The sequence below is a fragment of the Linepithema humile genome, chromosome 6 (genome assembly GCF_040581485.1).
Source record: "Linepithema humile isolate Giens D197 chromosome 6, Lhum_UNIL_v1.0, whole genome shotgun sequence".
Taxonomy (NCBI): Eukaryota; Metazoa; Arthropoda; class Insecta; order Hymenoptera; family Formicidae; genus Linepithema; species Linepithema humile.
Window position 1 is genome coordinate 12,874,390 of NC_090133.1, and position 72,089 is coordinate 12,946,478.

The 72,089-nt window shown below is 35.6% G+C and overlaps 4 protein-coding genes and 5 long non-coding RNA genes across 11 annotated transcripts; 5 read left to right on the forward strand and 4 right to left on the reverse strand.

The window, feature by feature from the left end:
• Positions 1-370: 370 nt before the first annotated feature.
• Positions 371-2,804, reverse strand: LOC137000902 (uncharacterized). The gene is made up of 3 exons (XR_010891068.1): positions 1,179-2,804; positions 837-936; positions 371-749 (listed from the first exon to the last, which is right to left on the reverse strand). It is a non-coding gene; the product is annotated as an uncharacterized lncRNA (long non-coding RNA).
• Positions 2,805-7,976: 5,172 nt separating this feature from the next.
• LOC137000901 (uncharacterized) lies at positions 7,977-9,249 on the forward strand. Its single transcript, XM_067358495.1, has one exon. It carries the CDS (start codon positions 8,196-8,198, stop codon positions 9,105-9,107), a length of 912 nt encoding a protein of 303 aa, XP_067214596.1. The 5' UTR covers positions 7,977-8,195; the 3' UTR covers positions 9,108-9,249.
• Positions 9,250-12,580: 3,331 nt separating this feature from the next.
• Positions 12,581-13,384, reverse strand: LOC137000709 (uncharacterized). The gene has a single exon (XM_067358050.1). It carries the CDS (start codon positions 13,382-13,384, stop codon positions 12,581-12,583), a length of 804 nt encoding a protein of 267 aa, XP_067214151.1.
• A 5,574-nt stretch (positions 13,385-18,958) lies between these two features.
• On the reverse strand, positions 18,959-26,475 carry LOC137000899 (uncharacterized). 2 transcript variants are annotated; one of them, XM_067358491.1, is made up of 5 exons: positions 26,126-26,475; positions 25,503-25,726; positions 24,862-25,422; positions 23,531-24,563; positions 18,959-23,456 (listed from the first exon to the last, which is right to left on the reverse strand). In XM_067358491.1, exon 5 carries the CDS (start codon positions 21,602-21,604, stop codon positions 18,974-18,976), a length of 2,631 nt encoding a protein of 876 aa, XP_067214592.1. In that variant the 5' UTR covers positions 21,605-23,456; positions 23,531-24,563; positions 24,862-25,422; positions 25,503-25,726; positions 26,126-26,475; the 3' UTR covers positions 18,959-18,973. The 2 variants fall into 2 exon arrangements, with proteins under 2 accessions (XP_067214592.1, XP_067214593.1); XM_067358492.1 differs by having other exon boundaries at positions 25,486-25,726.
• Positions 25,815-29,439, forward strand: LOC137000900 (anaphase-promoting complex subunit 6-like). 2 transcript variants are annotated; one of them, XM_067358494.1, is made up of 3 exons: positions 25,815-26,087; positions 26,506-26,850; positions 27,023-29,439. In XM_067358494.1, exon 3 carries the CDS (start codon positions 27,991-27,993, stop codon positions 29,170-29,172), a length of 1,182 nt encoding a protein of 393 aa, XP_067214595.1. In that variant the 5' UTR covers positions 25,815-26,087; positions 26,506-26,850; positions 27,023-27,990; the 3' UTR covers positions 29,173-29,439. The 2 variants fall into 2 exon arrangements, with proteins under 2 accessions (XP_067214595.1, XP_067214594.1); XM_067358493.1 differs by having other exon boundaries at positions 25,836-26,087; positions 27,023-27,909.
• Positions 29,440-30,642: 1,203 nt separating this feature from the next.
• LOC137000519 (uncharacterized) lies at positions 30,643-37,103 on the forward strand. Its single transcript, XR_010890782.1, has 4 exons — positions 30,643-31,066; positions 31,971-32,149; positions 34,638-36,248; positions 36,966-37,103. It is a non-coding gene; the product is annotated as an uncharacterized lncRNA (long non-coding RNA).
• A 1,985-nt stretch (positions 37,104-39,088) lies between these two features.
• LOC105675215 (uncharacterized) lies at positions 39,089-40,722 on the forward strand. The gene is made up of 5 exons (XR_001101234.2): positions 39,089-39,357; positions 39,444-39,641; positions 40,055-40,249; positions 40,332-40,467; positions 40,540-40,722. It is a non-coding gene; the product is annotated as an uncharacterized lncRNA (long non-coding RNA).
• A 491-nt stretch (positions 40,723-41,213) lies between these two features.
• LOC137000393 (uncharacterized) lies at positions 41,214-44,647 on the forward strand. The gene is made up of 3 exons (XR_010890643.1): positions 41,214-42,347; positions 42,432-42,507; positions 42,588-44,647. It is a non-coding gene; the product is annotated as an uncharacterized lncRNA (long non-coding RNA).
• Positions 44,392-45,893, reverse strand: LOC105677891 (uncharacterized). The gene is made up of 5 exons (XR_010890642.1): positions 45,607-45,893; positions 45,323-45,520; positions 44,715-44,909; positions 44,497-44,632; positions 44,392-44,424 (listed from the first exon to the last, which is right to left on the reverse strand). It is a non-coding gene; the product is annotated as an uncharacterized lncRNA (long non-coding RNA).
• Between the last annotated feature and the right edge of the window lie 26,196 nt (positions 45,894-72,089).

Here is a 72,089-nt window from a genome sequence, read left to right on the forward strand (position 1 = left end):
CCATTGCTTAATAAAATCAAATGCAGTAGTCACTTCTGATTCTTGTCTCAATTGAAACGTATTTTTCCAATGGATGAGAACTTGTTCCCAATGTGCGTTTCTAGAACTTAACCACAAATAGGAGTCGTTCGTAGACAAATCTAAAAATTTTAAATTTATATTATATATATACAGTATATTTCTTTCTTAAATTCTTATTTTACCTATTTCTGGTTTTCTTGTAGGTTCATTAATAATCTCTAAATTATCTGTTGTTTTTCTTTTTTTTGTTAGTCTTGCATAACCACCCACATAGCACGTAATGTTGCAGCAATATTGCAGCAATATTATTTTTCCATTGCAATATTACCATGAAATATAGCAGAAATATTGATGAAATATTATTGAGATGTCACAGCAATATTAAAATGTCCGCGAAGATTAATCGCAGTAATATTGTAGTCATATATCACAATTATATTACTGTAATATTAATGAATATTTCTGTAATATTTATGTGATATTAAATATAGCAAGGAATTAAATAATAAAATTATTTTAATACACAATAATACTTTATATATTAAAATATGTTACGTACAATGTTAGTACAAACTGAATGGCATATAATATATATATGGTTACAATAAGTTTTCCGTTTGTAAATTTTTTAATCTTCACTTTCATTTCCTGAAAGTGCAAGAATATCGTCGGTGTCTTTTGATTTTACATTTTCCTTTTCTATATTCTTGCTTTTTTCTTCCTTTATTCTAAAAATTTTATATATATATATTTATGTTTGTGCAATAAAATTTAATTTAATTATTGTAAGTGATATTTTAAAAAACTGTACTTACTTTTCTCGAGCCTGACGAGTAGGTGCATTAGCAAGCCAAAATCCTATTTTTTTAATGATGTAGTCCTCTGTTACATCAAATTTATGACGATAAACGGCACCTGAAATATTAAATTTCTATTATTATTTTCAATTATCTTTAACAATATAAACTTACGCAAACACAAAATAATAGTAACATAACATTATTGTTATAATTTCCCACTCAAAAATGTAACTGCAAGTAACATTGCCTTGTATGTAATAGTTACACTGTTGAGTGTTGAAAAATTATTACACAATAATGTTATGTTACTATTACTTTGTGTTTGCTGGGAATTTATTATAATTTTACAAAATTTACCCAAAACGCATTTACATAAAACTAAATTATAAAACGGTTTCTTTTTCTGTTTTCCAAGATAACTGTAACTACATGCTAGAGAGTTAGTAAAAATTTGCCTCATTATTTTGTTCACAACTTCGTCAACATTTTTTCCTCCTCGATAATATAATTTAGTCACCTGTAATAATTATTACAAATAAATAAATAATATATTATTTTATTTATAATAAGCAATATGTTTATGATAACATATGCAATATATATTTATGATAAAATAGTAAGTCGTTATCATTATTTAGTATGTATTCAATAAGCGTAAATAGAAATCAAATTTACATATTAATCATTTTCATTTTTCATTCATGAAAACATTCATTTTTTAAAAAGAAAGATACTGATTACTCTGCATAGAAAATTTAACACACATGCACAAGCATTATGAACAAATTAATTGCAATATATTTATTACTACAGAAAATATCAATTTATATACAGGGTGTTCATTTGAAAACTTTCCAGCTGATTATCTCGAAAAGTATGAAAGATACAAAAAAAAGCTAAAACACGTTTTCCATGATTTCGAGGGGGAAAGAGAACGGCATTATTAATTTTTTATTTGGAAGGCGTTTTCAACGTAATTTGAAGGTCAAATTTGTTTTTTTAAATGGAAACCTATATTTTTTATTGCAGAATTTTATTCTACACAAAAAAACAAGTAACTTCTATAGGAAACATTTTTTTATTTGATCACTATTTTAGGAGATATTTAAGAAAACAGCAAGACTTAGTTACTGCATAAAATTTTGTCATTTATTATAACAAATGTTCAAAATGTTCTCCGTTGTTTGCTAAACAATAATAAAGACGATTCTCAAATTCTGAACGAACATTTTGGAAGGTATCTGTTGGAATAGCTCTACATTCCTGTACAATTCTTTGACGCAAATTCTTTCTCCATAAATAAATATAATTTTAACTCGTTCTTCTAAAGAATACACCATTTTATAAAGTTTAATTATGATATTCCTTCAGATAATCTCTGGTACAAGTCTCACATTTGACTGAATAGTACACTGTTCTATTGAAAGACAGAAAGGAACTGATTTAACACAACATAAACGATCTGATCAACTTTGTTTTCGAAAGATACGTATAAATATCAACGATTTGCGTCAAAGAATTGGAATGTAGAGCTCTACATTCCAATACAGGAATGTAGAGCTATTCCAACAGATACCTTCCAAAATGTTCGTTCAGAATTTGAGAATCGTCTTTATTATTGTTTAGCAAACAACGGAGAACATTTTGAACATTTGTTATAATAAATGACAAAATTTTATGCAGTAACTAAGTCTTGCTGTTTTCTTAAATATCTCCTAAAATAGTGATCAAATAAAAAAATGTTTCCTATAGAAGTTACTTGTTTTTTTGTGTAGAATAAAATTCTGCAATAAAAAATATAGGTTTCCATTTAAAAAAACAAATTTGACCTTCAAATTACGTTGAAAACGCCTTCCAAATAAAAAATTAATAATGCCGTTCTCTTTCCCCCTCGAAATCATGGAAAACGTGTTTTAGCTTTTTTTTGTATCTTTCATACTTTTCGAGATAATCAGCTGGAAAGTTTTCAAATGAACACCCTGTATATATACCTTGCATTGCAGATGAATTGTCAGGAAAAGAAATTGTCTACTTTAAAAAGTGGATTATTTGTAATATATAATATATATTATTAATATATATATATTATTTGTTAAAGCAAAAGAGTTTATATCTAATTTTTTGTACTGTAGTAATATTTCTACTTATTTTATAAAATTTTTCAACATTTACTAGTAGTAGTAGTGTCTTTATTTTCCCCTTGGGGTTAATCCTCAATACACATTTACTTAAACCTAACTTATAACTATCCTTACAATTATTCTTAACTCTAACCTTATTACTAAACCTACTTAAGACTATCCTTAAAATTATCTTATACTACTCCTGCCCTTATCCTCCCGACTGCGAGATCCGGGTCTAGACGCCCTGCCGTCCAACATGCTTTCATCCGGCTGCGCCCTTTCCCTTTTCCCTTCTACCTATACACACAAACACACGCTCGCAAAGGTGACTTCCGTTTCCTCTCGCCTTTCTTATCTCCATCTTTTATTCCCGTTCCTTCCCCGACTCTCTCTCTCTCTCTCTCTCTCTCTCTCTCTCTCTCTCTCTCTCTCTCTCTCTCTCTCTCTCTCTCTCTCTCTCTCTCTCTCTCTCTCTCTCTCTCTCTCTCTCTCTCTCTCTCTCTCCCTCCCTCTCTCTCTCTCTCTCTCTCTCTCTCTCCCTCCCCCCCTCCCCTCTTCCTCTCCCCCTCTCTCCCTCCCACTCTCCTCCCTTTTCCTCTCCTCCTCTATCTCTCTCATCCACCATTCTCCCTCCCCCTCTTCTCCCAAAATCTTTCCCACTTGTTCCTGCCAACTTCCTCCTCCCTCCTTCCATTCCCTGCAACTCTCCCACGCATGCTCCCATGTCTCCTCCTCCGTTCCACATAACCTGCATTTCCTCTTCTCCTCCGTCTCCCAGTACCTTCCCTCCCTCATTTCACTTCCCAACCTAAACCTCGCCACTCTCCTCCATCTACTCTCTCCCCACCCCTTTTTAAGATAACCCGGTACCCCCTCTCCTATCACCTTTCCATACCATCTATTGTATCTTGATCCTCCTATCTTTTCCTCTCTTTCTCTCTCCTGTATCTCCCTGTCCTTTTTTCTAATCTCCCCATATTCTAAATCCTCTTTTTCCCTCCTTCCCTCCTCCTCCTCCGTCTCTATTCCCCTTTCCTCGAAGAACTTTCTCCTCTCTCCCTCCCATTCTGAGTTTGCCCTTCCCTTTCCTACTCTTTCCCTCATCTCCCCCCAGCACCTTCTCGCCAGCTCACTCCCCTTCCCCCCTTCCAGTCTTCTCTCAAAATCCCACGCCCTTTTCCCTGCTCTTCCTCTCAATTTTTCCCTCTTCAACTCCTCCCTTATCATATATCCCGGCGTTCTTCCGTCTACCCCCAACACCCACTTCATGTATCTCTCCTCCAATTTCTCCATCTTCTTTCTTTCTTTCCACCCCCATATTTCCGCTCCGTATCCCATCACCGTCCATACCAATCTGTCGAAAAGCCACATTCTCCTCCCCCAATCCTTCCCAAACCTTCTCTTACCTATCCCCCACACCTGCCCCATTATAGCCGCTGCCCTCTTTACTCTTTCTCTTACATGCTCTTCCTGTTTTCCGTTCCTCTTCAGCGTATATCCTAAATATCTGAATTCCTTTACCTCTTCTATCACCTTCCCTCTCCACCTCCATACTTTCTTCCCCATCCTTCCTCCCCCCTTTCTAAACCTCAGAATCTTAGTCTTACCTAAATTTAGCTCCAGCCTCTTCCTTTCCAAATACCCCTCCAGCCTCTCTATCATACTCCCCATCTCCTCCTCATTCTCCGCCATCATGACTATGTCGTCCGCGTAAGCCAAGGTGTGTACTCTCCCTTCCCCCAACCTCACCCCTCCCCATCTGATCTTTCCCATCTCCTCCTCCAAATCCGCCGTTACCACATTAAAAAGTAGCGGGCTAAGTGGGCACCCCTGTCTCACCCCTCTTGCCGTCCAGAATGCCTCCCCCATTTCCCCTCCTACCCTTACCCTACTCCTCGTTTCCCTCATAATCTCCTCCACTCTCACTACCAATCCCTCTCTTATCCCACGCTCCCTCATCGCCTCCACCAAAACTCCCCTCTCCACTGAGTCAAACGCCGCCTTCAGATCGACAAACATTGCCACCATCCTTCCCTTCTTCTTTCCCAATTGCTTATTTACCAGATAATTTAACACATATATATTGTCGATCGTCCCCATTCCTCTCCTGAAGCCTGTCTGATTGTGCGGCATCATTCCCCTACTCTCTATCTCCTCTCTCACTCTCTCCGCCAACACCATCACATACCAGTGCTGCCAGAAACGAGCGGCAGCATCACACAAATACAACCGAGAACCGATGACGTCACCCTATCCGTGTGAGCTCGACCCGGTCGACCAATGGAAGAGAACGCACGTCTCCCTTCCACCGAGCCAACGCAACAGACGATAAATGCTAAGAAGTAAGTGTTTCTAAGGCAAGTGGCTGGAATATGAAAAATCCCGTGTTCGAGATTTGCTTCTCGCAACTTTCTTTTCTTTTTTCCGCATTTGTTTCTAACAGTGTAAATTATCAAATAATCTTTTTTTTGCTTAAAAAATAATAGTTTATATTTATTAATAATATTCGCATATGTTAAAATTAACAATTTTTGAAATAATTCAGATTTGCTATTGTCAATAGAAAAATGAAATTATTTTGCAATATTGTAACAAAGTGTAAATTTAACATATGCTATGTTCTTGCCACTCGTCTTATTCGTTTAGCCATGCTTGCTTTGACATTTATGTCTATCGACTCGAAAGATTTTACATACCTGTAAAACTTTTAATTATTTCCCAACTTACAATTAGTCACTCGCGTCCTGATATTTTTTCTCCCGTTCAATAATTTTCTATTCGTACATTCGGAGAATCCGAATAGTGACATCAATAATGTACTTAATTTTCGTACACTCTAGTATCTCAATCTGAGATCGGTGTACATTTTAACGTCTCAAATGTAGACGAATTATTTCTATATGAAAAATAATTAAAATTTTCACACCAACAATCTATGATATATGCTCCATATGCCATATTATATTTTATTCCATTTTCAATCATTTATTTTAAACTATTGCATATTAGCAAAAGTTACTGTACTATGGAGATTAGTGGAGGAGACGGTAACATATAATATAAATGCAGTCAGATTTATTGTACTCTTGTTAGTATTATTAAAATATTGTAAAAATAATGTATTATTAGTTTATTAGTAATTATAATAGTATTATTAATAGTGGTCTTCCACACCACCTTCGAGGTTCCACTAACGGCGCGTTAGGTTTTTTTAGTGGACCTTCGCCAGGAGCCCTATTATACCACATTTCATTATTCTTTCTATATTTTTTTTATACATATGTGATGTCATTTGCAGACAAGATACTCTTTTTATTCTTGTCATTTACAAGTGTGGTGTCATTTGCAGACAAGATACTCTTTTTACGTTTGTCATTTACAAGTAATGTCATTTGCAGACAAATAACTTATTACACCTCTGTAATAAAATTAGCAGTTACTTTTTTGTGTTATATAAAAAATACTATTTATTTGTAACATTATTATTGCGTATCATTAGATATTGAGGGACCAGCTATATCATCAACGTCTGCAGCATGTAGATTAAGACAACTTTTATGTTTTTTAGGACATGTAGAATATAATTTATTCGATGACATGAGAGACAAATGTTTTTCATTAATCTCCATCTCTAAAATAGATTCTTTTCTTGCGTTGAAAGCTGATTTTATAGAACGCAAATGGCATTTACAGAGACGGATAAAAGGCTATTTTGTTTTTTCGTTTTTATGTCTGATAAAATTGAAAATATTTTTTCTGGATCGGCATTAGAATTTGGAAGTGATCTAATAGAATTTATAAGGGATTTAAGATTTGGATATTTTACAAGATCTCTGGAGCTTTTACTTTGTAAAATCTGTTTCCACATGTCATCAAAACTTAATTTTTTAAGATTTGTTTTTTCTGTTTCTGTAAAATTGAGGTGTACAATAAACCATTCTTTTTTTAAACCATTTTCGTCAAAACCACCGAGAGTTTGAACGATAAAAAAACGTCATTGAATGATGTTTCTCTGTCAAAATCAAATAAAACAACGTCTGAATCAAAAACTTTCAATTTTGACAAAAATTTGTCATTAATTGGTAATCTTTTATTAATTTCCTCGGCAGCTGTCACATAAAATTGCAAACAATTTTCTCAAACATTTGCAACTATGTCTAACAAGGAAAGGGACCCAAGTGTCCCCCTCCGATTTTGACGAGCTTTAAATATGTTGTAAAGTAGCTCAAAATAAGAGACACGTATTTTTTTTTATGTGCTTTCTCGCACGTTTAGGGTTGAAACAACCCCTACAAGCTAAAACGGTTTTTTTGGTTTTGACTGAATATCGTCAAAACTGTAAGAGATATCAAAAAATGTTTCGAATAAAAGTTGCATGGTCTTTTATAAGCTTTATAACCGTGTAGCTCAATTTTTAAAAAATTTTATATTTTTTAATTTACCCTCACCCCTTCTTATTATTTTTACAAATTTCAAAATTTTTGTTATGACAAAAGTTGTAGCATTTTTTACGCTGAATACAACCATATAGGATTTTATTATGTTTCGAAATCGCATCTTTCAGAAATGAGCTGTCAATGTCGCACTATATGCGTCGCGCTGCGATATATGCATATATATGCATAACGCATCGTTTGTGCCGCTTGTGTAATCGATGTTTGTTGCGCATGTGTAATTGATAAGACGAATAAAATTAGAAATAAAGATTAGCATGTTATGAAGTATTCGGAAAAATGTTCTGATCAAAGAACAAAGTAAAGTTGTTGCCAAGGCATCTCCTCTATATTACACTTTTATAGTCGCATTTTGAGTACATTTATAGCGCAGCGCGTTGTCATATCCCGTCAGTGCATATTACGCTTTAAAGTTGTGCGCTTGTTAGTGATTACAAAAAAACAATATATAAAACAGCATCAAACAAAGAACAGCAAATTCACTATAAAGTAAGTATTATTTTTTTGTACACAAATAAGGAGAAATATTTAATTGTTATATTTTTCAGAATGGTTCAATTAAATCCATTTAACATAATAATGTTAGTATACGTAACTTTTTCGGCCCTTAATCTATCAACAAGTCCGATAACATCTGAAGAACGAGAAATGGCACATAAAATAGAATCTATGCTGAAAGAAATGCGCGATGAGAGATACAAAATGGAAGTAGAAGAATCTTTAGATTATGAAAACGATAACGATATTCCAACAGCAGAGCAATTCGAACTAGGAGATAAAGAGGAAGAAGGTGAGCTATGGACGCAAATCCTAAAGTTATATGTACTACAGATGGACGTATTCCGTATGAATATAAAAAAAATGCAGTCGAATTTTGGAAAAGCAGTACAACAAGGCCAAGAACATTAGAAGGAGTAAAACAAAGATTTCGGAAAGTATATTCATTACGTCAATTACGACAATGGGAAATTCAAGTGAATCAAGGTGGCAGTAGATTCGAAAAATTAAAACAAATTTCGGAATATACATTAAATAATTTTCATACAGCTCTTGAAAATAGAATTATTGTTCACGACGCTGATTTAGCTCGATGGGCTATTCGGGCACAGGAAAATTTAAATGTACCAGAATTTACAGCTTTATCGCGATGGATACGAAAATTTAAAATACTACATAATATTGTATCTCGTAAAATAACAAAATTTATAAAAAAAACATCTATATTGTCTAACATCAATTTTGAAGAAAAATGTAACACATTTATTGAAAACGTTAAATATCAAATAATAGAATATGGAGTTGAAAATATTTACAACAGTGATCAAAGCGGATTCCAATTAGAACTTCATGCCGGTCGTACATTGGCATATAAAGGAACAAAAAAGATTGAATCTGCAGTACAATCCGTATCGGCAACTACGCATAGCTATACTATACAACCTACTGTTTCAGCCGATGGTAGATTATTATCGCCTCTTTTTATTGTACTGAAAGAAGTTAGTAGAACATTTGGTCCCAGAGTGCAAGAAACAATGTTTAAGGCACCTAATATTTTTGTTACGGCTTCGAAATCCGGAAAATTAACAGTGCATCATTTTAAAATTTGGTTGCAAGACGTACTTTTTCCAAATGTAGGTCCAAAATCTGTTTTACTACTAGATTCATGGACTAAACTTTGGTCATTGTCCAAATATTATTCAAGAATCTAAACCAGAATCCACAGAAGATATTATTTTGTTGACTATACCAGCTGGAACAACAGGAAAAATACAACCATTGGATGTATATGGTTTTCGTTTGTGGAAGAATTTTATTAGACACTTTTCTGATACTGTAATGCTTTTAGGTCTGGAAGTCAATCTGCATGCAAGAAACACCATTTTAAAATTACAGTCATTGACTCAATTTTCATCGCCAAGATTCAGAAATTTATTGAAATACGCATGGTATAAAAGCGGGTACGTAATAAATAAGCCCGAAGAATGCGAAACACCAGTGGAATTTTGTTTCCATAAACAGTCAAAACCAACATGCGATATTTGTGGCGCACCTGCAATAATTACTTGCGCATGGTGCAAAAAGTCACTTTGTATAAATCACTTTTTTCACGAACATCACCTTTGTGATACGTTTGTTCCATAAATTCATCTGTTTTTAATATATGTTAATATATGTATTATATTCAATATATGTAGTATGTTATTGTTGAAGGTAAAGTTGTAATTGTTTCGACATATATTATTATAAAAGAAATAAAATAATAAACAAATAAATGTTTCTAGTATTGATTAATAGAAAAACTTGAAATTAATTGGATTTTTTTGCATTACCATTGAAAAACAATAAATTGCATTTTAATTGTAAGATTTTTATTTATTTATTTCTCTTTCGATATAATCCACTCTTAAAAAAGGGATGAAAAATCGATACTCGAATGTATCAAAAGTATTGTTGACGCTTATCCGCGACGCTGATTGGTTATCTCGATTATTCTGACAGTTTGATAGTTTAAGAGCAAAGATTATTTTGACGGTTATTTAAAATTTTAAAAATTTTATTAAAATATTTAGATTTCATAATTATTAAATTATTATAATAAGTGCACGGGCGCAGCGCGCGCTTGTATTGTTCTAGTATAACTATAAAAGTGTAATATAGAGGAGATGCCTTGGCAACAACTTTAGTGAACTTTGTTCTTTGATCAGAACATTTTTCCGAATACTTCATAACATGCTAATCTTTATTTCTAATTTTATTCATCTTATCAATTACACATGCGCGACAAACATCAATTACACAAGCGGCACAAACGATGCGTTATGCATATATATGCATATATCGCAGCGCGACGCATATAGTGCGACATTGACAGCTCATTTCTGAAAGATGCGATTTCGAAACATAATAAAATCATATATGGTTGTATTCAGCGTAAAAAGTGCTACAACTTTTGTCATAACAAAAATTTTGAAATTTGTAAAAATAATAAGAAGGGGTGAGAGTAAATTAAAAAATATAAAATTTTTTTAAAAATCGAGCTACGCGGTTATAAAGCTCATAAAAGACCATGCAACTTTTATTCGAAACATTTTTTGATATCTCTTACAGTTTTGACGATATTCAGTCAAAACCAAAAAAACCGTTTTAGCTTGTAGGGGTTGTTTCAACCCTAAACGTGTAAGAAAGCACATAAAAAAAAATACGTGTCTCTTATTTTGAGCTACTTTACAACATATTTAAAGCTCGTCAAAATCGAAGGGGGACACTTGGGTCCCTTTCCTTGTTAGACATAGTTGCAAATGTTTGAGAAAATTGTTTGCAATTTTATGTGACAGCTGCCGAGGAAATTAATAAAAGATTACCAATTAATGACAAATTTTTGTCAAAATTGAAAGTTTTTGATTCAGACGTTGTTTTATTTGATTTTGACAGAGAAACATCATTCAATGACGTTTTTTTATCGTTCAAACTCTCGGTGGTTTTGACGAAAATGGTTTAAAAAAAGAATGGTTTATTGTACACCTCAATTTTACAGAAACAGAAAAAACAAATCTTAAAAAATTAAGTTTTGATGACATGTGGAAACAGATTTTACAAAGTAAAAGCTCCAGAGATCTTGTAAAATATCCAAATCTTAAATCCCTTATAAATTCTATTAGATCACTTCCAAATTCTAATGCCGATCCAGAAAAAATATTTTCAATTTTATCAGACATAAAAACGAAAAAACAAAATAGCCTTTTATCCGTCTCTGTAAATGCCATTTGCGTTCTATAAAATCAGCTTTCAACGCAAGAAAAGAATCTATTTTAGAGATGGAGATTAATGAAAAACATTTGTCTCTCATGTCATCGAATAAATTATATTCTACATGTCCTAAAAAACATAAAAGTTGTCTTAATCTACATGCTGCAGACGTTGATGATATAGCTGGTCCCTCAATATCTAATGATACGCAATAATAATGTTACAAATAAATAGTATTTTTTATATAACACAAAAAAGTAACTGCTAATTTTATTACAGAGGTGTAATAAGTTATTTGTCTGCAAATGACATTACTTGTAAATGACAAACGTAAAAAGAGTATCTTGTCTGCAAATGACACCACACTTGTAAATGACAAGAATAAAAAGAGTATCTTGTCTGCAAATGACATCACATATGTATAAAAAAAATATAGAAAGAATAATGAAATGTGGTATAATAGGGCTCCTGGCGAAGGTCCACTAAAAAAACCTAACGCGCCGTTAGTGGAACCTCGAAGGTGGTGTGGAAGACCACTATTAATAATACTATTATAATTACTAATAAACTAATAATACATTATTTTTACAATATTTTAATAATACTAACAAGAGTACAATAAATCTGACTGCATTTATATTATATGTTACCGTCTCCTCCACTAATCTCCATAGTACAGTAACTTTTGCTAATATGCAATAGTTTAAAATAAATGATTGAAAATGGAATAAAATATAATATGGCATATGGAGCATATATCATAGATTGTTGGTGTGAAAATTTTAATTATTTTTCATATAGAAATAATTCGTCTACATTTGAGACGTTAAAATGTACACCGATCTCAGATTGAGATACTAGAGTGTACGAAAATTAAGTACATTATTGATGTCACTATTCGGATTCTCCGAATGTACGAATAGAAAATTATTGAACGGGAGAAAAAATATCAGGACGCGAGTGACTAATTGTAAGTTGGGAAATAATTAAAAGTTTTACAGGTATGTAAAATCTTTCGAGTCGATAGACATAAATGTCAAAGCAAGCATGGCTAAACGAATAAGACGAGTGGCAAGAACATAGCATATGTTAAATTTACACTTTGTTACAATATTGCAAAATAATTTCATTTTTCTATTGACAATAGCAAATCTGAATTATTTCAAAAATTGTTAATTTTAACATATGCGAATATTATTAATAAATATAAACTATTATTTTTTAAGCAAAAAAAAGATTATTTGATAATTTACACTGTTAGAAACAAATGCGGAAAAAAGAAAAGAAAGTTGCGAGAAGCAAATCTCGAACACGGGATTTTTCATATTCCAGCCACTTGCCTTAGAAACACTTACTTCTTAGCATTTATCGTCTGTTGCGTCGGCTCGGTGGAAGGGAGACGTGCGTTCTCTTCCATTGGTCGACCGGGTCGAGCTCACACGGATAGGGTGACGTCATCGGTTCTCGGTTGTATTTGTGTGATGCTGCCGCTCGTTTCTGGCAGCACTGTCACATACACCTTATACAAGGTCGGCATCATCGTCACCCCCCTATATTCCTCCACCTTCTCTCCCTCCCCCTTTTTCATTATCGGCACTATTACCCCCTCTTTCCAATTTTCCGGCCATCCCTCCCCTTTCCAAACCCTATTGCAAAATCCCCATACCCACTCCTCCAGTTCTTCCCCTCCATACTTCCATACCTCCGCTGGTATCTCATCAATCCCCGCCGCCTTTCCGTCTCTTATCGTTCTCAATGCTCTCCTTATCTCCTCCCTATCTATCTCCTCCTCCTCCTTTCCCTCCCCCTGTCCACTCCTCTCCCCTCCTCTAACCACCCTCCCTTCCACTCCCCCTAATATCCTCATAAAATGCTCCTTCCAATCTAGCATCCCTATTCCCTCATTTACTCTCTTCCTCCTCCTCCTCTCCCTATTTACAATCTCCCACACCTCACTCTCTCTTCTCGCCTCTTCCGCTCGTCTTTCCCATCTTCTGTTCTCCTCCTCTTTCTTCCTTTCACACAGTTTCCCATATTCCCGCTTCTCCCTTTTATACCTCTCTCCCTCCCCCCCTTTCCTCCTCCAATCTCTTAATTCCTTCCTTACCCGCTTCTTTTCTCTTACACATTCCTCATCCCACCATCCTTTTCTTCTCTCTTCCCCCTTTCCCAATTCCTCTTCCGTCTCCTTCAACGCCTGCTTTATCCTGCTCTCCAAACTATCCCACTCCTCTCCCATCCCCTTCCCTTCTATCCGTATCCTTCCCATTTTTTCCGCAAACTTCTCTCTCCCCTCACGATCCCATATCCCCCTTCTGCCCCTACCCCCTTCTTCCCTCCCTTTCTTCCTCTTCACCTCCCCCCTTACCCATAACTCTACCGGGTGGTGATCCGAGTCCACCCTGTCTCCTACCCTCATCTCCTCTAACCTGTCCCTTATCTCCCCTTCCCCTATTATATAATCGATTACTGTGTTTCCCCTCCCTCCTGTGAATGTATACTCCCCCTCCCAGTCCCCTCTTATACTCCCATTAAAGATCTCCCACCCTCTTTCCTCTATATATTCCAGCAGCTTCCTCCCCTCTCTATTTATCTTCTTGTCTTTCGATCGCCTTTTTCCCGTCTCCCCCTCCTCCTCCTCTTCTTCCCCTCTCACCCCTCCCCCCTCTCTTCCCGTTCTTGCATTAAAATCCCCCCTATTATCTCCCTCACTCCCCCCTCTTTCTCCTCTACCCATTCTTCCATCCCCTGCAACGTCCTTTCTATTCCATCCCCCGCGTATACCCCTATTATCCTCCACCTCTCCCTACCTACTTTCACTCTCCCTACTACCATCCCATCCTTTTCTACCTCTATTTTTGACCCCTTCTCCCACAATTCCTTTCTGATTCCCATCACCATTCCCCCCATCCCCCTCCCTTTTTTGCATCTCTTCTTCGCTAACTGTACCCCCCACTTAAATCCTTTTGGCAGCTTTTCTTTTATTCTGCTCCATCCCTTCTCATCCAACCACGTCTCTGAGAGAATCATCACGTCCCACTCCTCTATGCTCCTCCAAAAATCCATGTCCTTCCTTCCCATCCCCGCAACATTCCAGAACGCCACCTTCCACCCTTTCCACCCTTTTTTTACTTCCTTCTGCCCTTCCCTTTCTTTTTTCCCTCCCCCCTCTCCTACCTCCTCTCCTCCTTCTTCCCTCCTCCTCCGTCTTCCCCCTGTCCCCCCTGTCTTATGTTTCCCTTCCCATCTCTCAGCACTTCCTCCTCCTCGTCCCACCTCCACCATTGTTCATCAATCCTAACCTTGCCGTATCCTATCCACACCTTTCTCCCTTCCCTTTCCTCCTTCCGTGCTACTTCCTCCAGCCTCCATCTCATCCTTCTTTCCCCCCATGTCCAGTCTTCCAATATCCTTTTTCTCCTGCCCTTCAACATTCCTTTCTTCGCCCACACTTCCCTTCTCTGCTCCTCGTTCCCCAACTTAACCAAAAGCATTTCCCTTCCTTTTCCGCCCTCTCCTCCTAATCCCTTAATTTCTTTGATCTCTACCTTTGCCCCCACGGCTCTAAATATCTCCTCCACCGCCTCTTTCTTTTTCCCCTCCTTCACCTCTACCCCTTTAATCAATATATTTTTCCTCCTCTCCTCTCTCTCCTTCATCTCTATCCTTCTTTCTACTTTCTTTAGTCTGTCCTTTGTTTCCCCCTCGCTCTCTCTCCCCTCTCTCCTTCCCTCTTCTCCCTTTTCCGCCTTCCTCCCCTCTATTCTTTCCACTTTTTCCTCCAGTCCTTCTATACTTTTTTTCATGACCTCCCTTTCCTCCTTCCACCTCCTCTCTCTCTCTCTAAATTCTCTTCTCATTTCCTCCATTTCCTCCCTTACCATCCTTCCATTGTCTTTAATCCCTTCTTTCACCTCCTCCTTCATCGCCCTTAATTCTTCCCTCCATCCCTTTACCCCTCTCATTTCCTCCATTACCTCCTCCATTTCCTTTTTCCACTTCCTGATCAACTCCTCTAGACCCTCTGCCCCTCCTTCCCTCTGTCCCTCTGTCTCTCCCCCTTTTTTTTTTTTTTTTTTTTTGGTAAGGCGGGGGAAATCCTTTATGGATACCCTCGGGACTCGGGGGAGAGCCCGAGGGTTATGTGGGAGTCCCTCAGGGAAGGTGTCCCTGAGGTATACCCACTAAAACCCCCGCCGGTAGCCATCCTAACCCATAGTAAGAGGGGGTGAGGCATCGCCAGCGGCATTCATCTCACCCCCTCTTGGGGTTTGGCCGAGTATCGGCCTCTTCCTGGTAAGGGGAAGAGGGAGAACTTCTCCCTTCTTCCCCCAACCCTGACTGTTTCTTCTCTAAGGGGGAAGACTGGGCTACCACAGTCTCCCCCGCCCTCCCTGGTTTATGTGGGGGGCCGGGACCACCGTGAGCCCCCGCTCACGGATGGCCCCCACTGGGGGAGGAGGGATTAAGTACTCCCCTCTCCCAGCCTGTGTATGTTTTTGGGGAGATCCCTATTGGGACGTTGCTCCCCAGGGGGTCCCTCAGATTAAAAGGTGGTTTGAGCGCCACCATCTGAGAGGCCCCCTACTCTCGTCAGTCCCCGATTGAGACTGGTAAACGGCGACGAGGGGGAATTGCTCTCCTCCGTCGCAAAACCGCAGTCGGGGGAGCACCCCCGTCGCCGCTGCCTCTCCTCCTTCTTCTCGAAGGGGGGGGAGGCGGGGAGGGTGGCGGAGTACTGTCCGCCACCTCCACCTCCCCTCTTCTGATTCGCTCCGCCTCCTCCTTCTGCGACATTACGGCGCCGCAGAAGTCAGAGGCGGCCTTCCATTTATCCTCCCCTTCCAGCATTGCCTTGATCAATGCCGGAAGGGAGAGGTCTCCGCCGACCACTGCGGTCAGGACCCGACGCTCCTCCTCCCATGCGCTGCACTCTTGAAGAGTGTGTTGCGCCGAGTCCCGACCGGCCGCACAGTGGTGGCAACCCGTCGTATGCTCCCGACCGATCCTGCACAGGTAATCACCGAAGCAGCCGTGCCCGGTGAGTACCTGTGTCAGGTGGAACTGAAGTCCTCGTCCTCTCCTGTCTACCCATTCCGGTAGACAGGGCTGGATGGCGTGGGTGGTCCATCTGCCCGTCGCAGAATCCGCCATGGCCTCTTGCCATTCGGATATTGCACTGCGACGGGCCTCCTTCCTGATTCTGTCCACGGCCCTTGGTCTTAGACGGGCGCTCCCGGTGCGGTCTGGGTCCCTCGTACGCCGATAAACCTCGGCGTACGAGTTCGCCAGGAACTCGACCGGGAGGAGGCCCGCCAGGGCCGTGGCCGCCACGAACGACGTCGTGCAGTAGGACCGAATTATCCTAACGGCCAACCGGCGTTGTTGGCGATGAATCATCGCTTTGATTCGCCGGCTGGCCAGGACTTTATCGGCCCATACCGGTGCCCCGTACAGGGACACCGACTGCACGACATTGGCGTATAAGCGCCGAACTTTGACGTTCGGCCCACCCACGTTGGGCAGGAGACGGCCTAGCGCAGCCGCCATCCTGTCCGCTTTGGGGACGATTTGCTTAAAGTGCTGTTCGAATCCCCAAAGCCCATCCAGAGTGAGGCCCAGATATTTCATCTGGGTCCCCACTAGGACTCGGACTTCCCCCACCCACATTTGGATGGGGGGAGGACGCCCCATGGCCTTGTTGTAAAAGAACAAGGCTTCCGTCTTGTGCGGGGCGACCTCCAGTCCCATATCTCTGATGGAGCATACGACGGCTCGAGTTGCGGCATTAGCCGCATCCCGAGCCTCTACCCATGTCTCCCCCCGGGCCACTATAAGTGTGTCGTCTGCATAGCAGAGCAGACGACAGCCCAGGGGAAGCGCCGTGCGGAGCACTCTATCATATGCGAGATTCCACAGCAGGGGGCCTAAAACTGACCCCTGTGGAACCCCGCAGTGCATTGGCCTTCTGCTTACACGCTCCAGTTGGTCTTTGTACTGGAGCGTTCTGTCGCGGAAGTAGTCCCAAACTACATCCCTTAAATAGTGGGGGAGGCCATGATGGTCCATGGCCACCCCCACCCAGTCCCAGGGGAGGGAGTTAAATGCGTTGACAATATCTAGAGACACTGCCAGTGCCACCTCTCCCTCCCCTACAATTTGGTCCGAGAGGGCCCTCAGGTGCAGAATCGCATCTGTAGTAGAGCGACCCTCCCGGAAACCAAACTGGTCATCACTTAAGTCGGGACCAATCCGCGACAGATGCTGGACGATTCGGTCAGCAATTATTCTCTCGAACAACTTGCTGACCTCGTCCAGCAGGCAAATCGGCCTGTAGGCAGAAGGCTGCTCCGCCGGCTTCCCCTCTTTGTGGATGAGAGCCAGATTGGCTGTTTTCCACGCCGAGGGGAAGGAGCCCGTCTTGAGGCAGGTGTTGTACAACCTCCTCAGGCGGGCCCCTACTCCACCAAAGACCAAGGCCCAAACTCGACCAGGGATCCCATCCGGACCGGGGGCCTTTCCAGCCGCCCCCAGTCTTTTAGCTGCCTCGGAGAGCTCTCTTCCTGAGATTTCCAGGTCCTCGGACCAGGGGGGAGGGTCCCTCCTCGGGGGGATGCAAGCATCCCTTACGGGGAAGAGGGTCTCCACCACCTGGCCGAGAAACTCCGGATCGAGCGTCTCCGAGATGGGGGGCGCCGCCGGTCTTAGCCTGTTCAGGACTATCCGGTACGGACGCCCCCATGGGTCCCTGTCGAGTTCCGCGATCAGTTCATCCCAGGCCTTGGCCTTGGCCCTGCGAATGGCCGACCGCAGTGCATCCCTTGCGGCAAGGTATACACCGCGCGCCATCGCAGTCTCTTCATCGTCCCCACCCGCCCTTCGTCGGGCCCTGAGGAGATCGCGTCGGGCCGAATTGGCCTCTCTACGGAGTTCCGCGATCTCCTCGTTCCACCAGTACGCCGCCCGACGAGGGGCGGGTTTTGATCGGGGCATGGCCGCGTCACAGATACGCGTGACCACACCCACGATCTCGGCGGCCTCTTCTTCGGTATCGACGTGGGCGGGAGACTCCGCCCACGTCTCCAACAAGGCCGCCGCCTCCAACCGGTCCTGGCTGAGTTTGGCCAGGACCCATCTGCGTGGGGGTCTATCTCCCCTCCGCAGGCGCCGGAGCAGCACGTCCCTGGGGGTGGCCGTCAGGACCACCTCTATGATCAGGTGGTCCGACAGGGACTCGGTGTCCGTCACCCTCCAGGACTCCACTAATCGCGCAGCCCGTGAGGAGGCCCACGTCAAGTCAACTATGGACTCCCCACGGGGATGCACGCACGTACTCGCGGACCCCGTGTTTAATTGCACGAGGTCCAGCTCCGACGCCCATCTCATCACGCACTCACCCCTAGTATCGGTGGACCGGGAACCCCATGCCATATTCCAGGCGTTGAAGTCCCCGGCCACCAACACAGGATGGGGGAGGCATCGGCGAATGCCCCCCCCATCTCCCGCAGGAGATGTAGGAAATCGGGGTGAGACATGCTGCGGGAAGTATAGACCCCCACCACCCTTAGGGCACCCCACCGCGCGATGACGTATCCCCTCCCCTTCTCCAACAAGGATACGGGGGGGGAGCGCGGGGAGTCCCTTCTTACGATGGCAGCGAAGCCATCATCGGACGCGACCCAATTGGGATTGGAGCCGGGTACCCTGTATGGCTCCGCCACCACTCCCAGCCCTGCGTCACGCTCGTTCAGGTCCTGAAGGAAAAGATCCTGGGCCTGAACGGCGTGATTCAGGTTCGCCTGCAGGAGTCTCGTAGACATTGTTGAGTCTACGAAGACCCGTTACTCCTGCAGGCTGAGCTCCATTGCACCCTCATTGGTGGGGTGCTGCGAGGGGGTAGGCTCGCAGTCCATGGCCTGGGGGGGGCAGGGCCCCTCCAGGGCAGGCAGAATCGCCGCTGCCTGTTTCTTCCCCTTTTTTTGTTGGGGGGGGGTGTCGGGACCGTCCCCCCCTTTTTCTTCTTCTCCCCATTTTTCGGGGCCTTGCATGCCGGTCCCCCTGCTCTATGGGAGGCCGGTCTTCCTGCTGCCTGGCACACGACACAATGTGCCGGTGCCGTGCACGTCCTGGCCTCGTGCCCCTCGGTGCCACAGCGGTAACAGCATTTTCTGCGGTCCGCATTGCCCGAGGGACATTTAGCCTGCACGTGCCCCATCTCCAGGCATCTATGGCACTGGAGGGGCCGTGCGTCGAGCAGTTCCACCTTGAAGGGGAACCACCCTATTGCGATCTGGCCCGTTTTGGTGGCCTTGATAGCCACCTCCAAGGGACAACGGACCCAGGCGGATCTTATGCCTCTCCCCGATGTTTTAAGGTCCCCCACCTTTATATCGGCGGGGGAGCATTCTCCTAATTCCGCCACTACTCGAGTGATATCCTCGGGCGTGACGGATGGATCTGTTCCGCTAATCCGGATCTCACCCATTTTTTGGGGGCGGGCGATCCGGATTTCGGGATTATCCGCGAACAGGTCGACCATGCTTTTGGCCAACCTGTCCGCTTCAGCCTTTCTGTCGGGACCCGACAGTTGCACCAGCATGGCCCCTGTCTGGGCATTGCCGAGCGTCATTTTCCCAGAGATCCCAAGGTTCTTCAGCGAGATCTTCTCCCGCATCTGCCTCACCGTTGCGGAGTACTCACCCTCCGGGCAGGTGAGTGTGATCGCAGCAGTGCGGGGGTTCTTCCTCTTCTTTCCCCCCTTCTTCCTTCCACCCTCTTGGGAGGGGGGAGGGGGGGGAGGTTTGGGAACTGCTTTGATCCCTTCTGCCTTAGGGGGGATTTTCTTTTTCCCCCTTTTCGTGACCGTCGCCCAGGATTGTTGCTCCTCCTCCCGCCGAGTTACGGCGGCAGAAGGGGCAGCGGGGGCGGTCTTGTCCCCTCCAGGGGGAGTCGGAGGACCCGGCTTTTTGCTCGGGTCCTTCTTCTTCTCCGTAGGGGGAGGAGGAGGGCCGGCATTGGGCTGTCGCGAGGCGGCGGACCGTTGTTCCGGCTCCTTCTTCTTCCCCTTCTTTCCTCCTTTCTTCTTTGAGACCCCAGTGGGGGGAACCACCGCCTTAACGGGGGGTGGACCCGAACCACTAGGGGACTCGGAAGGGAGGGGGTCAGGCAAGGAGGGGGGAGGGAGTCTCAACTCAATGAGCTCCCTCATTTCCTTCATCTCCTTTCTCCACTCCTCCCTCATCTGACCCATCAGTACCCGCCCTAGAATGGTAGCCGACTCGTCACCGTGTAGAAGCACGTTACTTGTGACGGCCGGAAGGGGGGTGTCAGCCAATATCTTGCTGACCCCCTTAATCGGGGGCCTTCTGGCGGGGTGAGCCGCCTTCTCCTTTTCAATGGAACGGAGGACATCGAGAGAGGGCCCCGGGGAGGGGAGAATCCCCCCCAGCCCCCCTCCGCTTTCATCTTCCTCCATCCTTTCCTCCTCCTCCGTTTCCCCATCCACTGGTATTAAGGGAGAGGGGGGAGGGGAGGTTCTCTTCAATTCCTCCATTTCCTTTCGGAGGTTACGAATTTCCTCCTCCATTCGACGGTTAGCCGCTATTAGATCCTCCACCTGCGGGCTAACGGAGGAGGGAGCTCTCCCGGCCTGAAGGTCATAGTGACCCGTCTCAGTGCGGGCCGCCAGGACCCTGGTGCCCGCCTCAATCCTGTAGGCCGCGTCGTACAGGAGCTTTTGCAAGCGGCCATGCATGCCGCAGCCTTTTTGTGCCACCGTCATAATGGCCTTTACCTCTTTGTCCAGGGCGTTCACGACGTCCTGGACGGATGAGTCCGCCAGCTGCTTTGCACAAGTCACCGTCGACTTCACGTGCGTCTTGTACCTTCTCACCGTTTTATCGATGGTCTCGGTACCCTCCTCTATGGCGAGGGCAAGCTCCTCATTCCTCTCAACCTTTAGGAACTCCTTCCTTTCCCTTAATTTCCCAGCAGTGTACTGCCCTACATGGCTGGGTGAGTTAGCAGGGCGGCCCTGCTTCTTCTTCCTCAGGTGTCGGGAAGGTGGACTGTCCGCGTCTTCGTCCTCGGAGGATATCTGTAGGCCCGCGGTCTTCGTGGTCACCTGCCTCTTCCTTTTGCTCCTCCTGGGTTGGGAATTCTTCCCCCCAAGATCGGAGCTCGATCCGACCGAGATGTGTGAGGTGTCGGTCATCTCCGCGTCCCCCTCGGAATTAGACATGACAAGGGTATTGTCTGTCTCTTCCGAGTCCCCTCCATTAGCCCCTTCAGGCTTCTTGTCTTTGGCTCCTCCCCCCCTCAATTCCTCAGGAGAGAAAGAGGTGGTGGCCTCCGACACATCCATACGCCGGTGTCTGGCGTTTTCCACCTGCGTCACGACACAGGTGTGTTGCGATTGCTCGCACTCCTCCTCCAAATCCAAAAAATTAAAGTGATCCATTCTTGGTATCGAACCCACAACCCATCACGGCTTCGCCGACCGGGCATGCCCAGTTACCCCCGAGTTCCCCCGGGGAGTCGGCATATGGCTCTGGCACCGGGAAAAAACATCCGGTGCACGGGCCTCCAGCCCCCTACACACCCCTGGTTTAACCCAGGGGTTTTCAGGGGTCCCACATCTCCGACCTGTGGGCACCGTGATGGGCGCCGCCACGCGGGGGGCCCCACGGACGGATGGGGCGGAGGGTCGTTGCGACACAACCAACCGCCTTGCCCGCCGTGGCAACCAGCAAGCCCACTCCTCGTCCGCCCACTCTGGGACCGGTAATGAGTTACCGGGACGCACTCCGAGAGTGTGCGGACCTCGCTACTCGACCCCGACCTCAGAATACTTCTGAGCGGCTCGAGCAGCCATCAGGCCAGGCCGGAAACCGCGAGCTATGCTCCCAGAATCCGCCCCAGCCCCCCCCACCGTCCGACCCTGCCTCAGATTACCTCCGAGCGGCTCGGAACGGCCCGGCCCGACGAGCCCGGTGAATTCCGGGACATCGACGGCCCGTCGCTCCCCTTCACGCTCGCGTACACAGGGACCACGTCCCCGTACCGTTTGAGCGGAGAGGGAGAGCCACCCCTGTTGTGGGACACCGCTTCCTCCCATGCCAGGCCGCATCCTGTCCACCCCCTTGATCGGAGGAGGAAGGATCGGCCCCAGACACAAGAGGACCGGCACCCACATCCCTTCCCTTTAGACAGGGCCACCGAAGTGACCCCACCAGAGACCCGTCCCGCCGGAGCAGCAGCCCCGGCCAGGACAGGCCTCAACAGTGGGGGGAGCCCCCCCCTGACCAGCCGCCCCACTGGGCTACGAGCCTGGCCGCCCGTGCACGGAGGGGAGATTGAAATCTCCCCCTAACGGTGCCGTGCCACCGGCTGTCTCTCCCCCTCCTTCCCCCTCCATTTTCCCTGGCGATCTCTGCGTTTTCCTACTCTTCCTAAATCCCTCATCCTCCTCCTCCTTCCTTCTCTCCCCTGATTTTTCCCTCTTCCTCTTAAACATTTCCTCAACATTCCCCAGGCTCATGCATCTTTCCCTTGCCTTCCTCTTTTCTATCCCGCCAGATCGCGCCTTACCATCCATCCCTGCCCACTCGCACCACCTCTTCCTCTCTTTACACGCCGTAGTCTATGCCAGCCCACCTGCCCACCTGTCACTCTATACTCTGGGCCCTTTTTCCCTTCTATCCTGCCCTTCCCTATGCCCACCTCATTCACACGCTCTCACTCACACCTCCACTCTCTCCTCCACACACTCCTACCTTTCCTCTCCTTCCACACACTCTCTCCTTTCCGTCACTCACTCACGCTCAATCACCACGTGCCTCTCGCTACTGCGCCGGAAACGGAAGTCCTTTCAACATTTACTATTTCTTGATAGAATTATATATTATAATTATATGTAGTAATAATATTATTGTATAATAATATGTATATGTAATAATAATAATGTTGAATGCATTTTATTTTATTAATGTAATTAAAAAAATGATTTTGAAAGACTTTTAAACTAAACTTTTAAGTTTTAAAAAAATTGTTTAATAAGTTGTAAAATTGCAAAAATATGTGTACCACTTGATTATAAAATTCCTTATTTTTTAATTTTTCTTCGAAGTTTTTCAGTTGTTCTGCATCTTCAATTGGAAGTAAAGAAGCAATATTATCATCATCTTCACTCTTGTTATTAACTGTAGCATTATCTATATATCCTGATTTATCCAGACTATTGATAGATTTTAGTAGATCATTAATTTTTGTAAGAACAACATTTTCCTTCTTTATAGATAATTTTTGTAATTCTATAAATATTTGCAACATTAAAAACAATTAAATATTAAAAAACAATCTTTTAAACTTCCATTTTATGGCTTACCAATTAAATAATCTATTTTTTCATTAGTTGTTAAAAATGTATGATCTATATTTCTTGAAGTTTCTCTTATGCAACATGTTTTCTGAGAAGTATTCTTCTCTTGTACAATTGAGGTGTCAACATTATATTTTGTCAACATTGCGTTATCTATGAAAATAAAAAAAATTAATTATTGGGTTGGCAAGAAAGTCGTTTTTTCCTTTATTTAAATGAAAGGCGACAACAAAAACTTATTACGACATGACTTTCTTGCCAACTCAATATTTACATTAATATTTTAACAATTACCCAGATAACAAAATGTCTGCACAATGCTTTCACAGTGCGCGCGTGCGGATTGTTCGCCCTTCGACTAATGTGCTTTAAAAAGCTTTTAAATTTTACGCTCAATAGAGAACCAAAGATTATTACTTAATATTTTAATAATCTTATTAAGTTTGTTCTTTTTAGCTAAAATGGCTACACTAGTTCAAAGTTTATCTTTTTCTCTCCACATTGGAAATGAAAGGAGAAAGATAAACTCTGAACTGATGCAGCTAGTTTAGCTAAAAAGAACAGACTTATTATTAAGTGTACAAATAAGTTCTTGGTTTTTTTTAGATTATATTTATTAATATAAAAGAAATGGTACACTCAATTTTAATCGAAATAATATCCTTTTGAATTGATTACTTTTTGCCATCTCTCAGGTAAGGTGCCAATCTCTCGACGAAAAAATGCTTCGCCTTTTAAAGTAATCATTGATCCAATTTTTGACTTCTATTTCATTCCAAAAGCGGATATCCAAAAAGTCGTGCTCCATGGATTAAAAGAAGTAAAAATCCGAAGATGCGATGTCCGGAGAACAGATTAAATACAAAATAGATAAAGGAAAAAAAAACGCCGAAGTCTTCCCCATGATAATGAGAAGCTGCTGTTAAATAAGCATTTCTTGATGTTGAATGAAAAATCTTATTGCAGCCTATTCTTCGGACATCGCATCATTGGATTTTCACTTCTTCTGGTTTATGCATGATCTTTTGGATACGTGCTTCTGAAATAAAGCAGAAATCAAAAATTGAATCATTTTAAAAGTAATTGATTTGAAATCATTTCGATTAAAATTAGGTATACTATTTCTTTTATATTAATAAATTTATAAAAAAAGCTGCGAGATCTTGTTTATACACGTAATATTCACGCGTGAGAGGAATATAAACTCGCACAAATTATCTGGGCATTTATTTTCGTGAGAATATTTTCCTTCCTCATACATAATTTTTGTAGAAATATTTAAAAATTAAAAATTTTTAATTTCCATTATTTGTAAATCACTTTTATGCATGACTTACCAATTACGTCAACAATTTTTTCATTACTTGTGTGATCTACATCTATATCTGTAGAAGTATCTTTAATGGTGAATGTTTTCATAAAAGTATTTTTCTTTTGTACAATTGATGTATCATCATCATGTACAATTGATGTATCACCATCATGTTTTTCAATTGATTTATCTATAATAGAAACAAGAAAAGAAATTATGTTATATTCAAGCAAATAATATGTATATCACAAATTAATGGAGCGTTTAAGAAGTACATTGACTGAAGTATATTACTTGCTATGCAATTTGTAAATATATATATAATTACCATTTTCCATACTAATAAGTGGTAATTTGGATGTTGAAGGAAATTCTGGATATTGGATGTTGGAATTCATTGTTTTTTTCATACTACTTTTAATTCTGTTTGATCTTTTTCTTGGAGGATATTCTTCATTGTTAGAATCCTCACTTGATAACATACGACGTGCACGACGTTTTCTAGTCTTTTTTGCATTTTCTGAATCACTAATATCAGTCAGCTGTTCTGCTAAGGACACTTTTTTCATAGCATTATCATAATCAGCTGTAATAAAACAAGTATTTTTATCACTTATATAACATATATTATTAATTGAACATATAAAACCTATATTATTATTTTACATGCAGTTCCAAAAATTCTTATGACACTTAAAAATTCCCAATTTTCATCAGGTTCTTCTCTCCTAGAGATAGCTTTCAAAGTTTTTCTTTCATCAAATGGAGGCCATTTAGCTTTTTTCTTGTCTGTGCTTAACCAAATAGTTGGAATAGCAAATATTCCATCATTAAATTCAACGATTGAATACATGTTCTAATTTTATTTTCAACTATTGTGAAAAGAGAATCTGAAAAAAATGACAGAAATAAAGAGTTCATTAAAAATATACATATATTACTATATATATTATATATATATATATATATATATATAGTAATATATGTGTATATATATATATATATATATATATATATATATATATAATATGGTTTCTTGGGAACTGAAGCACTAGAAAAATGAAAAATTATGCATTATTAAAAAAGATATTTATGCTTATTATAACCCCAATAGCGTGTTATTACAATTTAATCGAGAGTCAGTTAGTAATAATACAAGAGGCAACAAGTTTGGTAAAACACGGCAAAGATAAATATATGACCTAAAATAAACCGATATTTTAGGAAACTGAAATCATGAAATTTCTGAATGTATGTACACATATACATTATATAATTTATATCTGTACCTTTTTGGAACTCAGCACTAGATTAAGTATATAATTCATTAGTATCAAAGTTATTAAATCTTGACACTATCACATGAAAAACAATCTGCGCACGTTACATTATGCACACTATGCATTCCGATCCGATATAAGGTTATCGCACACAAAATAACACAATTGCATATATATAACATAAGACTATCTCGACCAATGAGCATCTAATGTAAAGGCGCTATAAAGACGCACTTACTTAAACATAACGTGCGCGTGTCTTTCACGTAATATCAGTGTCAGGATTTAATAAATAACTTGGCACCAATAAATTATATACTTAATCTAGTGCTGAATTTCAAAAAGGTACGAATATAAATTGTATATATATATATATATATACACACTAGACATTCATCAACATGTCATCTAGTGAAGAAACAGATGGCGAAATTGTGTGGACAGATTACACAGATAGACACAAACGTCGTTTAGCACATAAAAAAAGTTTAAATGAATTTACAAAAATATATAAAAAGGTTAAACGAAATAGAGTTTATAATATAGCAAATAATAATGACGGTCAAATAGACTTTTCTTGCAATTCACGTACATTTAAAAAGAAGAATACTTCACAACATAGCAGCAATGATGTACAAATGCTCGCAGAGAAATGCAAATTAATGAACGAGGAAATTTTAAACAAATATAATATAAACAATGAATCAAAAATACAATCAGAAAATGAAGAAAATGTAAGTATAAATTATAAATAGGAAAGAAAATGAAAATTTTATGTTGTTATAAAATCGCAATAATTTCAATAAAATATTACACAAACTTAAGTTTTATTTTTATAATTAATTATTTAAAAAAGAATTACGTGATTATTTTATTTTTAATTTGTACCTGATTTCTTCTATGTAGGATGTCGAAAATGCTGTTAAAAATACTCAGGATATTGAAAATACCGAGATTAATAATCGAAGAGATAGTGAAGTTGTAAGCAATACCTCATATGAACTTGAAGAAAATGACTTTGATATTGAAAATACCGAGATTAATAATCGAAGAGATAGTGAAATTGCAAGCAATACCTCATATGAACTTGAAGAAAATGACTTTGATATTGAAAATACCGAGATTAATAATCAAAGAGATAGTGAAGCTGCAAGCAATACCTCATATGAACTTGAAGAAAATGACTTTGATATTGAAAATACCGAGATTAATAATCAAAGAGATAGTGAAGCTGCAAGCAATACCTCATATGAACTTGAAGAAAATGACTTTAAGTCCGAAATTACACAATGGGCTGCAGATTATAAAATACATATAAATGCATTAACAAGTTTATTGCAAATTTTAAAGAAAAGAAGCAATGTAAAACTTCCTAAAGATGGACGTACACTTATGTGTACTCCAAGAGCAACAAATATTACTTCTATGGATAAAGGTTTCTACTCTCATTTTGGAGTTGAACCAGCCATTTGTAAAATAATAGAGGACAGGATAAATTCAAAAATTGATAATTTAATAATAAATTTAATAATATCTACAGATGGTGCGCCAATTGGAATTTCTAGTGGAAAAGTAATGTGGCCTATTTTGTGTTCCGATGAGCTTTTACCAAAAGTACGAGTTATTGGTATATATTACGGTGAAAACAAACCAGCAGATTCAAATAAATTTCTTGAAGCTTTTGTAAATGAGCTGATACCATTAATAAATGTTGGATATGTATATAATGGAATATGTTATAAAATCAGACTGCTCTGGTATGTGATACCCCAGCGAAGGCATTTATCTTAAAAGTAAAGAATCATACTGGTTATGATAGTTGCACAAAATGTTTAATTCATGGCGATCGAATTGAATATACTAATTGCTTTCCAATGGAAAAGAATCAATTATTATTAAGAGACGACGAAGTATTTCGAAATTTTGGTTACTCTGAAAATTATCAAATAGGCGAAACCATTTTAAAAAATATTCCTTATTTTGGTGCAGTAAGTAATGTGACTCTTGACTATATGCATTTAGTGTGTTTGGGAGTCATGAGGAAATTGATATTTTTATGGTTAAGAGGACCATTAAATACACGTTTATCTAGCTTGACTGTACAACAAATTTCAGACAAATTACTTACTTTAAAGGAATATACGCCGTCTGACTTTCCTAGAAAACCAAGATCGCTTGAATTTATTAAATTATGGAAGGCCACAGAATTTAGACAATTTTTGTTATATTCAAGTCCAATAATTTTAAAAAACATACTCAATAAAAATGTTTATGAAAATTTTTTGACATTACATATTGCGATTCGTATTTTGGCCAGCACTGAACATAGTAAAAATCCTCAATTACTTGAGTATGCAGAGAAGCTTTTAAACACTTTTGTTCAGTCTTTTACAACAATTTACGGAGTTAAATATGTTTCTCATAACGTGCACAATTTGCTACATTTAACATCGGATGTAAAACGATTTGGTGCTCTAGATGGTTTTAGCGCATTCCAATTTGAAAGTTACATTTTTCAGCTAAAAAAACTGGTTCGAAAAGGAGATAAACCACTTCAACAAATTACTAAAAGGCTTTATGAATTAAATGTTATCAGTCAAGTCGAAATACGCAATAAAAAATTTTTTCTCAAGAAAAATCATAAAGATGGTCCATTGGATTGTGAACATGAATATAAAGAACAATATAAAATATTGAATTTAGGTTCATTTCATTTAAAATGTGACGACAAAAAAAATAACTGTGTTTTATTGAAAGACAATACTGTCGTTTGCGTCTACAATATTGCCAAGAGTAAAAATAATAATATATACATTATAGGAAAAAAACTGATACCCGATACAAGTTTATTCACTATACCATGCGAATCACAATTTCTTGGAATAGCCATAGTCAAACAAAACAAATGTATAGAATCATGGTTATATCAAAACATATGCGCTAAAGTTTATAAAATTCCATACAAAGACAAATTTGTTATTTTGCCAATATTACATACAATTGTATCACATCCAATATTACATACAATTGTATTACATCCAAAAAATCATGTGTAAATATATATGATATATATAATATATATGTATCAATATATTTGATATTTTAATAACGTCTCAATAACATCGCTCTAATTATATGTATTATTTATTATCTTGCAACAATATATTACAATATTACTGTAATATTTCAATGTTATTTATCAACATGTAATATATCAGTAATATTTCTGTAATATAGTACGATAATGCGTAATATTTCTGGTATATTGCAATATTACTGAAATATTTACGTAATATTTCGTGCTATGTGGGCACCTTAATAAATCAAATTTTTAGCTTTATCAATTAATTTTCCTTTAGATATAATAGTTTTTCCAGTTGGAAAATCTTGTTTTCGTATTGCAAGTATATAATAAATTGTTGAAGGCTCGTTAGGAAATAGATTTTTTATTTTTGCTATTATTGACTGGTAATTTTTGTGACTTAATTGCCTGAAAAACAACACAAAACTGTATAAAAAGAATAAAAATATATGTAGTTGCAGATATATTTCATTTATTAAAAGATAATTATATATATTTGATATATTTAATATATAATATTTAATTTTGTAAAATCTATAACTTATTATGTAATGGACATGATATAAATGGTCTTACTGTCTGCAATGAAATGGGAATAAATGCCTCATTATTATATCAATAAGCTTATTTCTAAGGCAATCATTTAAACAATTTTTATTATTATAGAAATAAATAATAGCTTTTCCCATTGGAGATAATTCAAGTAATTGAATTAAATTGAAGTTAGGCATTTCGATATTTTTACAAAATTTTTCATAGGAATGGCATGTTTGTTTTCATCTTCGAGTACTACAACAGTATCATCACTATCTGAAGTATTAACAACGGAATCCGTACTAACAGTCGAAGATGTGAGATCTTTCTCTTGTAAATAATGCTTATTTAATGGGATTATTGAAATTAACGGAATTAGTGACCCATCATTTTCCACTTGAAGGATACATAAATCCTAACGACGATAAAATATGTAAATATTCAATAAGTGAAAAAATAAAATATGTAAGTATTAATAAGTGGTAAATAGTTTCACAAATATCTGAATAAATTAGCCTAAAAACTCACATTTTCTTTTTTTTGTAAACTAAATTCTTGATATTTTTTGATAAAGTTAAGTCTATCAATATTTGGAATAAATTCATTTATCATATCTTTATTTGTTAACAATTTTGATATGTGATGTATTTTAATGTTGTGTTCTACAATGAAAATATCAAAGTAAGAATTATATATTTATTATGTAGAATTTTTTGTATCATACTGATACTGTGTCATACTGATCACACATTCTTACTGATCATACTCATCTCACTCTTATTATTACTTAAAAATTTGAGATTTACTAAAATATGAGAAATTTTATTTCTTTAATTTTGGAATAATCGAAATACACTTACCTTCAAAAATATCAAATTATATGATATCAAATTATTGCAACGAATCTTTTGTAACAGATCTGCAATATTGGACAATACAGCATCTTCCCCTAACAGCACATGACATCATTCGAATATTCTGTACTCATACTGTGAATATACGTAATATATGTAAAATACTGAAAATATCCCTATAATATCTATCACAGTATATATTATTTCTCGTACATTTTCGTATATTCTCAGGATATACTCTTTTATTATCTCCTATAGTATATTAATTTTCGTACATTTTCGTATATTCTCAGGATATACTTTTAATATCTCTTATAATATATTATTTTTCGTATATTTTCGTATATTTTCAGAATATACTTTTGAAATACGCGCGAATTGACTTATTAGCGGATATGAATAGCAATGCCATCTTGGATATGTAATTGCCGGCACATGTCTCTTTCCTGCGATCTCTGCGGTCTCTTGCCACATGTCGACGTAAGTATGCATATAATTTTATAATCGCAAGTAATCCTTTTTTCCTCCTTTGTTAAAACACATGAGAATAAATTTATATAAAATATATTTACACACATGAAAGATATTTTTCATAATATTCTTTCTATTTCACAATAAGATAAATCACAAGCGCAAGTTAACCTTCAAATTGGTTATCGGTTAAACTTGTGATTTATTTTATCGTGATCTAATATATTTGATGTAAAATTTATTTGTATTTGTATTTGAAGTTTTTATTGAAGCGTTGCCAAAGAAAAGCCGTAAATTATCTTCTATAAAGTACGTCTGTTTTTTGAACGCATAGACTATTGAAGTACACACGCTAATGGGACACAAAATAAGGAGTAAGTATAATTAGGCAACAATTTATATTAAGTCTTTTTAATTTAATTTGATTTTTGCTTGTTTGAAACCTTTGATTAATTATTTTTTTATAGTTGCATTACATTGATATGGATGGCATCCGATTGATCACATTGCATATATCAACGTAATGCAAATATAAAAGAATAATTTATCAAAGTATATTTCGAACAAGCAAAAATCAAAGTAAATTAAAAAAACTTAATATAAATTGTTGTCCAATTATACTTGCTCGTTATTTTGTGTCCCACTAGCTGTGACAAAATTGTCTGATATGCACTAGCGTATGTATCTCTACATGTATATTTACCTCTATATAGCTTTACCTCTATATAGCTTTTCGCAAAGGTGGTACTCTCGATTGACCATAGGCCATTCACAGCAACCATCTAGTGGAAAAATTCCAGGCACTGATAGCTGTGATCAATTGCAATGTGGTCAATTGGGTGCCACCCTATTGATATACATCAAAGATATGTATTTGTTCATATTCTTACTTGAAATTAATATTTTGTTATAGCGTTGCCACAAGGAAACGTTGCCAAAAGGAAACTGCTAAAAGAAAACATTGCCAAAAGGAAATATTGGCTTTCACTTTTAAAAAGGAATATATTGCTGGAATCTGCTGGAACATAGAGGTATACCTATACATATCTGTATACATACGCATCAGTTTCATCACAGCTAGTGGGACACAAAGTAAGTACATAATGTTGCTTGTGTGTTTTGGTACAGTACTTTTTACGTACAGTACACAGATTGATTGTTTAATTGTATAAGCATTTATGTACAAATTATATGTGTGTTCATTATTGAGTAGATTTATGTTAATGTGTGTATAGGAGGAACAGATAGAGGGTATATGTATCTGTATGTGTATTTGTGCCCATAGTTATTCCAATTAATATGTTTAATATTATTATGTTCAAAAAGTATGTGAGTGAATGAGTGTGTATGTGTGTGTGTGTGTGTTCAACTACAGACAGAAAGAATGTACAATCAGGCCAGTTGCTATCTACTCGGATATACAGATACACACATATACACACATACTATTTAGACATACTAATAGAATAATATAAATGGAAATAAAATAATATCAGACATACCAATGAAATAGCCAAACACAAATACATACATACACTCACATCATCCTTATCTACTCCCTCAGCATACACACACTAATAGTACATCTGCTCAATAATGGACATGTAGTTATAGGGCGTTTGGAAACTCTCTTACACTTCTTGAAGTGATTCGGAACTCAAAAAGAAGGGAAAAAAGCTATAAACATAGGTCCCGAAATGAGTTGTTTCCAAATTATAGCCACTTTTATGTCAAAAAAATTAATTTTTATAATTATAATAATCATAATTTATTTTATAGTCTTTTAATATAAAGAGCTTTATTTTGGACTATTTTAGCGTTAAGGCCGGAGCACAGACTTTTACATAAAGCATAACGCATAAGCATAAGGAAATTGATTGGTCTATATATAAGCATAAGCAAATGCATAAGGAAATGGACCAATCAATTTCCTTATGCTTATGCGTTATGCTTTATGCAAAAGTCTGTGCTCCGGCCATTACCCAGGATGCACCACGTAGAGGTACAGTCCGCTTAGCATCCCTCTTAAAAAAATTTTTTTACATTTTTTAAAATTAATTTTTTTCCAATTTTTAATTTTTTTCAATTTTCCGGTATTTGTAAACACGATAATTAATTATTTTTAAAATTAAAGATAAACATAACTAGGTATTTAAATAGAATTAAATAAGATGTTTTAAATGACAAAAGTAACTATAACTCAGATCTATAACTCAGAAACAACTAATTTCCAGATCTATGTTTATATAGCTTTCTTTCCTTCTTTGTGAGTTCCGAATCACTTCAAGAAGTAGTGCGGGCGAATTTCCGTATACCCTGTGTGAATGTCTATACAGTTAAAAGATCAATATGTGTACTGTACGTAAAGATCCAATTACACCTAAAATAGCAACTTTTAAATAGTGCTAGAGCAAAATCTTTCTATTTTTTATAATTATGCTTGGAGACTTTTGATCAATAAGTCTCATAAGCTACAAAATATCAGTTTCAAAATATCAATTTTTGATGGTTTGTATCCTTTCTTTTTTAAAATTTTTTCAAATTATTTTGACTTTTGCAAACTATTATATTTCGGCTAAAGATGGTTCAAAAATAGATCGAAATGTTCCGGAATTTATTAAATAATATTTTAAACTAATATTACTGTGCTGGCTTATAATTACCTTTTTAATTTTGTTCTGAAGCTTGTTTTGTGTTTTAATTTTTTTATATACAGTAATTTTAATCTAACAGATAATTATGTTGGAAAAGAAGTAAAAGAAAAAAATTTCAGATAAAAGTCATAGGATTGTAACATAATACAGTAATTACAACATTATACAATTTGTAACATGCAGCTACATACTTTTTCTGAAAAATAACTATGCGTTTTCTTTGGACTAATAGATTTATCATTAGTCTGTGTATAAAGATATAGTAAAATGATCGAAAAGTAAATAATCAATTTTTTGCTATTTTATCTTTATAACTTTTTATGCAGATGTTACAAGAAATTGATTTATATATAAAACAATTAAGATAGTTTCATTTAAAAAAATTGAGTTGACTTTTAAACTCCGAAACCTTTTTATCTAGGAGAATTTCGTTCAATTCATTTTATAATTTCTTGAAATAATTGTTATCTTAAAAATTTTTTTCATAAATGCTTCTTTTCCGAAATAATTGCCTGTTAATATTAAAATGATTCACTCGTAAGCCCGTATCAGACTACGCATTGAAGATTGAGATTAAAGATTAAATATTGAAATTTGACCAATCAGCACAAAAATTTATCTCCTTTTGTTTTTATTGGCCAAAATTTAATATTTAATCTTCAATCTTCAATGCGTAGCCTGATAGGGCTTATAGCTTTACACTCTTACTGAATATATATAATTGTAAATATATATAACATAATAAATACATATATAAATAAATATAATACACGTATATAATAAATATATAAATATATAAATAATAAATATATATATAAGCATATATATATAATATAAAAAATATATAAAATACATAATTTTCTACTATTTGACTAATATACTAATCTGGTTTGCATTTATAATCATAAATATTATATCTTATACAGATATAACATTTGTTTAAAAATGGAAGTACATGAAAAACGTAAAAGAAACGATACGCCATACGTATCAAGGAGACACTTAAAGAGAGTGGCTGCACAAGAATCTGAAATTGTTTCTAGCGTTTTGATGCATGAAAGCTCGTCATATAATACGAACAATGAATGTGCAACAGATTTAAACAATGATTGTCCGATGAATTCTAAAATAATAAATATCGAACATAATACAGAATGGAATGAAAATAATGAAATATTTGAATATGAAAATGATAATGCATTCCAACAATCGGATGAACATAATAATACATCGGATGAACACAATAATACATCGGATAAACACAATAATACATCAGATTCACAACAATTTGTTAATATTTCACTTAATGAATCATCAAGTGATGTAACATTTGAAAGTAGAAATAAAAGAGACAACAGCTTACAACATGATCTTGCAATTTGGGCTGTAGAACATCAAATTACGCATATTGCTTTAGGAGCACTGTTATGTAGATTAAAGAAACATTCTTGTTTCTCAACTTTATCATTGGATGCACGATCGCTTTTGAAAACACCTAGACATCAAGAAATACGCACAGTTACGCCAGGGTCATATTATCATTTTGGACTATCAAATTCTATTAAAAAAATATTAACATTTATAAAGGATATTAATTACATTAGAATAGCTGTGAACATTGATGGCCTACCATTATCCAAATCATCCCAGCAACAATTTTGGCCCATATTAGGCTCTGTTCTTCCATATGACAATGTTTTCATAATTGGTATTTATCATGGATATGAAAAACCAGCGAATGTTAATGAATTTTTACAAGATTTCGTTAATGAGGCTGAAGAAATATGTGCAAATGGAATTAATATAAATGGTCGGAATGTACCATGCAGATTTGAAGCTTTAATTTGTGATGCGCCAGCCAAATCATTTGTTTTAAGTATAAAAGGACATTCTGGATACCATAGCTGCACGAAATGTATCACGGAAGGCGAATATATAGAAAACCGATTATGTTTTCCACAAATAGATGCACCGCTCAGAACAGATAATGATTTCATACAAAAAATTGATGAAAATTATCATAAACCAGACACAACCTGCAATTTATTAAATATACCTTATTTCAACCCTGTAACCAACGTTCCGTTAGACTATATGCATTTAATATGTTTGGGAGTTATGCGCAAATTATTAAATTTATGGCTTGCTGGTTCACTATCTTATCGATTACCATATAGAGCCGTTAACGAAATTTCGATACGCTTAGTAACTCAATTAAAACAATCGATACCCATAGAATTTGCACGTAAACCACGAAAACTAGATTGCCTCAAATTGTGGAAAGCAACTGAGTACAGATTAATATTATTATATACGGGTCCGTTGGCGTTTAAATCTGTATTTAAAAAAAATGTGTATCTACATTTTATGACGTTACATGTGATTATGAGAATATTATCATCAGAAGACTTACATAATTATTTGACCTACGTAGTCATAGTATAGACATTGTTCAAGATTTGCCGTTGAAAAATCAAAATGATGTCCAAGCAATGGAAACAAAAATAATGAATGATAAAGTTTACCAAAGTCAAATGGTGAGTTCATTATTATTTTAATCCAACAGAAATTATCTTTGAAGGTAGAACAATTTTATAATTTTTAAAATAATATGTTTTAAGATAATAGAATGATATATATATATATATATATATATATATATATATATATAGAAAATACAATTTTTAATCAAAGTCTTCTAGCGTTTTTGACTAGAGCAGTGAACCTGAAATAATTTTAATCACCATTAAACTTAGTTTGGATTAATCTGCTTCAGTCGGAAACACTATTAACATTTAGTTGAAATTTTGTGTCATCACACTTTTTAAATGTTATGTAAATTGTAATTACAATAGTCATTAGATTTATTATATTTACTATATATATTTGACTTAATCCATTAACTTAATGTACATAAGTTTCTAAAGAATAGAATAGACATGTATATACATATTAACCTTCAAACTTTTTCAATTACTTATTTATAAAATAAAGTTTTACAAATATAATATAAATTGACTTTTTTTAAATATTGTTTTCCAATTTAAAACTGATATCTTTATTTAGGGATGCTTTATATAAAAAATAATTTCCTAAAAAATAAAATATATAATATAATAAAATAAAATATAACATAATATAACACAATAAATATAATAATAATATAAAAATTGTATAGTTTTGGCTAAATACGTTTTAAAAATAATTCATAGAGAAATACGCAATATCTTATAACGCAATTTTTTATAATTTAGGTGAAACAATTGGTTCGTGTTACATGCAAAGATTTAAAAACGTCATGTATACAATTAATGAGGAAAATATTTTCCAATAATGTAGCTGTTAATTACAGCTGGTATGGAGCAAAAAAAAAGGAGAATTTTTCGCAGCTGCAAATTTGTAAGATAATTATGTGTAAGTGAAATAAATTAAATATAATCATTTTATATTAATAAAATGATTTCTTATAATTGAAAGATAGATACTTGTATATTTTACAAATAATTACTATAGTTTCTTTTATTTAACGATGTAAAAAGAAAGTACACAGCAATGTTACGATTATTAAACATTCCTTTTTATATAATGAAAATCAATATACAAACATTTTTTAGTCTCTAGATTAGATTTAAGAAATTTGTTTTAAAATTATTAAATATGAACAATTTCTAAAAATATATTACATTTTTCAGACGTAATAAGAAAAGTGCATCAAAATGCAACCGATGAAGAGATTTCCGCTCCAATCAAAATTTGGTTAGCCCATGCAAAAGAACGTATGGGGAGAGCGGAAAAGGAGCAAAACGCAACAGATCAGGAATGAATGGAAACTGACGGCATTAGATCCTTGTGTCATAGCAACTACGTAGCAGTGGCCAATCCTGGTGGTTAAGCCTGGGTGTCGTTTCTAGAATTTAGCGACATGCGATCAGGGACCCAGTTACTTGTTTCCGCGCGTTTCTCGTTCACGTTGGTTGAGCGACTGAGAACTCGTACTATTTTTTTTTGTTTTCGAATGATTTTACTCTAACGGTTATTTTTAGTCTAGTTAAGCGCGAAAGGGACACGTCGACAAATAAGAGTAAGGAATAAATCATAGCGACAAAAAGGAGCACGCCATTAAATTGTTATGCGTAATTCCATTAAGTTTAAAATCTGAGAGAGACCGTCAATACGACGGATATAGAAATATATTTTTGTTTGTTTTCTTACGTTATTTATACGTTGACCGCGCAAATTTTTCGCGAAAGCTATATGAAATGCGACGCAAAGAACGTCGGGTCGCAGCATTCTTGTTGCATCCTCGCGCAGTTTCGTAATAAAAAGATTGGCGTACTGCCTCTTATTTTCGTCGCACATTTATACTCGCGTGAATTGGTCGATCTTTCTTTATTAATTTCTTCATAATTATTTTAACTGTCTACCTGCACACGAGAGGTCTTTTAGGAATCATCAAACACTCTGCTTATATATACAGGATTGCTCAGTTTATACCTGTATATATACTTCTATATATTTTATGTTTAACGTTCTAAACATTTCAAATGTTTATGTTTAATGTTCTGATGTTCCAAATGTTTATTAATGTGATAGTAGATATAAGATTATAAAAACTGTATACTTCTAGATTTGTCAAATGTTTGTATATTTCTCATTTATATGTATCTCATTGATATATATATATATATACACACACACACACACACACAGTTGTCTTATGTATATTTACATTATATATTATATATATATATATATATATATATATATATACTTATTATTGATCTTAATTTATATATATATATATAAATACATTAGAAACTATATGTATATATATATAATACAAATCTTAATAAATATCGATTTATAAAATATAGAGTACAAATTAAATGAACCTAATCCTAATTTAATAAACCTAACCTAATCAATATATATGCATGATATACAAGTAACATGCTGAAAATATACTGTTGACGTACTATAGATATCCTTGGTATATACCATAAGATCTTGTCAGTATATACTACGAAGTAAAATAGACGGACATTAGAACATGCTTAGTACATACTCAGTAAGTCATAGTACGTATATCAAATATTCTGAGAACGTACGCAATATACTTTTGCGATGTTCTCCGAATATTCTCAGAATCTACATGTGCTGTTAGGGTCATTATTTCCATGGCATCACACAATGTCGATGTGGACATGATTACAATTCCGAAAATGACGATCGAAATATGATCTCGCCGTATTTTCCACACAGTCGGTAAAGATATGTAAGATGATTAGAATCTATTAACGATACGACGACACAACGTGCACGTACACCAGGTCACACAAATGCCTTGACATATGAAGTTGCACGAGTGTCAAGGCATATCGAGTCGGCGTGTTCCGACTCTATATATTTTTACATCATGACTGTGACATCCGGCAACGCTGTTATGGCTGTGTGAAAGCAGCTGGAGTGAAGTAAAGCAATGTGACAAGTTAGGTTAATAAATCGCCTACGTACGCGTCCGTGTGACGGTAACCGACGGCTAAGCACACACGGACACGTGACGTAGACGATTTTTGCTTGCGTGCGTGCTTTCCCTGTCGCGATGCCTTGGTGTCAGCGGTTTCTAGTTTGCATCACCGGAGTAAGGTAAGATTTAATATATTATACACTTGAAAATTGCGTGCTACATTTCATTAAGTTTTTAAAATTTTTATTAAATTAATTTTTTTCAGAGAAAGAGACAGAAGTTTATCGTGAAGAAGTGAATCTCGGCCTATTGGTACTAGGATACATGATCGCAGATAAGTTTATTTATATTCACACATAATCCTTTTTATTACAGAAGTTTTACTACATATTATTAATTTTCAGGTGTTCTACATTGGAAGGAAAAGGATAAACTTTGAACAAAGTATGGACAAAATAATGAAGTGAGTGATGTGGCATTATGCATAATGCCCGAGATCAGTCGGGCAGAGTGATAAATATTTGTTAATTTTTAATTTAAAAATTGCTTTAACCAGGCAATGTAAATAAAAATAAATATAGATAAATATTAATATAAATAGATAATATTAATAAAAATAAATATAATTATATAGATAAATAAATATATAAATATATAATATATATTTATTTATATTTATTGCCTGGTTAAAGCAATTTTTAAATTAAAAATTAACAAATATTTATCACTCTGCCCGACTGATCTCGGGCATTATGCATAATGCCAATTGACAATTACTATATATATATATATATATATATATATATATATATATATATATTTATTGAAATAGCTATGTAGTACTTTAAATACTAATTTAATAAATTATTAATATAGATTTAACTGGGTATGCCAATGTGATTGCGGAATGGTACGAGGCAGACTTAACATTACAGCAACAAAATTCACTGGAGGATTGGGCAATCTGGCTGAAAGGAGTTGTTACTAACCTACTGTGCTTAAACCATTTGAAGAGAAACCAACGTTCGCTAAAGCTGCACGTCAATTTTTGCTCAAATGGTCGTTTTATAGGTATTTCTTATTTTTTATTACATTGGTAATCAAATATATTTGTTTTGCATTTTTAATAACATTTACATTTTGTTTTTCATAGCTCGATGATTATCCGGGATCTCACTTTGAGAAGCACGGCGAGTTTCGGATCTTTTCATCTCATCAGCAATTTATTAATATAGATTTAACAATATAAATGAATCTCGGTCTATTGGTACCAGGATACATGATCGCAGGTAAGTTTATATTTATATTCACACATAATCCTTCTTATTACAGATGTTTTACTACATATTATTAATTTTCAGGTGTTCTAGAAGCCAATCTGTTACCAAGAACAATGAAGAAAAAGATTGATGTGTATAGATATATAGGTTATGGACAAAGTAATGAATGTGGCATTGTGCATAATGCCCGAGATCATTCGGGCAGAGTGATAAATATTTATTAATTTTTAATTTAAAAATTGCTTCAACCAGGCAATATAAATATAAATAAATATTAGTAAATATATATTATATATTTATATATTTACTTATTTATATTTATATTGCGTGGTTAAAGCGATTTTTAAATTAAAAATTAACAAATATTAATTGACAATTATTATATATATATATTTATTTATTTATTTATCACTCTGCCAGATGAACACCGACCATCAAGACTGGTCTCGGACATTATGCATAATGCCTCATTTATCACTTTGTCTATACATATACATTATAAATGTAATATACATTATAAAAGTGTAATATGTAAATATATATTAACTTTTGAATAAAAAATGATATTAACATATGCTAAAAAAATAAAAAAATTTGGTTTTTTTATTTCCGATGCTTAGGACGCCCACAATCAGGTTAAAAATTTTGGGTGTTATATATTTTTTTTATATAATAAATTATATTTACAGTGAGTTAGAAAAAATTTATAAAAAAATAATATATAATAATACACAATTAAGTACAAAATATTTTGCACAGATTTTTTGAATTGTCATGGTAACGTAATATTATAATAAATAACACCTAGTTACACTGAAATGGAGGCACAAAAAAAATCAAAAAATGAATCGTAATAATTTTTTCTCAAATTTATCACCGGCAGATAGAGGCAAGATAGTGGGATTGCGTCAAACAGGATGTAAAATGGCAGAAATTGCAAGAATTGTTGGATGCTCTCGACAAACCGTTTCATTGTGGGTTAAAAAACATGAAGAAGGAGGAATGGAGAATCTTGAAGATCACAGAAAAAATAATTGTGCTCCACAGAAGACTACACCGGAGCAGAATGAGGAAATAGTAAGAGCTGTAGACGAAAATCCCTTCGATCCAGTCGCAAATGTATTAAGGAACAGGGAATTAAATATTTCTACAGAAACCGTAAGACGTCGTCTACGTGCTGCAGGTGTGCACTCACATCCTGCAACAAAGAAAATAGAGCTCAAGCCGCAACATAGAATGGAAAGAGTACAATTCGCAAGAGAATATTTAAATACACCTCAAGAGGAATGGAATGCCGTCATTTGGATGGACGAAAAAGTATTTTCATCCTCAGAAGATGGGCGACGTAGAGTCTGGCGACCAAATGGATCGCGTTTAAATCCCAAATATGTTATCCCATCAGGAAAAAGCGGCAGAATCACATTAGGATTCTGGGGAAGTATGACTTCAAGTGGATTGTTAAATCTACAAGAGATATCTCCACGAATGGATGCCGAAGAATACGTGGAAATTCTTCAAGAAGTATTAAAACCTGGCATTAGAAGAATTTTTCCGGAAGAACAATATCCAGTTGTAAAAGTAGTGCAAGATAATAGTGCCGTCCATACATCAAGATTGGTGCAAGCATGGTTCGACGAAAATCCAGACATTCAAAAAATTCGATGGCCAGCAAAGTCTCCTGATCTAAATCCAATAGAAAATGTGTGGGGTCAAATGGTATCATCATGGAGAGCTGGCGAACTCCGAACAAAAGAAGCCTTACGGAACAATGTGCATCAAGTTTGGCAGCAATTATCGCAACGACAAGATTACACGCAAAACTTAATCAACTCAATGCCAAGAAGATTGCAACAAGTTATAGACAATGACGGATACTGGATACCGTATTAGTAAGTATAATGCTATATATGCTACACACACACATACACACACGCGCGCACACAAAATTAATTGTTGAATATTTTTTGTTTCAGGTATGCAGATGACACAGAAGAAATAGAAATTTAAAGTTAAATAAATAGAAAATTATTGATATTGGATATCCAATAAGTAAGTACTATATCTATATTAACTAAAATATAAGAAATAAAAAATTAATATTAATAATTTCAATTTTTACTGTGTTTCAGGATGTTTCAGGATAAACCGAGTCCACTGGATCAACCCAGTTTTTTGTAAAAACAAGCTTGCACCTGAAAAATAGAGAGTATAGGTATCCAGTATCCTTCATTTTCTGTAACTTGCTGCAATTTTCTTGGCGTTGAATTGATTAAGTTTTGCGTGTAATCTTGTCGCTTCAATAATTGCTGCCAAACTTGATGCACATTGTTCCATAAAGCTTCTTTTGTTCGGAGTTCGCCAGCTCTCCATGATGATACCATTTGACCCCACACATTTTCTATTGGATTTAGATCAAGAGACTTTGCTGGCCATCGAATTTTTTAAATGTCTGGATTTTCGTCGAACCATGCTTGCACCAATCTTGATGTATGGACGGCACTATTATCTTGCACTACTTTTATAACTGGATATTGTTCTTCCGGAAAAATTCTTCTAATGCCAGGTTTTAATACTTCTTGAAGAATTTCCACGTATTCTTCGGCATCCATTCGTGGAGATATCTCTTGTAGATTTAACAATCCACTTGAAGTCATACTTCCCCAGAATCCTAATGTGATTCTGCCGCTATTTCCTGATGGGATAACATACTTGGAATTTAAACGCGATCCATTTGGTCGCCAAACTCTACGTCGCCCATCTTCTGAGGATGAAAATACTTTTTCGTCCATCCAAATGACGGCATTCCATTCCTCTTGAGGTGTATTTAAATATTCTCTTGCGAATTGTACTCTTCCATCCTATGTTGCGGCTTGAGCTCTATTTTCTTTGTTGCAGGATGTGAGTGTACACCTGCAGCACGTAGACGGCGTCTTACGGTTCTGTAGAAATATTTAATTCCCTGTTCCTTAATACGTTTGCGACTGGATCGAAGGGATTTTCGTCTACAGCTTTTACTATTTCCTCATTCTGCTCCGGTGTAGTCTTCTGTGGAGCACAATTATTTTTTCTGTGATCTTCAAGATTCTCTATTCCTCCTTCTTCATGTTTTATAACCCATAAAGCAACAGTTTGATAGCTGAATCCCACAATTCTTGCAATTTTTGATTTTTTATGTCCTGTTTAGTGTAATCCTACTTGACTCTGCCTCTGTCTGCCGTATTTGTGTGTTGCATGTTTTGTATATTAAAATGTTTAATAAAATGTTTAATGTTTAATAAAATGTTTCATGTTTAATAAAATGTTTAATGTTTATTAATGTTTAATAAATGTAATTCACTGTAAATATAATTTATTATAAAAAAAATATATATAATACCCAAAATAAAAATATATAACACCCAAAATTTTTAACCTGATTGTGGGCGTCCTAAGCATCGGAAATAAAAAAACCAAATTTTTTTATTTTTTTAGCATATGTTAATATCATTTTTTATTCAAAAGTTAATATATATTTACATATTACACTTTTATAATGTATATTACATTTATAATGTATATGTATAGACAAAGTGATAAATGAGGCATTATGCATAATGTCCGAGACCAGTCATGATGGTCGGTGTTCATCTGGCAGAGTGATAAATAAATAAATAAATATATATATATAATAATTGTCAATTAATATTTGTTAATTTTTAATTTAAAAATCGCTTTAACCACGCAATATAAATATAAATAAGTAAATATATAAATATATAATATATATTTACTAATATTTATTTATATTTATATTGCCTGGTTGAAGCAATTTTTAAATTAAAAATTAATAAATATTTATCACTCTGCCCGAATGATCTCGGGCATTATGCACAATGCCACATTCATTACTTTGTCCATAACCTATATATCTATACACATCAATCTTTTTCTTCATTGTTCTTGGTAACAGATTGGCTTCTAGAACACCTGAAAATTAATAATATGTAGTAAAACATCTGTAATAAGAAGGATTATGTGTGAATATAAATATAAACTTACCTGCGATCATGTATCCTGGTACCAATAGACCGAGATTCATTTATATTGTTAAATCTATATTAATAAATTGCTGATGAGATGAAAAGATCCGAAACTCGCCGTGCTTCTCAAAGTGAGATCCCGGATAATCATCGAGCTATGAAAAACAAAATGTAAATGTTATTAAAAATGCAAAACAAATATATTTGATTACCAATGTAATAAAAAATAAGAAATACCTATAAAACGACCATTTGAGCAAAAATTGACGTGCAGCTTTAGCGAACGTTGGTTTCTCTTCAAATGGTTTAAGCACAGTAGGTTAGTAACAACTCCTTTCAGCCAGATTGCCCAATCCTCCAGTGAATTTTGTTGCTGTAATGTTAAGTCTGCCTCGTACCATTCCGCAATCACATTGGCATACCCAGTTAAATCTATATTAATAATTTATTAAATTAGTATTTAAAGTACTACATAGCTATTTCAATAAATATATATATATATATATATATATATATATATATATATATATAGTAATTGTCAATTGGCATTATGCATAATGCCCGAGATCAGTCGGGCAGAGTGATAAATATTTGTTAATTTTTAATTTAAAAATTGCTTTAACCAGGCAATAAATATAAATAAATATATATTATATATTTATATATTTATTTATCTATATAATTATATTTATTTTTATTAATATTATCTATTTATATTAATATTTATCTATATTTATTTTTATTTACATTGCCTGGTTAAAGCAATTTTTAAATTAAAAATTAACAAATATTTATCACTCTGCCCGACTGATCTCGGGCATTATGCATAATGCCACATCACTCACTTCATTATTTTGTCCATACTTTGTTCAAAGTTTATCTTTTTCCTTCCAATGTAGAACACCTGAAAATTAATAATATGTAGTAAAACTTCTGTAATAAAAAGGATTATGTGTGAATATAAATAAACTTATCTGCGATCATGTATCCTAGTACCAATAGGCCGAGATTCACTTCTTCACGATAAACTTCTGTCTCTTTCTCTGAAAAAAATTAATTTAATAAAAATTTTAAAAACTTAATGAAATGTAGCACGCAATTTTCAAGTGTATAATATATTAAATCTTACCTTACTCCGGTGATGCAAACTAGAAACCGCTGACACCAAGGCATCGCGACAGGGAAAGCACGCACGCAAGCAAAAATCGTCTACGTCACGTGTCCGTGTGTGCTTAGCCGTCGGTTACCGTCACACGGACGCGTACGTAGGCGATTTATTAACCTAACTTGTCACATTGCTTTACTTCACTCCAGCTGCTTTCACACAGCCATAACAGCGTTGCCGGATGTCACAGTCATGATGTAAAAATATATAGAGTCGGAACACGCCGACTCGATATGCCTTGACACTCGTGCAACTTCATATGTCAAGGCATTTGTGTGACCTGGTGTACCTGACGTGAAACATAAGACGGTGTCGTTATGGCTCCTGCACATTAGGATGCGATAACGCTTACCGCGCGACAAGAAGCAACGCGGTAGCCAATCAATCTTTCACTCTCGCTCTTTCAGAAAAGTTGTCAGTTGGTTGGCTATCGCGTTGCTTTTGATCGCGCGGCAAGTGTTGCCGTGTCCTGTGTGCAGGAGCTATTAGAATGAAGACGCGGCTGACGCAACAGATAGTCGATAGTTATTTGTTCAGCAAAGAAAGCAACTCGGCGAGCATACAATGATTCTTTAATATGATTGGTTTTCATTTATAATTTTTCGCTTGATCTACGTGTAAAAATCAATCATAATAAAAAATAATTTAGCACTTACCGAGCTGCTTTGTCTGCTGAACGTAGCCGTTGCAACTGAACATATGCGACTGGTAGAGGAAGCAAAATGTGCAGGTTCAAGAAAGAAATGTTGATTTCAAGTATCTGATGTTCTTCACTAAAGAATTATAGTAAGCTAATTTATTGAAATAAGAGTAATTACTTGTTTTGAGATAACATTGTTGTGCGAAATATAAAAATCTTATTTCAAATGATAAATTTTGTTCTTAGAATAAACATGTTTATTTGAATTGAAAATATGGATTTACTTTAAACAAAAACAAATTTCTTGTTTCAAAATTATATTCCGCTATTTCTGAATCTATTGCATGGAATTGAAAGAAATACACTAAATTTTTCTGGTCTAATAAATTTTCTTATATTAATATATTATCAAATATTTAAATTAACCAAATCTGACTTTTCTTCGATAAAATTTTATAATATTCTTCAACGGAAAATAATTACTTTTTTTGAGTATATGATGATGAGCTTATCAATTTGTGACGAGTATATTTTAAGACTATTATCAAGAAAATATTCTTTATTAAAGATAATTGTTACTTAAAAAAAGAAAAGTAAACCGAGTAATTACTTTTCTTAGCAATAGAATATTTTTCTCTGTGTACATATGTAACATGGTCAACAACTTTCGTATTATAAGTTATATTGATGCGGTGTAGTGTATATCACACATTTATCGAATAAAAGTACACCATACATGGCCTGTCCCAAAAATAATGAGACTATTTTTGGCAAGCTAGTCAGAAGGGTCGGAGGATGGATCTATTGGACAGAGCGGTTGGTAAGGGATGTTAGGTATACAGTCTGACCCAATTCAGTTGTCTCCGAGCCGTTTCAACATTCAGATCGCCAGCAAAGCGTGAAGATGTTTTAGTGTCGCATCACGGTCAAAAATGCAACGCAGTTTGGAGCAGCGGTACGCGATAAAATTTTGCGTCAAACTCAGTAAATCCGCTACCGACACGCTTGAAATGTTAAGACAAGCCTATAGGAACAAGACTTTGTCGAAAGCACAAATGTGTAAGTGGCACAAGACGTTCAAAAAAAGAAGAGAAGACGCGAAGGACGAACAACGTTCAGGGCGCCCATCAACGTCCAGAACTGCCGATAATGTGACTCAAGTGAAGTCTGTTTTGAACTCTAACCGATGTTTGAGTATGAGGTTAATCATAGATAAGGTGGGACTGCCGAAATCGGATTGCATCGTATCATTTCGGAAGATTTGAACATACGAAAACCTGATTTCTCTACCACGACAACGCGCCAAGTCATTCATCGCTTCAAGTGAGAGAATTTTTGGCCAAGAAAAATGTGGCAATGCTTCCCCACCCACCATACAGTCCGGACCTGGCCCCGACCGACTTTTTTTGTTCCAGAGATTCAAATTCGGCCTGAAAGGACACCGTTTTGGGACAATTGAAAAAGTCCAAACAGCCGCGACAAGTGCTCTGAAAAGCATTCCTGATCGAGACTTCCCGTGCTGCTACTAAAAATGGCAGCAACGCTGCAACCGCTGTATTGACACTCAAGGATCCTACTTTGAAAAAAATTAAGTGGATTTGAACCTATTTTTAATAAAATGATAATCTAGAATTAGTCTCATTACTTTTGGGACAGACCATGTATATATTATATCAAAGGTGTAGTAGATACTTACTAAGATATTCACATTCACCAACATATCACATACACTTATTTTACTTAATACGAATTTTTAACAAATTTGGTCACTCGCACTACACTGCTCTGGATTAATATAAGCAGTCTCGAGTGTGCACCAAAGTAACAGAGCAATGTAGTGCGAGTGACCAAATTCACTATTATTACCCTAACAGCACACGATATCCTGCGTATCATCCCATTTTCATACTCATTCTACTGTGATTATCCGTTAAATACTGAGATCAATCCTATAATATCTTTTGCAGTATTATTCGCACACGTATAATCTCAGGTTTGACTCAAACGTACGGAAGTGATACGTACGCACTTTTATCGCGCGCGTATAATCTCAGGTTTGACGAGACCAGCACTCAAGATCTATAGAGAGAAGGTTACCTCAGGAAAACCGGTTATGGGCGAGGGATGATGAAGTAAGGGGGGAGCTAGAAACAGCTTGGTGGCGAGGGGCGATGAAGGAAGGGGAGAGCATGATGATCTCATCGACAAACAGTAGCTGTCTGAGATAGCTTCTGTTTGCCAATGAGATCATCATTGCCTTTCTTGCCGCTCGCCCCGCTCAGCATTTGCCCCTCTTGCCGCTCATCTCTCTTTGCGCGTGAGGTAACCTTCTCTCTATAGATCTTGACCAGCACTAACCTGCGCCATTTACATACGTAATTCCTTTTCCCGCTTGCCCGGCATCAAGTGACACCACGCAACACCACGTATCCGAGGTTTTACTGATATCGAAGGTAATTCTTTTTTCCTTTAAGTTTTATTTCACCAAATAGTGAATAAAGTGTAAGAGCTAGATAGTGTTTGTATATAATTTTTGTAATATTTTTATTATTTTTTATGTATTTGTTAAATTATTTTGCTTAAAATATTTTAAGGTTATGTTCGTAAACTTGCATTATAATTGCCTCTCACCTCTTTGGTTCTTGGTTAAATATACAATATATTTTCTTAATTATTTTTTAAACAATGTCTTAAAAAGATGATTTAACATAAAACTGTTTTCAGTTCGCAGTATCGTTCCTTTGAAGTTCTCTAGCTTAGGCTTCTAGAACTTTATTTTATATTGTAAGTTTTATGTAAATATTTTTACGCTTACGGTCGTAATTTTGAAATACAAATATCAATTAATAAGAAATTGACTGATTAATTAACCTAATCTAAATTATCCTATACAATATATGAACGCGCGCGCGTTTCAGCGCTTGGCTGTGTAAATGTGTGCATGTATATGTGATCTACTGCAACATTCCCATTTTTATCCTATCTTGATACTGTCTTTAAACTATAGACCTTCCTGCAAAATTCTATGAAAGATGGTACCGCGGACATACGATGATTCCTAGAACGTACTACGTACATCGCAGTACATTTGAGAATGTTCTGAGAATATTACAATTATACTTTTGCGATATTCTCAGATTGTTCTCAGTATCTACATGTGCTGTTAGGGATATATTCAACTATTACAAGATTCCAGCAATATATCCATTTTGCATGGTAATAGAAAAACAGGTTTCCTCGGTTTTATTGTTTGCTTAACAAATATGTTCGAACTTTTTAATATTCTTAAAGAAAAAGGGCTGTCATATTTGTTAACTTACAAATTAAACCAGGATCACCTTGAAACATTTTTTAGTGCGCTACGCAGCAAAGGAGGTTTCAATAATAATCCTAACGCAAAACAATTTCAAAGTAGTTATAAAAGATTGCTTGTAAGACATGAAATTCAAGCATCAAAAAACGGAAATTGTGAAATTAATGATATCCAAATTTTATATGTGTCATCGATAAATATGAGTAATGTAAGCGATGGTTTATTTACAGAAGGTGATGATACAATATCTACTAATATATTTGATCACGATTATTTGTCAACCTTATAGTCACTGAGTGCGTATGTTGAAAAGGTAATCCAATATATTAGTGGATTTATTGTGAAAAAATTATTGCGAAGAATTTGCCACGTCTGTTCAAGCTTTTTAATAGCCAAATCCACCAACTCATCTTTAATAAAATTAAAAAATTAATTAATTTTTCCATCAGTTGATGTCATTAAAATAGCTCGAGTATGTGAAATGACCATTCGGGAAAATAAACATAAAATTTTTATTATAAAAAATATTAAAAATATTTTGATTACAAGGACATTCAAAACTGTCTGCCATTCAGTTTTTAATGACATCGAAATGACAGAACATATTATGCAACAAGAAGTATTAAATGACCACAAGACCACACTGATAAAAAATATTATTTTAACATATATCAATATACGGTTATTTCACGAAGGCAAATGTGCAACATTATGTGAACAAAAATATTTTATTAGACATAAGTTTTCAAAATTAATTCATTTTAAACATCAATAAATATATATTTTTCTTCAATGTGTCTATATTAATATCTGTTCGATTTAAATCAACTAAGAAAGCGGTGCGCTGCGGCGGTACTAACGCATGCGCATTGTGAACATTTGGGAGTCTTTAGCTATCTCTCTCGCACAGATGCTTGCTTCAGGCTCGGTGTGTAAGCAATATAGGCAATTCCTCTTCCATTTATATATGTTCTAAGATAAAAGGAGTCGGTAGTACACGTAAGAAATAATATTCATATATACTAAAATAAATGTGGGCAATAAATGTAAATTTTAACGTTTTATTTAGAACATTGTAAATCTATTTTCCAGCATTCGAAAGAGAAGTTTTAAAAAATCAGCTGTTACTGAAAACTGCGATCTACGAAATAATGAATATAGTCCGCAATTTAAGCGACGAGGTTAAAAAACTGCAACAATCATCTAAAAATGGCAAGGCAAAGGACTTTGTCATGGAGAAAACAAATTTGCCTCAATTTCCAATGACGACGATTGAGAACTTAGAGGCCTTAGAAGGTCTTCTAATAGAAAAACCGGAAGCTTGCGTCGAACTTGTAAGTTTCACATGTTTTGTATCTTACACATTCCAGATCCAAAAATAAAAAACAAATATTGAAGAAATCTTATATTTTTGTCGTCTGGAATTTTTCGATAGTCTTTTAATTCAAACTATTGCGGACGTTAGTTGCCGTTGCAATTGAGGGCTACTTAATATATTAATTATAATATGTGTTAATAGGCGCAGTTGTTTGAGTTACGAAAACACAAAGATGCCCCGAGCACGATAAGGCGGGAGTTAATGCTGATTTTCCATCCTCTCTTAGCATGCAGCGTTTCGTGGAGGATACAATAACAATTTCAAATTTGAGGACACGAAGACTGCGAAAATCTTGTGTGGTAAGTAATACAGTCCAGAAGAATTCATCTCCTATATAGATATACAATATAATCACAAGTGAAAATTTTTAACTGGGATAGATTACATGTTTCATATTATTTCTATTATGTGATTGAATATATACTTGTATACAGGGTAATTCAAAATAACCTGATGTCCTTGCAATGCCATATTCTTGAGCGAATTCCGAGACGATTTTTCCTTTTACAAAATTTTGTCCGAAGCTTAGTTTTCAAGTTATAATTGAAAATAGTTTTCTACTTACAAGTCCGATACAACGGACAGACAGGGACGGTGTAATGTGTCATGAGACGATAGTAAACACTTGACAGTCTCATTATACGTTGCGCGTCCCTGTCTGCCCGTTGTACCGAACTCGTAAGTTGCTATCTATTTTCAATTATAACTTGAACTCGGCCCAGCCGTTATTGAGATCCGATAATCTCGGCTCGTCTCAACTTTCGGGCTCGCGTAAAGATACACGGTCGGTCTTGCGCTGCACGTGAACTTGGCGTGAGACACTACCGTGTCTCTTGATTAATAGTGGTCTTCCGCACCATCTTCAAGGTTCCACTAACGGTGTAAAAGAAATATAGAAAGAATAATGAAATGTGGTACAATAGGGCTCCTGGCGAAGGTCCACTAAAAAAACGCGCCGTTAGTGGAACCTCGAAGGTGGTGCGGAAAACCACTATTAATAATACCATTATAATTACTAATAAACTAATAATACATTATTTTTACAATATTTTAACAATACTAACAAGAGCACAATAAATCTGTTTGACTGCATTTGTAATATATGTTACCGTCTCCTCCACTAATTTCCACAGTACAGTAACTTTTGCTAATATGCAGTAATTTAAAATAAATGATTAAAAATGGAATAAAATATAATATGGCATATGGAGCCGTCATAGGTTGTTGGTGTGAAAATTTTAATTATTTTTCATATAAAAATTAATTTGTCTACATTTAAGACGTTAAAATGTACACCGATCTCAGATTAAGATACTAGCGTGTACAAAAATTAAGTACATTATTGATCTCACTATTCGGATTCTTTGAATGTACGAATAGAAAATTATTGAACGGAAGAAGAAAGAACGAGAGAAAAAATATCAAGACGCGAGTGACTAAATTGGGAAATAATTAAAAGTTTTACAGGTATGTAAAATCTTTCGAGTCGATAGACATAAATGTCAAAGCAAGCATGGCTAAACGAATAAGGCGAGTGGCAAGAACACAGCGTATGTTAAATTTACACTTTGTTGCAATATTGCAAAATAACTTCATTTTTCTATTGACAATAGCAAATCTGAATTATTTCAAAAATTGTTACTTTTAACATATGCAAATATTATTAATAAATATTGTTCAGGATTACAAGTCATAAGGCGAGAATTCCGTTTCGAACGAAACTTCTAGAATTCGTCAGCCTTTCTTTCGCCGCTGTTTATTTATTTCGAGCGAAGCGGCCTACAGGCTGCTAGTTACCCACACGACACATGGACGCCCGTTGGGCGTCCAAAGGATGCTCTGAGCTTTCCGGATGGGCGCCCATTTCATGCCCCAAATATGTCCCATGGATGCCCGAAGGGTGCCCAATGGATGCACCAATGACCGCTCATTTGACGCCCATTGGGCGCTCATTTTGTGGACATTTGGACACGAAATAGACGTGCTTTGGGCATGTTTCGGATCTCTTCAAATTTCGTCAGCGCCCATACGCTGATCATTCGACGCCCATACGGTACCCATTGGGCGTCCATTTGACGCCCGTACGACGTCCATTTCTAATGAGGATAGAGAATAAAGCACATTTTTATACTTTTTGCAAATTTTGGAAATTAACTATTGCAATGAAAAATAGTTAATTTCCAAAATTTGCCTTTGTTATGAAAAGGTACATAGGTATTTTTATTTACTAATGTTTTATTTCCAAAAGTAAAATATTTATACTTTATTAATTATTTAATACATTCAATGTTGCATTCTTTACCACGCCACCCTTGGAGGTAAAATGCGGCAAGCGCATTTTTTTTATAGTGGTATCCCCTAGAGACCTAATCCACTCTAACTATTTTAAACGCATATCTTATAAAATCTTTAGCAACAATAAACACAACATATAATACATAATGTAATAATAACCATATAAACCGCAAAAGAATAAAGAGAACAAGAAGGGGTAAAAAAGAGAGATACAGAGTTTTTGATTGTGTCAGAGAAGAACATGCAAATACAGACAATACAGACATGAAATGGAAGTAAAATGAAGGTAAGAGATGATAAAATAGGGTATCAGTTGCTAAAAAAGAGAGGAGAGAAGAAGAGGCAGAGAGAGAGAGAGAGAGAGAGAGAGAGAGAGAGAGAGAGAGAGAGAGAGAGAGAGAGAGAGAGAGAGAGAGAGAGAGAGATCTTTTATTCCATCCCATATTTATTTTATCCCCCTCCCCCTTCTCTCTCTCTCTCTCTCTCTCAGGTATAGAGGGAGTGAAATAAAAAGAGAGAGAAAAAGAGGAAGTAGGAAGAGAGCAAACAAAATGTGATGGTATAAAATAGATAGAGTAGAGAAAGAGAGGAAAAGTTTCAGTTACGGCAGTGATGCGATGTTTCCTACCGGTAGGAAATATCGCATCCCTGAGTTACGGTATTGCGCTGCCGGACTGCTGGTATCGCTTGTTCTCATCCTGATCCTTTGCGTTGTCTTTGCTCTTTTTATCCTTCGAATGGCGAAACCAGTTGATTATTGCAGTTTCCATTACCCTTACCTCAACCTTGAAAATAGCCTGCACGGTTTCTGCGAATATGCAAAATTTTTAATACGTATTTATACGATATTTTTAATACGTTTATATTAACTCAATAAAATCGTTATATACAGGGTGATTCAAAATAACCTGATGTCCTTGCAATGCCATATTCTTGAGCGAATTCTGAGACGATTTTTCCTTTTACAAAATTTTGTCCGAAGCTTAGTTTTCAAGTTATAATTGAAAATAGATAGCAACTTACGAGTTCGGTACAACGGGCAGACAGGGACGCGCAACGTATAATGAGACTGTCAAGTGTTTACTATCGTCTCATGACACATTACACCGTCCCTGTCTGTCCGTTGTATCGGACTTGTAAGTAGAAAACTATTTTCAATTATAACTCGAAAACTAAGCTTCGGACAAAATTTTGTAAAAGGAAAAATCGTCTCGGAATTCGCTCAAGAATATGGCATTGCAAGGACATCAGGTTATTTTGAATTACCCTGTATACAAGTATATATTCAATCACATAATAGAAATAATATGAAACATGTAATCTATCCCAGTTAAAAATTTTCACTTGTGATTATATTGTATATCTATATAGGAGATGAATTCTTCTGGACTGTATTACTTACCACACAAGATTTTCGCAGTCTTCGTGTCCTCAAATTTGAAATTGTTATTGTATCCTCCACGAAACGCTGCATGCTAAGAGAGGATGGAAAATCAGCATTAACTCCCGCCTTATCGTGCTCGGGGCATCTTTGTGTTTTCGTAACTCAAACAACTGCGCCTATTAACACATATTATAATTAATATATTAAGTAGCCCTCAATTGCAACGGCAACTAACGTCCGCAATAGTTTGAATTAAAAGACTATCGAAAAATTCCAGACGACAAAAATATAAGATTTCTTTAATATTTGTTTTTTATTTTTGGATCTGGAATGTGTAAGATACAAAACATGTGAAACTTACAAGTTCGACGCAAGCTTCCGGTTTTTCTATTAGAAGACCTTCTAAGGCCTCTAAGTTCTCAATCGTCGTCATTGGAAATTGAGGCAAATTTGTTTTCTCCATGACAAAGTCCTTTGCCTTGCCATTTTTAGATGATTGTTGCAGTTTTTTAACCTCGTCGCTTAAATTGCGGACTATATTCATTATTTCGTAGATCGCAGTTTTCAGTAACAGCTGATTTTTTAAAACTTCTCTTTCGAATGCTGGAAAATAGATTTACAATGTTCTAAATAAAACGTTAAAATTTACATTTATTGCCCACATTTATTTTAGTATATATGAATATTATTTCTTACGTGTACTACCGACTCCTTTTATCTTAGAACATATATAAATGGAAGAGGAATTGCCTATATTGCTTACACACCGAGCCTGAAGCAAGCATCTGTGCGAGAGAGATAGCTAAAGACTCCCAAATGTTCACAATGCGCATGCGTTAGTACCGCCGCAGCGCACCGCTTTCTTAGTTGATTTAAATCGAACAGATATTAATATAGACACATTGAAGAAAAATATATATTTATTGATGTTTAAAATGAATTACTTTTGAAAACTTATGTCTAATTAAATATTTTTGTTCACATAATGTTGCACATTTGCCTTCGTGAAATAACCGTATATTGATATATGTTAAAATAATATTTTTTATCAGTGTGGTCTTGTGGTCATTTAATACTTCTTGTTGCATAATATGTTCTGTCATTTCGATGTCATTAAAAACTGAATGGCAGACAGTTTTGAATGTCCTTGTAATCAAAATATTTTTAATATTTTTTATAATAAAAATTTTATGTTTATTTTCCCGAATGGTCATTTCACATACTCGAGCTATTTTAATGACATCAACTGATGGAAAAATTAATTAATTTTTTAATTTTATTAAAGATGAGTTGGTGGATTTGGCTATTAAAAAGCTTGAACAGACGTGGCAAATTCTTCGCAATAATTTTTTCACAATAAATCCACTAATATATTGGATTACCTTTTCAACATACGCACTCAGTGACTATAAGGTTGACAAATAATCGTGATCAAATATATTAGTAGATATTGTATCATCACCTTCTGTAAATAAACTATCGCTTACATTACTCATATTTATCGATGACACATATAAAATTTGGATATCATTAATTTCACAATTTCCGTTTTTTGATGCTTGAATTTCATGTCTTACAAGCAATCTTTTATAACTACTTTGAAATTGTTTTGCGTTAGGATTATTATTGAAACCTCCTTTGCTGCGTAGCGCACTAAAAAATGTTTCAAGGTGATCCTGGTTTAATTTGTAAGTTAACAAATATGACAGCCCTTTTTCTTTAAGAATATTAAAAAGTTCGAACATATTTGTTAAGCAAACAATAAAACCGAGGAAACCTGTTTTTCTATTACCATGCAAAATGGATATATTGCTGGAATCTTGTAATAGTTGAATATATCCCTAACAGCACATGTAGATACTGAGAACAATCTGAGAATATCGCAAAAGTATAATTGTAATATTCTCAGAACATTCTCAAATGTACTGCGATGTACGTAGTACGTTCTAGGAATCATCGTATGTCCGCGGTACCATCTTTCATAGAATTTTGCAGGAAGGTCTATAGTTTAAAGACAGTATCAAGATAGGATAAAAATGGGAATGTTGCAGTAGATCACATATACATGCACACATTTACACAGCCAAGCGCTGAAACGCGCGCGCGTTCATATATTGTATAGGATAATTTAGATTAGGTTAATTAATCAGTCAATTTCTTATTAATTGATATTTGTATTTCAAAATTACGACCGTAAGCGTAAAAATATTTACATAAAACTTACAATATAAAATAAAGTTCTAGAAGCCTAAGCTAGAGAACTTCAAAGGAACGATACTGCGAACTGAAAACAGTTTTATGTTAAATCATCTTTTTAAGACATTGTTTAAAAAATAATTAAGAAAATATATTGTATATTTAACCAAGAACCAAAGAGGTGAGAGGCAATTATAATGCAAGTTTACGAACATAACCTTAAAATATTTTAAGCAAAATAATTTAACAAATACATAAAAAATAATAAAAATATTACAAAAATTATATACAAACACTATCTAGCTCTTACACTTTATTCACTATTTGGTGAAATAAAACTTAAAGGAAAAAAGAATTACCTTCGATATCAGTAAAACCTCGGATACGTGGTGTTGCGTGGTGTCACTTGATGCCGGGCAAGCGGGAAAAGGAATTACGTATGTAAATGGCGCAGGTTAGTGCTGGTCAAGATCTATAGAGAGAAGGTTACCTCACGCGCAAAGAGAGATGAGCGGCAAGAGGGGCAAATGCTGAGCGGGGCGAGCGGCAAGAAAGGCAATGATGATCTCATTGGCAAACAGAAGCTATCTCAGACAGCTACTGTTTGTCGATGAGATCATCATGCTCTCCCCTTCCTTCATCGCCCCTCGCCACCAAGCTGTTTCTAGCTCCCCCCTTACTTCATCATCCCTCGCCCATAACCGGTTTTCCTGAGGTAACCTTCTCTCTATAGATCTTGAGTGCTGGTCTCGTCAAACCTGAGATTATACGCGCGCGATAAAAGTGCGTACGTATCACTTCCGTACGTTTGAGTCAAACCTGAGATTATACGTGTGCGAATAATACTGCAAAAGATATTATAGGATTGATCTCAGTATTTAACGGATAATCACAGTAGAATGAGTATGAAAATGGGATGATACGCAGGATATCGTGTGCTGTTAGGGTAATAATAGTGAATTTGGTCACTCGCACTACATTGCTCTGTTACTTTGGTGCACACTCGAGACTGCTTATATTAATCCAGAGCAGTGTAGTGCGAGTGACCAAATTTGTTAAAAATTCGTATTAAGTAAAATAAGTGTATGTGATATGTTGGTGAATGTGAATATCTTAGTAAGTATCTACTACACCTTTGATATAATATATACATGGTCTGTCCCAAAAGTAATGAGACTAATTCTAGATTATCATTTTATTAAAAATAGGTTCAAATCTACTTAATTTTTTTCAAAGTAGGATCCTTGAGTGTCAATACAGCGGTTGCAGCGTTGCTGCCATTTTTAGTAGCAGCACGGGAAGTCTCTTGGCAGATACATCCTGGCTGTTGCATAATTATCTAAAAAAGAGTAATAATTATACTAAATATATTAAACGAAATTATTGAAATAATTATTACAATAATTAAAATTGCATTTATGATATTTTTAAACGTATATAATTATTTAATTCAGTGCTCGGAATTAGTCTGAACATTTCAGCCGATTTCCGTGGTATACGCCTCCTTTTCTCTCCTTACCGCACGCGCCGCAGTCGCTAGGCCCAGCGCCGCCGAGCGTTAGGAGCGGCACTATCCGATTATGAGTGGGTTCTTCTCCCTATTTATTAAAATATAAAAAAATTTATTAAAATTTATTAAAAATAAATTTTTTATTTTTAAATTTATTAAGTGGAAATCTATTGAAATATTTCCACTAAATCGGCTGAAATGTTCAGACTAATTCCGAGCACTGATTTAATTATATGTAAAGTATTTTACCATATGTTTGCATAACTCTGCATGCATGGAGAGAGTACTTCTCATCTGGACATGTTGCGCGCATAATAAGCTTTGCCGGGAAGTTAGTCGGTGGCCAAAAGCATTCGGTCTTTCCGTTAGCTCCTTCTTTTATCCAAGAAACAGGCACGATTTCTACTGCTTCTTCGTCCAGAAAATGTATGATCGAATACTTGCAAGCCATTTTGGTTTATTTTTCTGTACAATAATTATTATACTGTAGGTACATATGTATTATTTTATACTATTGAAAATGAACTAATACTCGTTGAATTTATGAGCCATGTACGAGTGGAATGATCAGTACACTACTTTCAGGATTTGAATTTTTACGTTCTATAGTAATAGGGAACACAACAGCTTTGTTGACAACGCATGAAATTTCAATTACTTGCAATCGAGAAGAATTTCCAGTGTATTCTCCAATTCCAAAGCATGTTGAAGGCGCTGGGGAATTGAAAAATGTTTGAACAAATTTTAATTGTTTAACAATTGCAACTACTGAATTATTTCGTTTGCAAATATTTTCTATAAGCATAACTCTGTCATCATTTGTTACACAACAATTGTTTGGTTTTGACGTTGTGAATTTGAACCCACGATATCCGATCTCTTTGTACATAGGAGCAGTACATTGATTTAGTAAAGGTCCTCCATTGTGTTCTTTTTTTAATTCGTAATTGTCATCACGAGTATTGACCACTTCTTTTAAACCTGCATTCCTGGACTCGTAGATTCTATTTTTTAGTTGTTCCAAAGGTTTATCGCATTTCCTAAGCATTTTCTTGATCTGTTGCAGATAATTTTCAAATATAAAAGCCGAATATTCATCCACCGCTCCCCATTTTAAAACGTCATTAGCTAAATGTTACAATACATGAACGTTATAAGACATAGCCTGGATTCCGTACAGTCTTTGAAAATCAATAATATATTTTTCCAGCAATTGTTTTGCGTATCTGTTTTGTTCGTACTTCAGGTTCGGCGTTGCAAGAAAATGAATGGCCATGGAAAGGTGTAAGAAATGCTCCTACACATCATCTCGAACAATCTTGCGTAATGCTACCATTCCAGTGTACAAAAGAAATTGACGGAACTCCGTAGCTTTCATTCGATCAAGTTCTCTCAAACCTCTTGGTTTACGAGCAAATTCGCATGGAACATATTCTCTCAGATTCATCAATCTCATTGAAATTTCATTTATTTGCTGAGTACCTAATTTCATGGGGTTAAGTTTTCCAGTCATTTTCTGCAGCATTTTCCTCGTAATCCCTAACAATACTACATGCATGTAGTCGAGTGGCATGTCCGAGACTAGATCATCGTTGAGCGCTAGCAATGGTGATATTCCTGTATGATGATCTTTTTGAGTCTGATTTTTAAATGACTCTGCAGTACGCAGACGGGCGTTTAATTCGGGATATATAACGCTACCTCTGTACTCTCCTCGAGTTTCACACTTACCACATCCATAATATCCGGTATGATTTTTAATACAACAAATGTAAGCCTTTGCAGGAGCATCACAAATGTAACAGGCAATTTTAAATGGAATAATCATTCCATTAAAATTGATGCCAGTTTCTTTCAGGTTCTGCGCTTCTTCAACAAATTCTTTTAAAAATATATCAGGCGATGGAGGCTTCTTGTATCCATGAAATGCTCCAATAAAAAACGGTCTTTTCTTGTAAAAATTTCGGATACTTCCAAGAATAGACCAGAGCTGGCTACTGGAGCTTTTAACAAGTGGTAATCCATCGATGTTTATTGACAAAATAATTTCGTCTGGTATAAGTGCACCATTGCATGTTTGAAAAATAGAAATCAAGCAATCCGCGATTCCAAAATGACAATATTGCTCATGTTCCATTGTCATCGGCTTAGCTGATCTCGGTGTTTTCAGAAGAGTTCGAACATCTGCTAGCAAAGATTGCAAATCCCGTTTTTCTCGCAGTATTTGTAGAAGTTTATTAACGGATGATCGAGTTATTCTTTTGCTTATTGCCCAGTAAGCAAGGTTTTTTTGCAGTCTATCCACGTTTAAACTATTCTGATTTTCACTGCCTGTTTCTGAGGAAGTATCGCTTGGATATTCATCAGAATGGGAAACATCATCCAGTGCAATTTGATCGGGCGTACGTTGATCTTCATCATTGTAGAAATTCTCGCAATCGTTATGTTGTACTATTTCGTTCCCTTCTATTTTGTTCCCTTCTGTGGTTGTGCATGTTGCTTCTTCGTTGGTGAGTTGCAAGTCCTCATTGTCAAGTGCATTTGAAAGTGATGTGAGATCCTCCTCATTTTCATCAGAGTCGTCAATGGAAGATGTTTGTTCATGTTGCAGTTTATCGAGTATCATATCAAGTTGTTGCTTTAGCAATTTGCTCTTGTACCGAGCACTATACCGATATTTTCGTTTATTCGGCATAATTTAGTTCAGTCTTTTATAAAGAAATGTAATAAATTAAATTATCCGTGCGGTTTTATATACCGAGTGTGCCAAAAGTCTGGAAACGGTCAAATATCTCAAAAAATATAAATTTTATAAAAAAATGTTTTGGATAAAAGTTGTAGGGTTTAAAATCTATTTACTAATTTTATCAGTTTGACCTTGGGTGGCATCGCCAAGGTCAGAACAAAGTCACTTTAGGTTGTCCTTCAGGAGATTGAGATATCCCTAAGATGTCATAGGATGTTTTGTGCTGTGTGGGTTACGATGTAAAACCTGTGGACGTTAAAAGTGACTTTGCTCTGACCTTGGCGATGCCACCCAAGATCATGTTCTTCAGGACATTGTATCACGATGTCTCAATGTCCTGCGCAGAACGCTTTGCGCAGCACATGTACGCGCTTCTCGCTTATGTGGAGCTCGGAAGCCGGGAGCTCGATAGGAAACATCGCATCACTGTTAGCGCGTTTGGTGACTCGTTACTAGTATGCGAGCGACAAGAAGGGAACAGTAGGCGTCAATCAGAAAATCGAGCCAAAAGTTGCAACTAATTCCCATCTCTGTCGTACATGAATTTGACGTCACAAATAAAATAAAAAATAATATATATAATTTGTACCTGTTGTACCAGAGAATTATGTCTGCGGGAAATACTTTTTCCTTGTTCGTCCAATTTGATAAATATTGCACTCGATGGTCCCAAGTGTCCACACCGATGTGTCACAGTCTAAAACTTTGTGGGAAGACTTACAAACATTATACCTACAAAAAAACTTATTATACTTACAAAATAACTATATTTACAAAAAACTCTTGAAATAAATACTCGATGGTGTATTTTTCCTCTATATATTTCAAAGCACAGATAACAGATTCTAGAGCAAGTTTTTAGCAACACAGCGTGATGCGCAGCGAGCAACAAAAAAATGACGTTGGTGCTTGCCGGCCGGCTTTTGTTCTGTTTCCGCTTTGTGCATATGCGAGAATATAGAAGCGATCGACATATCGCGATTATCGAACGCGACCGAGTCGATCTTATTAAAGTCAACATAAAGATACGTCTCTAAAGTTTTAGAGGACTATTGGATGACTTTTGGGCGACTCGGACCGAGATCTCAGACCGATTTCTAGCATCGTGGACATTGGTCTTTATGTGGGATTTAGCATAATATTGGCTGCGTTCAGCAGAACGCAACAGTTTTGCAACCGTTTTATGATTGTCTATAAACTCATCAGTAAATCGTTGCGTCCTGCTGAACGCAGCCATTGTGATCTATGGTCGGGCCGCGGGAAGGAACTTGGTGTCAGGGAACTTCTTCAATGACTTATTCAATTGTCAAGAAGGCCCTTGAAACGATTGAATATATATATTGTTGTACACTTGCATTGAAATTGGGCGCCCAAAGGACGCCCATTACATGCCCGTTCTAGACCGGGATGATTGGGACATATAATGGGCGCCCAAAGAATGTCTTTTGGGCGTCCTTTTTCATGAACATAATCGGGACATGAAATGGACACCAAATGGACGTCCATTTTTCGGACGGGACACCCATGTGTCGTGTGGGTATTGTCCGCATAAGAAGTAGCTGAAAAACGCTCAGTTTCGCTTTTCTAACGCTTATTACGATTGGCAGCTTGTTACCAAGTTTGCCGTGTCGATCACTGATAGCTAGATTTTCGGCGGCTAGCGTCGCCTACTGTCGCCGGTTGCTGCATGCCTAGTCAGAGTCCGAGACGAGAGAGCATCGAGCACGGCGTGCGATGCAAGTGAATCGCGACGACGTAAAACCTTTGTATAACGCGAGCGAGTAACTGAGTTCGACGTCGAGACTGATCGCCGAGTTCTGTTGGCAATAAAGACTTGTGAAACATACGAGGCTGATTTATCATTTTCCAGCGCATGCCTGCAGCCGTGAAAGCGAAAGAACAAACCGGCATAAATAAATATTTTCTTTCTGCTACGGCAGACCGAAAGCTCTCGTACAAATATAAACTATTATTTTTTAAGTAAAAAAAGATTATTCGATAATTTACACTGTAAAGAAACAAATGCAGAAAAAAGAAAAGAAAGTTGCGAGAAGCAAATCTCAAACACGAGATTTTTCATATACCAGCCACTTGCCTTAGAAATACTTACTTCTTAACATTTATCGTCTGCTGCGTCGGCTCGGTGGAAGGAAAACGTGCGTTCTCTTCCATTGGTCGACCGGGTCGAGCTCACACGGATACGTGACGTCATCGGATCTTGGTTGTATTTGTGTGATGCTGCCGTTCGTTTCTGGCAGATCTGGTTGCAGGATGCTCGATCTTGCTGCACTGACCAGCACCATTTCCCCGAGTACGACTCGGGCAAGCTTCAGGGAGCTCCCTGAAGCACAAGTCGTACTCGTTCCCGACCTGATAGTCAGTAGACAGTGAGCAGAGTGCTCTTCGGCCGGGCGTTCCCAGTAGCTGACTTCCTGTCAACATGGCGGTTCCGTAAATCAGGTATTCCTCACTCCGGTTATTTTCGGCAACCGACCTCCGGTAGTTCCGAATTTGAGGCGTTTCTCATTCCGGCCGAAGCGTTTTCGGCGACCGTCTACAACGCATCCAGCTCAGATATACGCGGTATTATTATTCGTATTATACTTGTTTCTCACCGACCGAGTTAGGATTAATTAAATTTATTAATTTAATTCCGCAAAGGCGCACCCCGACCGAATACGTTTATTTTCGCGCTTCCGTTGTTTATTAATTCCGAGAGTTGATTTATTTTCTATTATAACATCACCGTTGCAATATTAATTTCGGTAATAATTACTTATGTACTCAGATTTTCTATTGTAATTATTTTTATCTAATTGTTTTAATAAATTTATTATTGTTTAATTAAAATCTATTAATTTGGAGTCTCCTGACAATCTCCCGAACGAATCCTGACGAACCGTCGAGCTATTCTCCGCTTCACAAAAATCCGCTTCGTTACAATAGTACGATAGATATAATTAATTCTAATAAATGTTTAAGTTTAAATTTATTTAGATTAGAATATAATTTAAGATGACATAACATTGACGATTGCATTTCTACTGCATTTTTGTTGTTGTATTGTGATGGCAAATCATGCTCGCTTTTTATATTATAATAACTTGTAACAGTACACGCTGTTACTAAGCGCCGATCGGGCTTCGCGTAAACACCCCCCATCGCGGGCCGCATTCTGATCTCCCAACCAATGCTGCCAGAAACGAGCGGCGGCATCACACTAATACAACCGAGAACCGATGACGTCACCCTATCCGTGTGAGCTCGACCCGGTTGACCAATGGAAGAGAACGCCGTCTCCCTTCCACCGAGCCGACGCAACAGACGATAAATGCTAAGAAGTAAGTGTTTCTAAGGCATGTGGCTGGAATATGAAAAATCCCGTGTTCGAGATTTGCTTCTCGCAACTTTCTTTTCTTTTTTCCGCATTTGTTTCTAACAGTGTAAATTATCAAATAATCTTTTTTTTGCTTAAAAAATAATAGTTTATATTTATTAATAATATTCGCATATGTTAAAACTAACAATTTTTGAAATAATTCAGATTTGCTATTGTCAATAGAAAAATGAAGTTATTTTGCAATATTGCAACAAAGTGTAAATTTAACATATACTATGTTCTTGCCATTCGCCTTATTCGTTTAGCCATGCTTGCTTTGGCATTTATGTCTATCGACTCGAAAGATTTTACATACCTGTAAAACTTTTAATTATTTCCCAACTTACAATTAGTCACTCGCGTCCTGATATTTTTTCTTCCGTTCAATAATTTTCTATTCGTACATTCGGAGAATCCGAATAGTGAGATCAATAATGTACTTAATTTTCGTACACTCTAGTATCTCAATCTGAGATCGGTGTACATTTTAACGTGTCAAATGTAGGCGAATTATTTCTATATAAAAGATAATTAAAATTTTCACACCAACAATCTATGATATATGCTCCATATGCCATATTATATTTTATTCCATTTTTAATCATTTATTTTAAACTACTGCATATTAGCAAAAGTTACTGTACTATGGAGATGAGTGGAGGAGACGGTAACATATATTATAAATGCAGTCAGATTTATTGTACTCTTGTTAAAATATTGTAAAAATAATGTATTATTAGTAATTATAATAGTATTATTAATAGTGGTCTTCCGCACCACCTTCGAGGTTCCACTAACGGCGCGTTAGGTTTTTTTAGTGGACCTTCGCCAGGAGCCCTATTATACCACATTTCATTAATCTTTCTATATATTTCTTTTATACATATGTGATGTCATTTGCAGACATGTTAGTAATATTTTATTTATCTATAAATATGTGACGGGATAGAGAGTTAGCACGAGATAATTGATTTTATTTGAAATTTTATTTTATATATATGTAAAATAAATCTTAATATAAAATTATCACAATATGACTAGTCAATATATATTTATTATAATGTTATCACATAAATTAGATTAAAAAACATATTATTAATAATAATAATAAATCAATAAAAAAATATGAAATAAAAATATAAATAAAAAATTAAAAAATAATAAAAATATCGTCAAAAATAATAAAAATATAAATAAAAAAAAATATAAGTATATTGTATAAGTAATATAAGTTAAAAAATAAAAATATAAATAAAAAATAGAAAAGATATTAAAAAATAAAAATATAAGTATATTGTATAAGTAAATAAGTTAAAAAATAATAAAAATATAAATAAAAAATACAAAAAAAAATATTAAAAAATAAAAGTTTGTTAAAAAAATAAAATTAATATTAATATGAAATTAATATATATATAAAATTATTTTTATATTTATCTAATATTTTTTTAATTTATATAATATTTTTTTATTATGATATGGCCTCTTCCGCCCTGGCCACCTCTCGGTCCCCACCCACCTCTGCCACCCCATCCACCTCTGCCGCTCCATCCACCTCTGCCTCCCCATCCACCTCTGCCTCCCCATCCACCTCTGCCTCCCCATTCACTTCTTCCACCTCGCTGGTGATACTAGCGAGCGCGAGACTTTCCGCCTCTTCTCCTTTTTTCTAAAAAATAAGCACATTTACAGATAAGTACTATATTAAATAAAACAATCATGCATATAAATTAATCATTTAGTTACAAAAAATAAAAAAAAAAAAATAATGTACCTCTTGTTTGTTCCTCCGGCTGCTGCTGCTCTTGGATATTTTCTGTGTTTGTATTTTGCTGCTGCTGCTGCTGCGTTGTTGCACCACTACTTATTAACAAATGCAGCTGCTGCTGCATTTGTACCAATTTTTCTTGTTGATGCAACATTTGTTGCATCAACTGTTGTACAGCAGCATCTTTCTCCTCCAGCGTCATACTTTCCACTCTTTGTGTCATGTCCTCTGCAAAAATTAATATATATTTATTAAATTAGTAATACATTTATGAGTTTAAAAAAAATAAAAACTGTTATATATGTATAAGAGAGGAGAAAGAAACTAAAGATTAAACATTTTGCTAACAAAATAAATAACATGAAAAACGGTAGAAGAATTATGAGCTACAGCTAAATAATATGTGTTAACCTTTCTTATATTTACAAAATTGTCTTTAAGAATATAAACAGTTGACTATTCGACCATTCTCAATATACATAAAATTAAAAGAATCAGCAATTTTAATATTCAAAATACATAAAATTAAAAATTTTAATCTTTAAGCAAGATTTAATGTAAATTTTTTTAAAAAGCTATGCTACTTGAGAAACTTGCAACATAGAAACAATAGATTGAGATTAGCGATTATTGGAGTAACGTTATATTATAATAAAGATTCTCTACGTAGAATAGAGAAAATATTAGGAATAGGAATAAATATTAAATATTAGGAAAATCAAATTGGAATTATTTTATTTGAAATAAGATAACGAAATGTATTAATTATTCCTAATTCTTAACACATAATTCTAGTCATAATCAATCTAGTCATCACTCTTATGCCGTTTTTCATATTATTTAATTAAAAATTTTATTTTTAATTAATAAATAATAATAATTTATATCTCTTATGATGATTTTAATAATAATTTAATTTTCTACTTACGATCCATATTTCGCAATATTCTTCAAATCGACTTTTCCGTCAAGTGTATTAACTGATAAGGAACCGAAGGAACTAGTCTGATCTCTGTTTGTACGCGACTTATAAACACAATTGAGGACGCGGATCAACGAAATCGCCCTGCGCTCGAAATCGTGTAAAAATATCGTCTAAACGTCTCGAAGCATGAAAATTTTGAAAGTCGCAAAATTAATTTTTTTTAAACATAGGCTTGTAGAGAATGATGAGACGAAACTTTTTTCTATTTGCAGTTTTTTTGTTCGATGCTTATTTTTAATAATAAAAATAAAAAATTGAAAAATTTTTATTCCCAAATTCAATAAGATTTTAAGATATAAATCGTCGTAATTTTGCCAAATTTTGTTGAAATTGTTTAAAATTTGGTGTATCTGCAAATGACACTACACTTGTAAATGACAAGAGTAAAAAGAGTATCTTGTCTGCAAATGACACCACACTTGTAAATGACAAGAGTAAAAAGAGTATCTTGTCTGCAAATGACACCGCACTTGTAAATGACAAGAGTAAAAAGAGTATCTTGTCTGCAAATGACACCGCACTTGTAAATGACAAGTGTAAAAAAAGTATTTTGTCTACAAATGACATCACATATGTATAAAAGAAATATATAGAAAGATTAATGAAATGTGGTATAATAGGGCTCCTGGCGAAGGTCCACTAAAAAAACCTAACGCGCCGTTAGTGGAACCTCGAAGGTGGTGCGGAAGACCACTATTAATAATACTATTATAATTACTAATAAATACTATTATAATTACTAATAATACATTATTTTTACAATATTTTAACAAGAGTACAATAAATCTGACTGCATTTATAATATATGTTACCGTCTCCTCCACTCATCTCCATAGTACAGTAACTTTTGCTAATATGCAGTAGTTTAAAATAAATGATTAAAAATGGAATAAAATATAATATGGCATATGGAGCATATATCATAGATTGTTGGTGTGAAAATTTTAATTATCTTTTATATAGAAATAATTCGCCTACATTTGACACGTTAAAATGTACACCGATCTCAGATTGAGATACTAGAGTGTACGAAAATTAAGTACATTATTGATCTCACTATTTGGATTCTCCGAATGTACGAATAGAAAATTATTGAACGGAAGAAAAAATATCAGGACGCGAGTGACTAATTGTAAGTTGGGAAATAATTAAAAGTTTTACAGGTATGTAAAATCTTTCGAGTCGATAGACATAAATGCCAAAGCAAGCATGGCTAAACGAATAAGGCGAATGGCAAGAACATAGTATATGTTAAATTTACACTTTGTTGCAATATTGCAAAATAACTTCATTTTTCTATTGACAATAGCAAATCTGAATTATTTCAAAAATTGTTAGTTTTAACATATGCGAATATTATTAATAAATATAAACTATTATTTTTTAAGCAAAAAAAAGATTATTTGATAATTTACACTGTTAGAAACAAATGCGGAAAAAAGAAAAGAAAGTTGCGAGAAGCAAATCTCGAACACGGGATTTTTCATATTCCAGCCACATGCCTTAGAAACACTTACTTCTTAGCATTTATCGTCTGTTGCGTCGGCTCGGTGGAAGGGAGACGGCGTTCTCTTCCATTGGTCGACCGGGTCGAGCTCACACGGATAGGGTGACGTCATCGGTTCTCGGTTGTATTAGTGTGATGCCGCCGCTCGTTTCTGGCAGCATTGCTCCCAACTCGAGGGTAGTAGCTCGAGAAGGGGTCCCACATAGCAAAATTTCATCCTACGGATGTCCGTGGGATGTAATGTAAAGGATTTTCAGATATCCCTGGGATGTCTGTACAAAGCCGTAGGATATCCGTAGAGCATCCAAAATAAATCCCTGGAATATCCCTAGGATATCCTACATATGATTAAATTAGATCCCAACAATGTCCTCTGGATATCTTTTTTTATCCAGATAAAATTCAAATAAAATTATTGAATATAGGATGGTGTTAATAATCCGATCTTATATTCGAAATTATTTTGAAACCTCATTCAATCAATAAAATGGTTGCGCAACATTATTTCATTAGTTGAATGAAATCATAAGACAATTCTAAATATAAAATCGGACTAAAATATAAATACCACCTAGAAAAATATCTATTTTAAAAATAGTTAGAAATGAGAGGCGAAAAGAGCCGTTGCAAGGTGTTCGTGCATAAAATCAAATTATATTATGGATATGAATTACATTCAAAATCAAACGTTTCTGCCTATGTTAGGCCTTCTTCAGTGACATTATCAAAAATTACAAAATATTGTCTTAATAATCGAAACATTAAAAATTAAATAAATCTATTTTAAATATATATTTATTTAAAATGTCTTTAAAAAATATATTTTTTTTTAATTTAAACAGAAATTGTTTAGTTTTAAGTTAAGGAAGCAATAAAACAGTAATCTTAATAAGTAACGTCTCTCTCTTTCTTTCTCGAAAAGTTTCATATTAATTATTATTTATATTTTAAAAAATTACGACAATCTCGCTTTAATGGCACCACTATCAAGATATTGTTTTATTACTACTTTTTATTACTCCTTTAAAACTAAACAATTTTTGAAACATTTTTTCAAAATACATATTTTTTTCAAATATTTTATATAGACATTTGACATGTAAGTATCTTTATGAGCATAAAGGAAAGATTATTAGCAAAACTTCTAAAAATAAAAGCTTCTATTATATAACATTATTTTAAGAAATAGACACATTTCAAAAAAGGTAAAGTACGTATAAGTAATATAAATAATAGTACATTTGAAGCACAATTTATTATAAAATATGTAATTTTTTTTAAATTTTTTATTTACTATATAATGTAAAAATCACAATAAAAATAAAATTTGTATATATAAAAACGAAAACTAAAGATACGTCTTGTACATTTCAAAATTGTACTAGTCACAGTGTTAGATATAAATTAATAAACTTAATATTACTAAATATTATAACTTAATATGAATAATATTACATACATAATATTTTATACATAAAATTGCTAATATTATGTATAAATTATACACATGAACAAAATATTTAAAAAAAGTATTGAATATTTTATTGTGCAGCATTCAGTTTTTTTATTTCTTCAGTTGCATGACGAAGCCATGATTTAATTGATTTCGAAATTTTGTGCTCGGTAGCTTGCGGGTATTTTAATTGAACTGCACCTACAAATACGTATAAACATTTATATAACATAAATATAAACATATACCTCTTATATTTTTATTCTCAATATATTTTTAATTTTTTTAAACCAGATGTTTAATGAATTAGATGGAAAGTTAATCTAATTCTTATAATTTAATAACTAAATCTAATGTATGTATTATAATATGTATATGCATTATGTATAGGTTTATTAATGTAAATATCTATATGTTTAAGTGTGTGTTTATGTGTTTGTATGTGTGGGTATATATATATATATATGTCAATCGGCTACTTTGACGACTTCTGGCTACTGTGACGACCGTCGTCGAAATTTTATCGATCAATCGTATACCTTGACGACTGTCGTCATAATAACTATATCAATTAATCGATCATTTTGGCGACACTGTATAGATTGACGACATTAAATCAGCGATTTCGATGACAGTAAACGAAAATTGTATAAATATATATATATAGCTTGGAATTTATTATTTTTAGTTTTATTGTAAATATAAACTGATTATGTAAAAATTTCAATTCGATACAGGGCAATAAAAGAATATATAATTATGATTATAATGATAATATAATCGAATAATTTTATGAACAAGAAATTGAAATTGAAAGCAAGAAAACAGCTATATAATGTATAAATATAAAATATGTATAAAACACAATTTCGAAATATAACTACAAAATTTCTAACTTATTTTGACTAACTTACAAAAACATTCATGCTTACATGGAAATGTTTTCTCCAATAAATAATACTTAACGAGAAATACCTCATACTGCACAACAAGATTGCAGAAACATTGTGACAACGTTTCATTGCAATATTGCAACATTGCATAAATGTGAAATATTGTTACAAGATTGCTGCAAGGTTGCAGCAACGGTAAAATGTCCGCTTTCAGAAATATTACTAAATAACAATGTATCAATATTGCAATAAAATATGTATGCAACATTATTTCGGAAATGTACGGTCAGACTGGATCTTTTATGCTTAACATTTTTCATGTGAACTTATGTACATTTTTCACTTAGCAAGCTATGCGCCGGTATTTTTGATTTTGAAACTTAGTCTCAAGATCAACAAAGTAAAGCCTATCTCAGATATTAAAGCCTATTATTGAGATTGAAGATTAAAGATTGAAATTTCATTAATCAGAACAAAAAAAATTTAGCTCCTTTCATTCCGATCAAATTTCAATCTTTAATCTTCAATTTTCAAAGCGTAGTTTGATACAGACATAGTGGCACGTAAATTGCTAAGTGAAAAATGTACACAAATTAACATGAAAAATATTATTAGACATAAAAGATCCAATGTGACCGTATAGTGATAAATTTTCTATTTATTTGATTATTATCATTTAGTTTAAAGGTAATAAAAATATAGATATACAGGGTGAGTCATTTTAAGTGACGCACTGAAATTTCTCAAAAATTATAGGAGATACAGAAAAATGGTTCAGACAAAAGTTGTTCAGGACAATGGAGGTCACCTATTTGTGCTAGTGACTTTGACCTTGAAGTCAATTTTCAAGGTCATTTGAAGGTCAGAGTTATTTTTTAAAATGAAAACCCCTATTTTTGATTCCAAAATCTAATAGCTGGTGTCAAGAGCTTTTCAAAACACTATAATGAAGTTATTTTTCATTAAGTACTTTTCGAGTTATGAGGCTTGTAAATTACAG

Coding starts and splice junctions, on each gene's coding strand:
- LOC137000901 (XM_067358495.1), top strand. CDS start 8,196: ATGGACGCAAATCCTAAAGTTATATGTACTACAGATGGACGTATTCCG.
- LOC137000899 (XM_067358491.1), bottom strand. CDS start 21,604: ATGGATCACTTTAATTTTTTGGATTTGGAGGAGGAGTGCGAGCAATCG.
- LOC137000900 (XM_067358493.1), top strand. Junction 26,851..27,022: donor AATCAGAAAATGAAGAAAAT/GTAAGTATAAAT, acceptor TCTTCTATGTAG/GATGTCGAAAATGCTGTTAA.
- LOC137000709 (XM_067358050.1), bottom strand. CDS start 13,384: ATGGGAGAGGAGTGGGATAGTTTGGAGAGCAGGATAAAGCAGGCGTTG.